The sequence below is a fragment of the Mercenaria mercenaria genome, chromosome 4, assembly GCF_021730395.1.
Source record: "Mercenaria mercenaria strain notata chromosome 4, MADL_Memer_1, whole genome shotgun sequence".
NCBI lineage: Eukaryota > Metazoa > Mollusca > Bivalvia > Venerida > Veneridae > Mercenaria > Mercenaria mercenaria.
In genome coordinates, this window is record NC_069364.1 from 14466233 (window position 1) to 14527180 (window position 60948).

At 31.4% G+C, this 60948-nt stretch overlaps 1 protein-coding gene across 1 annotated transcript; it reads right to left on the reverse strand.

Annotated features, from left to right (window-relative positions):
- Positions 1-52046: 52046 nt before the first annotated feature.
- Positions 52047-60199, reverse strand: LOC128556129 (uncharacterized). Its single transcript, XM_053540059.1, has 3 exons — positions 59967-60199; positions 58229-59730; positions 52047-52072 (listed from the first exon to the last, which is right to left on the reverse strand). The coding sequence occupies exons 1-3, from the start codon at positions 60197-60199 to the stop codon at positions 52047-52049; spliced, it is 1761 nt and encodes a 586-aa protein (XP_053396034.1).
- Positions 60200-60948: the final 749 nt, after the last annotated feature.

Here is a 60948-nt window from a genome sequence, read left to right on the forward strand (position 1 = left end):
ATACTAAGCACAGAGTATGTCTTGAACTGCCTTGCTGCAAATACTGACATCACTGTTTCATGTTTCATTCTCGTCGGTTGATTACTTCAGATAATTTTGTTACGGGGAATGTAGAACAAAGGAATAGCAATCATATATATAAGTATTTGCTCAAATCATCTTGTTGAGGTAGTGGATCGGAAATGCCCGTGTAATAACTATTCCAGTGAGGCAAGTGGGCAATCTTTGGACGGATATTTTACTCATGTGACTTGAGCGAAAACGAACAATGCCAAAATCGCAAAAAGAATACTTAATTTTCCGATTGTCATTACGGGTCCACTACGGTAACCTAATTTACAGACGCAACCTCATTTTTGCTTATGTCAATATCCTTTCTTTCTTCATTACCATAAGTAGAAACTGCAAATGTATTTGCCAATTTGTCTACAACAAGGAAATGATTACACAACCAAAAATAATGACAATAATTACCGGTGCAATTATTTTCCTTAAGTTATGATTTACTGAGCATTAAATTCTGCAAATTATATTTTTTGTTTAAATTTTAATCATTAGATTTAATTAGCAAAGGCTTCTGAAAAGAGGGGTTTGTTTCTTGAAATACCTTTCCCCTAAAATGTGCTTTATCTCACAACCTCTTTATGCGGTTGTCTGAAAATTCCAATTATAGGGAATATGGGGAACCGCCTGCTGAAAAAATGACCCATGTTCTTTTAGAAAAAAAAGATGTACCTAAGTCACTCACCGAGGTTTTTTTTATAATTTCTTACCCAAATCTTTATAAGTGGGGCCTTTATTTTTTTTAATAATTTTGAAATTTTCAAGGGCTACCAAAATGTAGTTATTTCCCGAGATTTTTTCCCTTAAGAACAATATTGTAAAAAATATTAGTCAAATATCACAGCTTTTTTGATATTTTCTTTGAAAACAGGAGGTTTGGAAATAATTTTCCGTCGTGCTAAAAAGAATTTAACATTCAGCCAGGAAGATCCCCTTTAAAGGGATAAGAAACAACAAAAATGTAGCAAACTCGTTTGACGAGTCGCTTAAAAAAGTTAGCAATTATGAAATTTCCTGCACCCCAAAACCCGTTTTGCGGTTTAGATAAAACTCAATGTACTTTTTTCTTTTTTTATTTTTTTGGGGAAACTCCGAAGCACAGTCCGTTTTTTTCTTTAAAACATAAATATGTACAAAAATAAAGTAAAAAAAAAAACTGAGTAGTTTTAATATCATTAACAATCGTTATGTTTCATAATCATTTTTTTTTTAAAGATTTTCTAAAAACTTGCCCAAACTATTTAAAAAAAAAAAACATTGTCAAAACCTTGTCTTTTTCTTTAAATTGCGCACAATTTTGGGGGACAGCTAAAAATAAGAAGGGTTTTTTATCTGATTTTCATAAATTTTAAAAAATATAAAAACATCAAAAAAATACCATTTTTGAAGCGAAAAAAAAAGTTTTTGAGAGGGGATTTTATATTTTTGGGGATTAAAACAATATTTTTAAAAAAGAAAAATTTTGGATAACAGAAAACATGACATTTTTTTGAAAAAAAGTACTTTAGTTTAAAACCTTTTAATAATTTATGAAACATCGAAAAATTTGGCTTATTATTTCCTTTGAATATTATCAATTTTGGACTTAAAAGGGGGGACATGGGGGGTTTGCCGCTCATTACCTCCAGAAATACTAAAAATTCCGAGACTGCCAATTTCCCAAACCTGAGTCCATATTTAAGAATAAAAATTTATTGGTTAAAATATTCATCGTGAGTTATCACCCGTTTTTCCCCCTGCAAAAATTTTGTACGTTCCTGATAAAAAAAAAATAATTTTGAAGCGTGAAAGGGGCTAAATAAACTCACAAGTAATTCTAAAACACTATCATGGTATTTACTTGATACACGAGAGGGGGGAATAAATTAGGGGCGACATATATCGCAATTCTGGGTTTTTTTATTTAGAAATTTTCGTTTTGTGACCGTTACAGAAAATATATTTGAATGACAAAGTTTCTTTTATTTTTATTTGCAACCCTTTTTTTTTGCCCTTTGAATCACTTAAAGTCATTTGGTTCTTTATAGTGCGGCCACGCAAAAATTTCTTTTCAGCAAAACAAATCATGTTAAAAGCATCATTTCTCACGAGCATATCATTTTTTTGAGCGCAAAATCATTATTGCCAAAAATGCCACTAGAGAGTAGAATGAAAAAAATTTTTTTTGTACCTTTCCCGGTGCGTTTTTCCTATAAACTTCCGGAATTTGCTTTTTGCTTTGTTTATTTTTTTGTGCGTTTGACGGTTGTCCCTTGCTGATCCCTAATTGAAAAAAAAAAATATATTTCCCAAACGGGACTTAAATACCATTGCAAAATATGTTTATGTCATAAACTGTTTTTGAATCCATTTTTTGGCTTCAAAACGTAGGTGGGGGGGTTTTTTAAGTTTTTTGACGTTTTCTTATTCCAAAAAACGATATTTCTATGAAAACATAACTAATTTATGCGAATATGGGAAATCAGATTAAAGAAAATACTTAAAAAGCTTAATTTGGGCAGGGGAGACGTTTCGGAGACCACCGACCTCTAAAAAACCTTGGTGGCTTTTACATAAAAGAATTTTAAACACCAAACCCGGGGTTCACTCGACGGGGGGCAAGGATTCAAATAAGTTACCTTAACCACCGAATTGGGGGCCCCCTTTCATCGAAATTAAGACATTGTTTGTTTTACAACAAACAAATTTGAGGCACGGGAAATCGGTTACCGCGGGCATTTTTTTAAATTTCTTGAACACTGACCATTAATGCTGTTTGTTAATAAAGAAGACTGTTTAAAACCCTTAATTGCATCCTAGGAATAAATTCGGATTTACATCCCCCTGTTAGTTTTGAAGCCTACTTTGTTTAATTTTTTAATAAGCTTCCGTTATTTAGTGAATAAACGAGATATTAACTTTTAAGGTTTAGTCCAAATAAGACCTCCTTTTTTGAAGATTTTCATTCCTCCCATAACCCTTTGACGCGATTTCAGGGGAGGTGGGGGGGGGGGGGGGGTAGGTTAAAGCCCCACTGGGACCATTTGTTTTTTTTATTTTCCTTTTTTCTAGTAATTTTGTTTTTTCAAGATTGTTATGATTTATGTACAAAAGGGGGAAAAAAAAATTTCATTTGAAAGATTTTTTGCGTTAAAAGTAAATTCCCTTTTTAAAAAGGGGTGATTTAAATTTTAAAAATACTGATTTAATGGGGAAAATTCTTATTTTCCCTTTCTTTTTTTAGATACATATTGGGGAAGAAATGTAGATGGGTTCTTCCCCCCCCAGGTTTTTTTTGAATGAAGTAAGCCAAATTTCAAAACAGCCCCGCCGGATTCGACTTTTTTAAATTTTTAAATGTTAATTAAATTCTTTCTTTAAACCTTAACTGGGGCCCCCTAGAAAAATAATATTGACAGTTTTATTTTAAGTTTTTTTTAAGTTTAAAAGTTGATGATTCTTTCTAAAAAAAATTTTTAAATGAATTCTCTAAAAGTTTCGGTAAAAAACCCCCATTTTAAAAATTTGGGCTCTATTGACTTGGGAAATACAAAAATTACGAAAAATTTTATAAAAAAACGGCAGGGTAAAAGTTTTAAAAATTTGCAACAAAGGCGAAAAAAGGGTAAACTGTAAAAATAACCAAAAAATGCCATTTCCTAAACATTACATTGGGGCCTTATCCTTAATCCTTTTTTGTCCCTTTTTTACAACTTCGTTTTTCTGTCTTTTTGGGGGTACCACGTTGAAAAGGGAAAATTGCAATTTTTGTGTTATTTGTATTAATGGAAGATACCACCTCCCCGCCTCCCCAACACCACTTTTACCCCCCCTAAAAAAGTAAAAACGGGAAAAATTTGGGGCTAGAGAAAATCCCTTTTCCCCTTTAAAATAATATGATTCATTATATTATTTTTAAAAGCTATGAAGAAAACCCTCCCTAAAAATCGATTTTTTTCGTTCGACTGCCCCATGAACATGATACAGAAAAAATCGGGAATTCGACGAAAACGTTTATGCACTACTATGTATCTGCGACCTCATCGTATACTGCCCCCGTAATATCTTGATAAATATTTCTGACTGTCTTTAAAAAATGTAATAAATGGACACTGAGTATGAAGGAATGTGGGTAAGGTGCCCCAAAGTATTTTTTAGATTGACAGGCGTTCCCCTCCAAATTGCAAAGCAACTTTTTTAAAAATTTGCATAAAATTTGTTTTTGATTTTACTTTGTTCGAAAAAGGAGTTTTTAAATCTGGCTATTTCAAAATTTAAAATAGTTTTTTCAACATGAAAACTTTTTCCCGCGTTTTTTTTTTGGGTTTTTTAAGGTAAAAAAAGATAGCAAAAGTATCTTTATAAAAAAATAGAAAGGGGAAAACCCCCGCCGCCCAACACACAAAAATAAAAAAATCGAAAATTTAGAAACATCCCAGATGGTCATACGGCGTTGTACATTGAACTTGCAATGTAGATAAAAAACAATGAGCAAACAAAAAAACGGTATTAAAAATGGAATAAAGGTTATTGATCCAGCATTCACGAAACTGCAAAAGAAAAATTTTAAAAGCAATCCACAAAAAGGAAAAATTAAAAAAATACCAAAAAAAAACAGAAAGGGGGGTATTTGAAACCCAGCCCTTTAAAAGCTGAAAAAAGGAAAAACATATAAAATAACAAAAGCGGGCGATCGAAACAAACAGCTATTAATTGTTTGGGGAGTTTTTAGGGTCGCCCCCGGGCACATACAACGCTGCTGAAAAATAATAAAACAGGGGGAAAAACCCCATTAGTACACCTGTCATTTCGAAATGTATGAAAAATTCCCGCTACTATTGGAATCAGTTGAAATTTTCTTTACGACTTAATTTTATTAAAATTGAATATACTCTATTTTTTCAGTTAAACTCAAATTTTTCTTTTAATATAAATTGGTTATAAAAATAAATAATAATAAAAATAATAAATTTATTTTTAAGTTTTGATTTATTTTATACAAAAGGTTTTATATTGCCGCCGAAAAAATATTTTAATGTTTTTAAAATTTAAAAATTTTTTAAAAAAAAAAAGATATTAACTTTATTAGATTCTACCCCGGAAGGACGTTATAATGTTTGGAAGGAAAATTTTGTCAATTTTGTAGAGATAGTAAAAAAGTTTAAAATTAGGGTTTAAATACTTAATCTTGTTATTCAATGAAAAAATTTTAAATACTGCATTTTGTATGACAAACAGAAAATGTTTCAAGCTAATAAAATAAATTCAGATCCACTTTTAAGCTAAAATTCAGATATAATTTTTTGTATAATTCAAATCTAAAAAAACAAGAAAAAGTCTTCATTTTACCAAAAATTGGGCCCATGAAATGAAATGATTTCATTTTGTTTTAACCATCTTTGGGTTCCTTGTCCCTTTTAAATATGTCAAAAAGGGTGTATAAGTAAATGCAGGTGGGATTATATTTTGTCATTTATTGATCTCTAGTACTTGTTAAATATTGTATCAACTTAGGTGGGTTTTAAACTGCTACAAAATACAGGGTTAAAAGGGGTTTCAACTGTAAATGCATGTTAAGCAAAAACGGGTAAAAGATAATAGATACTTCTTTAAATTAAGAGCCAAGGGGATTTTACTAAATTATATACAACCTAAAGAAAAGAATGAAAATTTTGTCTAAACATAAAAATTGGGTTAGACGTGTTTCTTTTTTATTTTATCTTATTCAGCGAAAAGAGGGAAAAACGTAAAAAAAAAACGAAGTAAAATTCAGCCAGGACACTTAGGGCCTTTTCATTTATGATATTTTTATTTTATTTTTAACCCCGCGATATGGGTCACATACTGTGACACGGTGTTGGTTAATAAGTGTTGTATATGTTTTTGCTTCGTCTTTTCCCACTTTAATGCTGCTGAAATTATAAAGGCATAACATCACCGAGATAAAGATTTGGAAAATTTTACACGAAAAAAATTTGGAACTTTTTGTCAGTATACAGTCGAAAAGGAATTAGTGAATGGGAATTTTTCTATTTCCCATTTTTTTGCAAAATCCAACTTTAGGTTTAGTGGAGACGCTGTTTCGAAAGAACCCCCCAAAAGTTAAACCGCTGAGACTTACGAATTTGTTTTTTAAAACCAACTGAAAAGTTTTTTGGAAATAATAACCCATTGTAAAAGCAATTTTTTCTAAAACCCCCGGAAGCCCCTTTTTCCGACGTTTGCTTTTCAATTTGTTGAATAAATGTTGCCTTTTTACCGTATTAACCGCTGTGCACCTAATTATCTCAGACAGTTTAAGATGTAAGCGGTTGTTATTTTTTCATTTGCAATATTCTATTTTGTTCTAAAAAAATTTGACAAATTTTTAAGTTCAACCCTTCAAATTGCAAAGTGTGGGGTTGGTTTGAAATGAAGATCTCAAACAAATTTACTACTAGACAAAATTGTATAAAAATGCAGCGCAGCTATTAGTAGTATTAGTTTTTCCGCAGCGAGCTAAACCCGGGCCCCCCGCCCCCTTGACCCTTTCTATAAGTGGTTTTAAAATCCCCCAAAATTTAAAATACAACTTCGAAGCGGGAACCCTTTTGGTTGCATTGGTCCCCTTGTTACCTAAAATTTTTAAATTTTTATTAAACCCGAAAAAAAACCTTTGTTTAACCAAAAACATTTAGTTTTTGGCCACGACCCCCCTACCTTTTTGACCACTTCTAAAAAAACTGCCAATCCCGGGCAATTTAAAAATAGAAAAACGGTTTTCAGGTGCTTTAATTTGACAAAACCTTCCCATTAACAAAAATAAAAACAAAATCAAAAAATATTAAAATAATTAACTAAAATGTACCTCCTGTAATATTACTTCGAATTTCTTATTTATATATAACTATTATACCGCAGTTAACAGCGATTATTGTCGCTTCCTTTTATCAGCTGTTATTTGAATAATCAAAAAAGCGGCACCGGGCTTAAAAACCAATATTTGTTTAAAGTTTTGATTTTGATAACTTGAAAGGGACCCCGGGTTTGATAATTAGTTTTTTTTTTAAACTTTTTTATTGAGAATTCGCTGAAACCCGTTGCACTTAATGACCTTTTAGTATAACGTTTCGCAGAGACATATGTGTAATTTTTTTTGTTAAAACAGTTTAGGAATTACCGCAATTCATAAAATTTTAAAAACCCATTAACGAAGTTATAGCTTTTTTTTGGTGACCCGGTGTTTTTTCAATAAATTTTAATTTAAAACAGCTTTTATTGCTTTCCTTTAAGAAAAAATTTAACGGGAGTTTTTTAAACTATTTGATCTTATTTTAAATTGTAAGTATTTATTGGGGTACACATAGTAATTAAAACCTTTAATCCAAAAGGCTGTTCTATATAGGATACGGGTTTTTTGAATGTAAAATTTTTATGTAATGCCCATCAAAAGAAAAAATTTAATTCGTAAAGCAAATCGTATACGGGGAAAAAACTTTGTTCCTTTTTTTAGATAAATTTTAAATTTTTTTTCTTATACTAGATATTTTATCGTATCAAGTCCAGCGCCCAGCTTTTTATTTACTTTATAAAATTCCCCAAAAAAGTAAAACATCATAGAGGCCTATTATTTCCCCCACCAAAATAAAAAATTATATTGGGCTTTTAGTGGTTTAAGGGTTTTCAGGGGGGAGCTTGCACCCTTTAAAAAAATTTTAATATCTTTTATAAATTTCCCGGTTTTTTTTGGCATAACACCCCATTTAAAAGCATTTAGTACATCATTTTTATTCTTTGGTTTGTGTTTAAAAAGTTTTTTATAATCTCAAAAATTCCAGGTCTTATTTCAAATTTAATTTAAATAGTTCAGAGGGCCATTTTTTAATTTTGAATGTTCCAGGCCCACGAGGTAAAAAATATTTTTTTTTTTGTTTTAATCAAAAGTATGATTATAATAGTTTTAAAAGAAAAACACTTCATGTTTTACTTCCTTTACCCTTTTTTTTTTTTCCCTTCTTTCTTTTTAATTTAAGAATTATTCAGCTAAATCATCACCGTTTTGTTGTGCAATTTCAGAAGAATAAATTGCAAAAACCCTTTTGTTCTAGCAATTTGGTTTCTTTTTTAAGAAAAATTTTTTACTTTTAATTTTTTGGTATTAGGGGAAATTTTTTCGACATTACGGTTTCTTTAGTAAGCGTAATTACTGATATTCAGTGATTGTTCCCTTGTTTAGCTGTATTTCAACACAGAGTCCAAATCATTTGTTTTTTTTTTTTAATTTTGATCTTTAAATTATCTTAATTGCTTCTTCTGTTTAACGATTTTCAACACAAATCCAGATATTTTTATTTTTTTTTTTTAAATTTTTTAAATTCTTAATATCTTCTTGTAATTTTTTTTAATTTATTTTTTTTCTGAAAATTTTTAAATGGTACGGTTTCAAAAAATTACAACCCCAATTTTCGAATTTGTTTTTTAAAGTCATCTTTTTTAGAATTAATTTTTTTTTAAAAGGTTTATCTAAGCGGCAGTCATCACCCTTTGTGAAGCTCCCTTTTTCCAATTGCTTTATATTTGCAAATATTTGAAAATGTATCGGGAAATCTTGTTTCCCTTTTGTCTTTCGTATTTAGTTTATTTTTTTCTGTTCTGTTTTTTAAAACTGATACATTTTTTGTAATTTTTTCTCAGTTTAAATAATCTTTTTTTTATTTTCTTCTTGTTTAATCATACTATCTTTTAATTCTTGAACTTAGTGAATAAAATTTTAAATTAATCGAAATTTTTTTTTTATGTTGTCTCTGTAAAATCAGTTTTTCTCTTCAAGTTCTTTAAATAGAATCATCTAGTTTTCATTTCTTCTTCAATTTTCCTTGAAAATTTAAATTTAATAATGAATTCTTTTAAACGGGGAATTCTTCAATATTTTTTTCTTCTTTTCAGTGTTTGTTTTTACTTTTGATGTCTCAAGTTTTGTCATTATTACTTTTTAAATTTTTTTTTATACAAAAACCCGTCTTGGAACTGCTCGTTGGGGTTTATCTGGATTTCCTGGGTTGATTTTTCTTTCCCTCCCATATAAACTCTATTCATTGGTTCAAGTTCCTTATTTCGTGAAGATCGACCGCCTTTTAAGTTTTTTAAATTTGTTTTTTAGTGATAATCACTTAAATCAATTCAAATTTAACTTTATTTTAAACGTGGTTGTTTTAATTTGTTTACTATTAAAACTCCCATTTTTTAAATTATTTTTTACCATAAAGTTTTTCTTAAAAATTTCCCTTGGGGCAATATATAAGAACCAATTTTTGATCTGGTTTAAAAAAGATCACGATCTATTTTTTGTTCATCGAAATCCTATTTTTTTCCATTTTCCTTGACTTTCAAACAAAATTAGTGTGAACAAAATTCGATATTTTTTGGTTTTTTAAGAAGACTGACTTAATAATAACCAACGGGTTTTTGTGACCCCTTTAAAAAATTTTTTTTTTATTTCATTTTGAACTTTTTACTTCAATACAAATCATAAATTTTTTTTCTACTTTTTGCGTTGGTTTCCCAAAAGGTTCAGGTTGGGCCTGTTTCAAGTATTTCATTGGATTTTTAATTTTTTCTTGCAATTTGACTTAAGTTTTAATTAAATCTTGTTTTAGATTGTTCTGGGTTTTTAGCAATAAGTAAATTATCATATATATAAAGGTTTTCGAAGTTTATCCCTTAATGTTTTGGGTTTTCCCCAATCCCAGACGACCCAATATTAACATCTAAAACATGAATCCATAAAGGTAAAATTGTTTAAAGTTAGGGTTTTTATCATTTTTGTATCATAATTTGGAATTTCCTTTATATAATATTACTTTTTTTACAATTCTTCATTATCTACTATTTTCATTTTTTTACTTACTTACATTTTATAAAAGCAAAAAACTTAATAAGTAAAAAAAAAAAATTGTGGGCAAAAATAGAATTTTAGAGAAGAAATAATGAAGAAAAAAAAAGAAAAGCTACAAACGGATATGTAACTGAAATTTATAAGCCAATTACTGAAAAAATAGAAATCAAAAAACCCAATTTAAGTCATTTAAAAAGAAATTTGGAATAAAACAACAATTAGCGTTACTTCCAAAAATTTTTTGCTGTAATACATGAAAAAAAAATCAAAAAAATGGTGCGGTTAGGGAAAAACAACCCCCCCCGGGGACCAAAACCATTAAAAACCATTACCGTGGAAAAACTATGGTTTGAAGAACTATTCCGAGAAACCAAAGATTATTACCACCAAAAGTCATAGGTTTGGATGAGAGATGGATTTGAAAACCAGAAAATTTTTCCTGAAGAATTAGCAGAAGAAATAGGTAAAACAACTGATAATCAGAAGAAGAATTTGTGTAATTTAGAATAAATATCGAAAAAGAGTTATCAGAATGGGATTACTGTATTATCAAGTTAGTAATAAACAAGATAAAGATGTTGGATAAAAACAAGAAAAGGGGTTACCGAAAAATTTTAAAGAGAGCACTGTAAATAAATGAACAAAAGGGAAAAAAACCGATAAAAAATGAATTTACAATGCAAAACCCTATGACTGCGGTGAGATGTTTCGGGTTAAAATCAGACAAAAAAAATCAAAATTATGGTGGAAGCTTATCAAAAATGATGTGCCAGGGGAAATTAAAAAAGGAAAAAAGGATAAGATATCTAACCCATATAAATTTTTACCAAATGGACAATATGGTATTTAATTATTAACTTAAATAAAACTTTAGGTTTAAAAAACAAAAAATTCAAAGGGATAAATAAGGGAAAGGGAAAAGTAATAAACCTAAAGTAGTGATGTTTTAATTGATTTGTTAATAAAGATTAAAAAATAAAAAAAAATTCAAATCTTCAAAAAAAAATATTCAAAGAATTAACAGAAAAGTCCGGTTACCTATCAAAAAAGATCTATGAAATTTAAAAAAGTAATTAGGGGGCAAGGTTAGACGTTTGTCCTGTAATCCAAAAATTTGGGTTAATGATTTGGAGTTAATTTTTGGTTAAATTTAAAATGCTGGAAATAATAGGAACTAAAAAAAAAGGATTAGAAAATTGATAAATATTAAAAAGAATTCCTTTTACCAAAAACAACATAAAATGTTATATAGAAATTTTTTTTCTTGAATTTAGTTTTTTTTTATATAAAAAGGGAAAAAAAAAATAGTTTTAAAGTTCTGAAACAGTTAAAGATAATAAAAATACCCCGAGTGATTTTACAACAATTTAGTCGTTTTTTAAATTTTTAGAAAAAATAAACTTTTTTTTGTTGTTGGTTTGGATATTTAAAAACTAGACCTACTCTTTTGGATAATTTAGTGTAATTGACAATAAAAAATTTTATAATTAAAAAATGAAATATCAATTTCAAAGGGGGTTTTAGAAAAATTTAAAAAAATTAGGGAAACTTAAAATAAAAATTAATAATTTTGGAAAAAAAAATTTCAATAATTTAAAATTTATTTAATGGTTGTTTGTTTAATTTTTCAGAAAATTTTTTGGGTTTAATATAAAATTTTTCAAAGCTTAATTTAAAAAAAAAGAAAAAAGAGGGGAACAAAAAAAATTTATTATAAATTTTAATTAGTGATTTATTAAAATTTTTTTAGGGAAATTTGTAAATTTTATTACTTTTATGAGTTAAAAAAGGGCTTACCATTTTAAAAGAAAAAATTAATTAAAAAAATTTTAAAATTAATTAAAATTTAAGTTATTTGGGTAAAAAAATTTATAAAAAAAAGTTTTAAAACCTTTTTAAAAAAATTTTAATAAAACTAAGTTTTAAAATTTTTAAAAATTTTTTTTAAAAATTTAAAAAGGGTTTAAAAAAAAAGGAAAAACCCCCCCCCCCCCCCCCCCCCCCCCCCCCCCCCCCCAACCCCCCCCCCCCCCCGGGGAAAAAAAAGTTGGAAACAGGGGAAAGCAGCACTGAAGGGGAAAAAAAAAGGTTGGAAAGAATTTTGGAAATTTAGCTGCAAAAAAAGCTTGTTGAAAAATTTAAAAAAAATGCCCCGGCGTTTAATTTTAAATTTGCTAAGGAATTACAAAAAAAAAATAATGTAAAAAAGAAGGAGGAGGGGTATTCATAAAAAAAAAAAATATTGTCGGGTCGGGGACAGTAAATTTAAACGTTTAAATTTTAAAAAAAAAAAAATAAAATAAAAAATAAAATAATATATAATATATACATGTTTGAACAAAAGAATATGCGAAAGATACAACAACTCCTTTTCAATTAGATACAGCTTAATTCTGTTTGGGAAATAATGTTAAACAACAAAAAAAAGGGTTCACTTTTCAATTAATAAAGAAATTCATATTTTGATTGGTTAAAGGGGATTTTGAAGAAAAATTTTAAATAAATAATTGCTGATGGGGAGTATGTGGGCCAAAACGCTCTAATTATAATGCGCTTCATTAATTGACAGTTTGTGGTTAAAAAAAAATGGAAAAATTGTTTAGATTGTAAAAATTTATACAAAGAATAAATGTAAAAAATTTAGTGTACTGAGGGTTATGCAAAAACAATGGAACAAATGAGTTTTTTAATTTTTGAATCTGCTACTGCTGTGCTGATGATAATTCGGGGGTTTTCTAAGAAAGGATTTAATCAAGAAAAAATAATGAGGTAAAATACTAAAAATTTCCCTTAAAAATTTATTTATTTTTTCAGGGTTTTGAAAATAATATTTTACCTCCAAGTCAAATTCAAAATAACACTGCGCTGAAGATGTGATAATTTTAAATTTTTTGAGCTAATGCTGTGATGCTGGTAATAATTGAACAAATTAATTTTATGGGGTTCCCCGTTTTTTTTTATGTTGGAACTTAAAATTTTGAAGATTTACAAAAGCAGATGGTATACCCTTTGGGAATGATGATGCAATAAATGATACAAACAAATTTTACAACTTTTTGAAAAGGTGGGTAACAAAACCAACATGTATTTGTTTTTTACAACGACCTGAAAAAGTAAAATCAAAAAATTAATCCCATTTTTTGATACATTTAAAGTTAATCAGGGGATGCTTGCTTTGAGTTTTTGTCGTCTTGAAGTTGGTAAAGGGTTTTTTACCAGAAAAAGAAACACAAGTATATCAAGAAATATGCGTGTAATTTTATTATTATAAAAAAATAATAAACTATGGAAATCTTTTCGATAAATTTTTAAGTTGTTTGGGTTTGTTTATTTTAATTGGAAATAAAAAGGGAAACAAAAAAGAAAATCCAAGCGATTACATTAACAATTTTTAACTCACTTCCCGCTGCAAATATGTATTACGCAATTGTATTGATGAAGAAACAGTTGAAATAAAAACATTTGGAAAAGAACTGTTATTGTTTAAAAAAATAAATTAAATTAAAAAATATAAAGTATATAATTCATCAATTTTATTGAATATAAAATTAAACCTTCGATGGGCAAAAAAAAAATTTTTGACAACTTATAAAAATAAAATTCCACATACTTTTAGATTAAAACTGAAAAATTGGGAAAAATTCCCTTTACTATTAACAAAAAAACAAATAATCAAATTAAAAAAACTGTGCAAAAAGAAGGGGGTTAGAAATTTTCAATTTCAAAAAAACAAAAAGTCCAGTAAGGGCAAAAGGTGGTTTTTTGGGCTTTGGCGGTTTGTTAGGAAAAACAATTTTTTCCAATGGCAGCAAAAAAAAAGCTCCCAAAAAATTTTTAAACCCCTCTAGGCAAAAGGCGCTTTGTTGGGCTGGCCAGTATGGTGTTAGAAAATACTTGGTAAAAATGATTTTAGTAGCTAATGATAAGGAAATTGAATCACCAATCTTACACCTAAACAAAGAAACAACTGTGGAGGAGGATTTAAAAAAACCCCCCAAAAAAAAAAAAAAAACGGGGGGTTTTTTAGGTATGTTGGGGCTGTTGGAATACCTTTTTATTTCTCTTTTTTTAAGTGGGAAAAGGGCACAATTTATTTTCAAAGGAGGGCCTTACAGACGAATTCCTAAGTAAAAAAAAATAAAATTTATAAACAAAACCTTTTTTAACTTTGAAATTGAACAATGGGTAAAACAAATTTAAAAAAAAAAACTTTTGGGGGTGTATTTAGTAGAAAAAAATTTCCAAAGTGAAAAATTTGGAGACCCAGGTCACCAAAAATTTAAAATTAAAAGTAAAGGACGGTGTGGAATTATAAAATTTGGCGACTCTGTTGGGCCCGGAACACATTGGGTTTGTTATGTAATAATATGTATTTGATAAACCAAAGGGTTTTTTGAGAAATGTTTTTATTTCGATCCCTTTGGACTTCCTCCCCCAAAAAAAGTAATTAATTATCCAATGAAAAAACAACAAAGTTTTAATATAAGACAAAACAAGTATCTTTGTGTATTTTTGTTTTTTTTTCATTAAAAGTTACAAAATAAAACCGTTGTATGATTTATTTTATAAAATACTAAAAAATTCTAATCAAAGAGTAAAGAACAAATTTATAAAATTTTTTTAAAAAAAAGGACATTTTTTTTAAGGAATAATTAATATAATGGGAATATTCCAAAAATATAAAAAAAAGTAAATAAAATAGAAAAAAAAAATGAAAGGATTAATAAGAAAACCCTTTTTTTTAACAAGTTTATCCCAAAATACCGAGGTGGGAATTTTTAATGGGAAAAATGTAAATGCTAGTCCCGGTTTATTCAAAAAGGTAAAGTAACAATTAATTTTAATTGATCTTAAATTTTTCTTGTTGGGGTGCTTAAATTAGTAAAGGGGAAATAAATTTCATTAAAAAAAAAAAAAAATGTAATTTTTTCAAAGTAAAAGATGTAAAAAAAACAAAAAAAGAACTATTTCTATTAAATTTTGCTAATAAAAATTTTAAAAAAAAGATGTTATTTTTTATAATTCTTTAACTTTAAAAAAATTCAGTTAAAAATTTTATGGTTCTATAAATTTAAAAAACTTAATAAAAACTTTAATAAAAACTTTAAATTTTTCAAGAATAAAACTAATTATCAAAACCCTTTTCAAGAATATATCTTTTTCGTTAAAAAATGTAAAAAATTTTATTTTTAAATAACTGGAGATTTGTTTATAGAACAATAATTAAAAGGGGTGTTACTTTGGGTTGAATTAAAAAAAAGTATCTTTATAATTTTTATGAAATATTTTTTTTAAAACAAGTTTTTTTTAAATTTCCCTTTTCATTTTTTTAGTTAAAAATTCATTTTTAAAAAATATGAAACATTTTATTCTTAATCACAAAATTTAACATTATACACCCCGGGATTATCTTTAATTTTCCCAATTACTTTTTTTTATTATCAAAATAAAATTTTGAATTATTCGAATCACTATATCAAATAAAAATTTTTTTCCTTATAAAATCCCATATGCTTTTGGTTTTTTTTTCATAACATAAGAACGTGCAGAAACAAAATTTACAATTACCCTTGTCTTTTTTAAAATTTAAAAGAAAATCAACATTAAATATTTTGATAAATCAGAATGCCATTCCAACATAAAATTGTTTAATAAAACTTTCTTTTATTCATAATACAAAAAGGTTTGAGTTTAAAATCGTTGAACTAAAAAATGAAAGGTTTTGGGTATGTATTTTAATAAAAATTTTTCATCATGTGTTATTTAATATTAACCCTCTTAGTAAATTCTCCTTCTTACCGAATTTTGAAATTTCTCATTTAAATTAAAAAGCCTTTTCAAAAAATTTTTTGCTTTAGACTTTTTTGAGTATTAAAATCAATATACTTTTTTACCAAGGGCTTTCTCAAAAGTAATTTTTATGTATTTTTGTACTTTAACCCCAATTTTGTATATTTAAGATTTTTAAAAGAACTACTAAATTTTGTTTTTTATTATTAAAGTTTGGAACCAACTTCTTTTCATTTTTTTTTCCTATTTTAAATCTTTTTAATATTTTTACTTAATCAGAAAGCCATTGACTGGTATTTTAATTTTTTTGGAGCTAAAGGAAATCATTTGGGTTTTATGTAATTTTTTGGATATTTAAGAACACTTCAACTTAAAGTTACTTTTTCCTTTGCAAAAAATTTCAAATTGTTTTTCGGTATAAAATTTTAAAATTTCCAGGGGAAAGGTTGACAATGCCCAACCCTAAAGGTTTTTGGGACGAGGTACATAAAGTATTTGCTTTCTTCTTTTTGAAAAACCTTTATTATTTTTTTTGCTTTACTGACTGTTTGAAATTAACTTATTCCCCCCTCTCAGTCCCTTTTCAATAAAAAAATACATATCAATACATTATTAAAACTAATTAATTCCATCATTTTTAACAGGGGTCCCCAAACTAAAAGGACTACAAAAATGAAAAGGTCTATTTGTGTACTCTAAACATGTTTTTTAAAAATTTTTAAATATCAGCTAAAAATAATAGTCATTTTTTAAATATAGATCATAATTCTCCCTCGTTTTTTTTTTAAAATTTTTTCCCAAAAATTTTTAGCATGTTCGTATTTATTATCAGAAAATTTAGTTCCTTTAAAAAAGATAAAATTTTTTAGAAGGGAATTCTGTTTTTTGAATTTTTTTAAAGAATCCCTGAATATATGGGTAAAACACCTTTTGTCTTTTAAAAAATTAATGTTTTCACAAAACAAATTTTTGAGATAATTTTTAAAAATTTTGGAAATTTTTTTTTAGGTTATCCAATGATTGAGACATAAATTGAAAGATCAATAAAGCCAAGCGAAATCTAAAATGCCCTTATTTTTCCATATTTTTAGGATAAAATTAAATTTTTTTTTTAATTTCCCCTTTTTTTGCATAATAAAATGACCGTCTAACCTCTTAAATTATAAAAATAAAGGAAAAATTTTGTGATTTAAAAATTTAAAATTTTCATTTGATGAGCACTTCCCCTGAATTTTTGTTGTAGAAATGGCCCGGACAGGATTTTCATTTTCCTTATATTCTTTTTTCCCAAAAATGACAATACTTTTGTTTTTTAAATTCATTTACTTTTTAGACTTCTTGTTTTTTTAAATTTTTTTAAAAAATTTTTTTACAATATTCCACTTCCTCAACATTTTTTCAAAACATAAACGCATTAGGCCTCTTAAAACTTGGGGTTTGGTTTTTTATTTATCTCATAACCAAAAAACTTTAGCCGTAACCCAATCTAATTTTATTTTGTATGGGTTTAGAAATGAAGATTCAGTTGAGGTAAAGCGTTAAAAAAATTTTTAGTTATTGATTCAAAATCGCATAAATTAAAAAGGGCGCTAAACCTTTTTGATAATTTTTTAAATTTTACTTTACTTCCCCCTTTGGGCATTTTTCCGGATACATTAATACAAACAATTTGGTATGTGTTTATTTAATATTCTTTCTTGAGTAAAATTTAAACAGATTTACAAAAATGTTTTTTTTTGATCTTTGGTTTATTAAAAAATTAAACTATAAAGTTTTTTCCAAACATAATTTGGATTACAGTTCTTTAGGGGTTTTCAGTCATCAAGTATTTTATCTTTATTTACATTTATTTTATCATTAGTAATTGCAACAGTCCAGTGTTTTTTCGTATTGATATTTTGATTGTAAATGGGAAAAATTTTTTTCTTTATCCAAATATATTAAATGATATTTCATTAAAATTTTATTTTAGGTTTTTATTTAAGTAAAGAAATTAATTCCCAAAAACAAAATCGTTTTATGTTTTTTTTTAATTTTAAAACTCTTTTGAATTTTTTTTTTACAGGAAATTGTAAGCAAATGACACCTCTAAAAATTGTTTTCCAAATTTTTTATTTTATTTAATTTCCCTTTTATTGAATTTGTAAAGGTTTTGGAATTCAAAAACTTGAAGCAGCCAAAAGGGTTATACTTTTTTCTATTTTTTAAAAGCATCAACTGACTTTTCTCCAGCCGCTTCCTTCAGAAATCCAATTTCCAATTTTATTTATTATTTCATCAAAAGCTTTTATGTAAAGTTTTTTTTATTTTGTTTTTGTTATAATTTCTAAAGCCTTTGGATTGAAAAAAACTGATTTTATATTGGATCATTTTTTCCATTTTTGCAAAAAATTATTTTTAAAAAAAACGTTTAATTTTATACCTTTTAAAAATTTTAAGTTCAGATTTAAGTATTTCATAAGAGTCTTTATATTAAAATAATTATTTTTTGGTTTGTCTATGTTATTTAATTCAAAATTTTTTTAATATTGTTTTGTAGACTCTCGATTTTCCATTATATATTTATTTAAAAAAAAAATAAAAAGGAAAAAAGGGTTAAAAAATAAAAAAAAAAAAATAAAAAAAATAAAAAATAAATAAATTTAAATTTTCTTTAAGAGAATTAAAATTTTAAAATTTATATTATTTTCCCCGGTTTTTTTAATCCACTTTAAATTTGGTTTTTTCCCTTTTCGCATGTTATTAACCTGAATTTAAAATTTTTGTCTTTGGATGCTGCATAAGTCTTTTGTTTTTCTTCATTAGGACAAACGGTTTTCAATAACTTTTTTGGGTTGGTTTTGAAAAATTTGGGGGGACAATCAATAATTTTCGCATTTTTTTCTTAGTTAAAAGAAACCGCATTTCCATTAAATAAAATTTTTTTTAAAAGAAGGTCTATTTTTGTAATTTTTCAATGACGATTTTTATTCTCGCTAACATTTGTTAAATTTTATTTAAAACATTTCTTTTTTTTAAGACTTTTTATGAATTTTTTATCTGGATTATTATTTCTCCTAAAGTGCAGATTATTTTGGGAAAACATTCTATCTACCTTTTATTAACCCTCTATATATAATATCTTATAGAAAAAAATCTTAAAAAACCACGTAAAATTTATACAGCTCTTCTTTTTTTTTACTTTTTACCCTTAATTTAAATTTCCTTTTTTTTGCTTTCAAGGGGGGTTGAAAAATTTTTTTCTTTTTGCTTTCTAATGTATTGTAAAAATATCCCCGAATAACTTTTTTTTTTCTTCTTCTTTATTTTCTTTTCCAAACCGTGCTTTGTTATAAGGGTTTATTTTGGGGGATCTATTTTAAAAAAAATTTTTGGCAAGTTTTTAGTCTGTTGTAAAAAGGTAATTACGATGGAAAAACGCCCCCAACGCTACAAATTAGGAATAGTGGAACAAGTTTCTATGCAGCTGAGCAAAACCCAAAATTTTCCCGCGTAAATTAAAACCAGTATTTACTCTCCCACAAAATTTTTAACTTTTTTTGTAAGAAGTAGTTTAGTTAAGTGAATAATTAATTTTCTATTGTTTCTTTCCCCTTTTATTAGAAATTGATTTTTATTGCTCATTTATATAATTAAAAATTTTTATTTCAAATTAAATTGTTAAGACGCTAAATGGTACCCAACTATTAAATTTTTCATTTTAACCTTTTCCCTTTTACTAAAGTTTTTTTTTTTATAGTCTCGTCTAATAACTTTTTCTATTCTAAAAAAATTTTGTGTAGTAGGTAAATTCTTGTTTATAAATGAACCCTTTAATTATTTTATCATTTAAATCTTTTAAAATGATGTTCTGGATTTGTTTATTTAATTTTTTAAATTATAAATTTTCCCCTTTCCGTTTGGTTTTTTTCCTTTTTCAAATGTTTTTAAGTTTGCTTAAGCGAACTCGATCACCCAATTTTTTAATTTTTCTTTTCTCTTTGGTATCTTTAAATCACCAAAAAATTAAAAAAACATTTCCTTTTTTAATTTTTACTAGCTTCGGTTGGGGTCATTTTTATACTAGAATGTTTTTTTTTTGTTTTATTTATATATCCCGCAAATTATTTAAAAAAGTTTAATATTTTTTGCTGTAAAAATATTTCCACATTTTCTTTTTTAAAATTCATTTAATTTTTTATTACTAGCCTTTCCTTATTAAAATTTTTAATTTTTAAATTTTTTTTTTTTTCAAAAAAGATTCAAAATTTTTATTAAAAATTCTTTTTCCCTTTTTACCCATAAAATTTTCGGGAACCCTCCTTCAGAAATTATTTTTTCACTGTTAGAACAAATTCTCCCCGGGTTTTTTTCTTTTTTGGGAAAACCCCCAAACAATTTCTAAAAATCAATAACGTTAAAGTCTTTTCCCTTTTTATATTTTGAAAAAAACTTGCATGTCAACTAAATAGCTGCCAATTTATCAAATTTTTTAATATCACCCCGTTTCCCAAATTTCCTTTTAATTGGTTTTTTGTAATTCTTTGTAAATTTATCGCTCAATTTATTTTGGGGGTATAAAAGGCTCACCCCCTTTTCCGTTTTTTGACTTTTTGTCCCAGACCCAAATTTTTTTTTTTTTTTTAATTATAGGTTTCAAACTAAATGTTTTGCAATCTTTTCTCCAAAAATTTTTGATTTTTTTTATTTAAAATTTGGGAAAACATTTTTTTGTCACATTCACTTTTACTTTTCTTGAGTATAGCAAAAAAACGGTCCTACATACTGCACCAGTTCATTTACAGGGGGGTCCATTATCTAGGGTTTTCCCGGCCACAATAATATGTCCTGGAAGTGTTTAAAACCCTTTTTTGGGTTAAAATAACATTGCTTTGTGAATACTAAATTACCCCCGTACTTTTAAAAAACTTTATTTCATCTTTTCCCCAAGATGAACAGGTAGCTTTTTTCATTTTTCTCCCATTTTTTTTTTATAACAATGGGGGTTTTACCCTAAATTCTTTCTTTTAAAAATATATTTTTTTTGTAAACCTCTATCAATGTATTTTTAAAAAAACTTTTAAAAATTTAGTCGTTTAAAACCGTGGATTTTAAATTGTCCGGATTTGGATTTTTAGAATAGGGGAAGGGTCAGGGGGGGCAGTCCACCAAAGATAAATCTTTTTTTGGTTAAAACCCAAAGGTTTTCCTCGGTTTAACAAAGATTAAAAGATTTTCGGGTTCAAAGGGGGCCAAGGCAACCAAAATTCCACTTCGCGTTAGTATTTTAAATTTAGGGAAATAAAGTCACTTATAGAATAGGGTCAAGGGGTCGGGGGCCGGATGGCTCGCTGCGGGAATTTAATACTACGTTGCAACAAAAATGTTTTAAAATTGCTTATTCTAAATTTTTAAAGCACTTGGAAACCCAAAAAAAAATGTATATGGCCCCCGTCATCAAAAGGCCAATAGTCACTTGTTAAACACTTGGCCTCCCGTCATGGCTAGTTTTAAAATTCGAAGAAAAAATAGCAAAAGTTGTTGTTAGCTGGGTTTTGGGCTAACCGGGAAAAGCATAAGGGGGCAAAGTTAAGGTAGTAGGAGTGAAGCAATATTTTCAAAAAATTTTTTTTGGTTATTCTTAAGGACCGGTTTTGGCCCCTTTTTCAATTTTTTTAAAACATTTCCGTGCCGTTTTTTTAAAAATTTTTTTCTTTTGGGTTTTCCTCTAGCTCAATAGAGACAAACTTCAAATGATACCCTTTACAAAACGTTTGCAGAAAACACATTTTACCATTAATTTTAATACAAGAATCATAAACTATTGGGAAACAAATATAAAACACAAAATAAAAAAAATTAATACTTTTATTTGGGGTTTCCCTTTAATAAACGGGACTTTTGATAAAGAATTTAACTTCAACATTGAAAAATAGGTTGAATCCTGTTTTCTGTTTTGAATTTTGTTACTTTATTCAAAAATGACCTGGGGGCAGACGTAAAACCTACCAATTTCTTCCCCAAAAAAAAGTAATCTAAAGGGAAAGAAAATAAGAACTTTACCAAGTTCAAAATTTTAAAAAAATTTTAATCTACCCCTTCTTTTAAGTATAAATTCCTTTGAATGCAAAAAAAACGCTTATAAATTTTTTTTTCCCCTTTTTGACAATAAATCATCAAGGTCTTGAAAGAATAAAAATTTTCGAGAAAAAAAAAGGAAAATTTAAAAAAAAAAAAATTTTGGGCCAGGGGTTTGAAACCCAGTCCCCGAGAATTGTAGTAAAAAAGGGTTTTTGTTTGGAATTGAAAACTCTTCAAAAAGGGGGACTCATTACCCTCTACTACCTTAAAGGGACTTTTTCCCTTTTTTTTACAGCATGCGGGTAATTACAAGACTAAAGCAATTAAAATCAGTTAAAATCGACAAAATGAACACTTTCTATATATTTCATACTGTATGCTGGACTGAAAAGGGTTTCCCATATCTTATTCGTAAAAAAAAGCGTTTAAAAACAATGTATATCAATAACGTAAAACCCCGGTCGTATTGTTGAAATATAATTTGCAATTCGTATCACATCGCTTGAAGTTATTAATGTTTTCTTTTGTTAAAATTGACTTATAATGGCCCATTTTAAACAGCTATTTTTTCCCAAAATCATTGACGAATTAAATAAACCAAATAGGATTTAGTGAAAAGCATCATTTAAGTAAATAAAACCATCAGCAGTTACAAACTTTTTATTAATTTTTTTGAGTCCCTAAAACAAACACTTTATGTTTTTTTTCTCTCCGTCTTCTTTAAAACAAATTCGTGTTTAAATTTTTGTTTTTAGGAAAGGGGTGGTTTTGAATCGGGGACTTACAATGGTGTGTGCGGTTAGAGATAGACTTTTGGGCCTTGGCTTTGCAAAACTTTTTTTTTATGATGAACCAAAACCCGGGTAAAAAATTGCTAAAACTGTCAAATAATTAATAGTTAAACGGGTGTTTTGTGAAAAAAATGTATTTTAAAAAATACCACCGGCCCGTAAGACAGTTATTGCTTAATGCCAATTTAAAACCTATTTCAGTTGGTTGTGGCACTTTTTACTGTATTTTGAATTTTTAGAAACATTTCTGTAATTTTGAATTTTTCCCAATTTTTTAATTAAGTCATTTCGTATTTTTCAAAATTGTATTAAAAGGGCAGGAGGTTTAAGTCACTGCTTTTAATTGCTTTTCTCAAATTTTAAAATAGACATACCTTTTAGATTAATACAACTCTTTTTCACCTTTACTATTTTAAAAAGGGTTTATTTCCAGAAGAAATTTCAGGGGCGTCCAGGTAACGTATTGGGGTTGCGTTTTTTCAAACGGTTTTTCCCCCCCTTTTCACACATTCATCTGTAGCAATCAAGGGTTTTTATATTGATTAATAAAAACAATCTGGTTTAAAATTTTGTTTTTAACATTTTTTTAGGAACAAAAAAAGTAGAATATCTTTAGCGTACGAGTGGGAAAATAGAAAAAATTTTAAAAACATTATGTCATTGTAATTAAGTGCATCCCCCAAAATGACCAAAAGTCTTTTTATATCAGTGAAATTAATTGCTCGCCAAAAAGACCAAAAATGATTTCTTATATCAGTGAAATTAAAAAATCCCCCAAATGACCAAAATCTTTCTATATTAAGTATTGCAACGAATAGTAATGATTTTAAATTACTAAACAAACAAGAGGATAATTTTTAAACCAAAAAAACATTTTTAAAAATTTCAATTCAAAAGCTGTTGAACATTGGTTTCAAATAAATTTCGCAAAATGTTAAAAAAATTCTTTGATATGACAAAAATATTTTTGGCTGAAAAAAAATTGAATGTGTTTGTTTCAAATAGCAATGAGAATAAAAAATCTTACAGAACAGTCTCACACACTGAGAAAAAAATGTTACAAGTGCTTTTTTCGGCATATACTATTAACGGTTTCCATTGAAATTTTATTTCATTATGCAGTTGATTCTAAAGGACTTAAAAAAAATTATCAGCAATTCTTTCAGTTCTGTTTCAAAAATGTTGGAGCTGCCGTCAGGATTAAAATTTGGCCTATACATATACAGTTTTAGCGTTAAACTAAGGAAAAAGACAGGAATGTAGTGAAAATATATAGAAAAATAGTGACTCAGTGAAACAGAATGGAAGATAAAATGCAAAGTAACTGGGTATCTTAAACTTTTAGAACTGCGAACGTAGAGTCCAATCACTTGATCACACAATCATTTGGAACTGCGAAATTTAAAGGTGGATAATCAGATTTTGGCCATGTAACGGATTTGTTCGAAACTTTAGCATCTGATCATTTACACTCATTTATGTTCACTTAACACTTAATACAAATTAGATTTTCACTGGAGGTATTTTTAAAATTTCATTTTCCTATCCTGATTGCCCAACCAAGATAGAGTTATTTTATCATAAGTATAAATTTGATAAACATACTTTGCCTAAGGAAATGTATAAATATTAGACATACTGTAATATATTTGTAAAATATTTGCATTAAAAATCATGTATTTAGATGGAATTCATTAGAAACGCAAGTTTGAAAAATTATTATTACCTCCCTTTGCCTATCTTGGTTGCGCAACCAAGATAGATTGGAAATAAATGAATTCAGAAGCTACACACAGCTTTTAAACTTGCATTTTGGTTCAGATTGTTCAATAGTTGATATGTCTATCAAATGCAAATGTAAAACTAGACATTGTATCGAAATAAAAAAAAATACCCAGCTTTTTATATACTTTCATATTAAAGGGGAGTAATTACAAAATTTTATAAAAATAATAAAATACACATTTCAAATAGGAATCTAACTCTATGTAATCGGTCTTTTTGTTCCTTAAATAATTCTCTACCAGAATATACAAAAAGTAAAAAATGTCATTAAATGTTGTTTAAATGTGATTGACCACCTTTAAACTTTAAAACGGCTAAACACCAAACATGTAGCGTGTCCACAAAAGCTAAAAGTGTGTTCTAAATAACAATAAAAGCTACAAAATGCCACAACAAGATTTAGATGACTAGATAAATACATGTATTTCTGGGATTGACAATAACATGTTCAAATTTGACAAATGTATATTAGACCGATGTCACATCCATAAGGACATTTCCGTTATATGCTTACCATGAGCAAAGAAAGCAATGCCTTGAATAATTATGTTTCAATGACTGTTATTTAGCAGACGGCAATGATGCAAAATAGCATAAAATCTTTCATCTCCTTTAGTGTTTGCCTGTCTTGAAAATAAGGAAGTCTAAATATGTTGGGCACCTTTCTGAAAGCCTAGATAAGGTTCAGAAGTACGTCAAGTATAGGTGCTATATGTGCTCAATACATAGGTCTGATGAATAAAGGGACTGAATGTCACTCCTGTAAAATTAATGAACGACGACGTCGTGCCACGCAGTAGACGTCTCGAAGGACCAATTCACAGTTTATTTATCCGCTAACTGGATAATGAATGTCGTCTAACATCTCTACAGAGTTGGAATGACTTTTATTTATTGGAAAGCAGAAATGCTTTGTCATGGAGTCCTCGTAACAAAAGGGTTTTTTATGAATTTTTTGGTTAAAAACACAAAAAACAGTGTAACAAATATGGGCAGTCGACAGGTAAATTAGGCTTTGAATAATGCCTATGTCAATTTCACACATATGCAGTACAAATTGCATTATGTCTGCAAATGTTGCTGGCTGTGTTTTGAAATAGCTTCCCACGAAACATTATAGCGTGATCCTTTCAACTTTTAAATTCATTTAATCTTACTTTATATGGACCTAAATACGAATTTTATCACACTATTTATCATACCATTACTATAACAACTGCCTGACAAAGCCCGTCTGGGAAAAGTAGCCTTCTCAGGTCATTGACCTGAGAACACTTTACACTGTGTAAACTTATGATAAAGGCCAAGGACATCAGATTGTGTCTGCCTTGCATTTAAAAATTAATACGCCCTCATACTGCACTGAAATAGGTCTTTAAAATCCCAAATAGTATAGAATAAAGGCGGAAAAACAAAAGCTAACCTTGTGTTTTGTACCCGACATCTCTATCTGCTGAACATAAATGAATAATTTTAATTTGCTGCCAAGTGAAATTTTATCCGAAGTTCAGTTGCAAGTCGGACACCCATTCTCACCAAGCAAACGTTAGACGTGACTTAAATACACACGCCATAACGCCGTTTGGCAGAAAAATAGGCATTACCGTTTCCTCGAGGATTTTATTCAATAACATTCCATTCCAGATGCAATATTCCTTGATGCAAGTGCAGAGAGCTAAAATAATGAACAAACGCTTTACATGAGTCATTTTCTGTTTCTACGAGCGTTACCGTTATAAAAACTTTTGTATGTATGTGGTAATTGCAAATATGGTAGGCATACGCTATACATTAGTGACAGGGTCTCACGTACCTAATAAGAGTGCTTTTATAAAAATAATTGCGTAAATATGTCTTTTAGCCGTTATTCTCAAAAACAAGATGGCGTCGTTTTGAAAAAAAATCAAAGAAGAAGTCCGGCGAAACAGCAAAATTTATTCTACCCCTACGTTTTGCCTTTTATTTCGCATGAAGGAATGAATAAAGTTGTTAATAAAGTTGTTAATAGTGGCATGATAAATAGAATAACAGGGAACTGTCTTTTAAGAAAAGGATTTCTCAAAAGACAGTAACTTATTATTCTCTATTTCTTGACCTAATGCAATATACGATGCTTTCTCACGTTTCTTCTGAGAACTCCATTATACAAACTTAAAATTTGAAAAAAAACGCCTTTTAAAGTTGTATTTTAGCAAAATTTATATAACTGTTCAACAAAATATCTAACTTGTTTCTTTTATTTCAGACAGTGACATACACATTTCAGATAAATGTTAGACGTAATAGCATTCATTGTCTCTTTTTTCACATGTTTACACGTAGTGAATTTTCACTGACGTCGCTCACTTTTTATTAAAGCACTACATATATTCTGTTCTTATATGTTAAATTTTGAACAATGGTTAACAATAGAAATGGTCACAAACATCGGCGATATTCAGTGGATGGTTTCCTCATATCAAGAATTCAACGCCACGAGTGATGCTCAAACCCATATCGGTGAGAGGCAAATGATTCGAAGTCAGCTATCTTAACCACTCGGCCATGGAAGTCCCCTTTATATCCGTCTAAGTACATAAACAATGCAAAATGTAGACAACATGTTTAGCACACAAAAATAAATGAAAGCCCCATACTTGAGCTATGAACAATGAATGTATTTACTTATACAATAAAACTATTTCTAGTTCATTATTTAACGTTTATTTCTGTAAATTTAATACTCACTTAGGATATTATTTTAATCATCGCAATAATATCTGTAAAAAGATCTTTTGGAAGCAAAGAATGCAACCAAGAAGAAAAATAGCAGACCCGGTTTGACTGAGTCTGTTCATGAGGTAATGAAATGTGCAACACCTCTCACACAAGTTTAAAATTAAATTCGAATCTACAGACGTCTTTTAATAGAGCATGTAATAGAGGTCTGTATTTGTTTATAACATTTTCATTAAAGCTGTGCAGACGTGAAGACAATTTTTATTCGATTTTCATCTTCATGCGATACTTTCTGTCATTTAAATTATTACGAATATATGGAATACACTCTGAAACAAATTCATGAAAGGCTGCGACGATATCTCACAAAGACTGATTAATATAGACTTCTATTTCAGCTGGTTTATATATGTCACCGACTCTTACTGATTGTCCCAATGCTCAATCGATTCATTACCATGTCTGACCTCACTTCATTTCAAAGAACTATTTCACTTATTTAAGAAACAGTTAATGTAATTATGAAGCCTAGATCATTTTTCATTTGGAATCCAGACATGGAAACAAACTGTTCTTGGAAAACTATAACGACATTTGTGTAATTAATTGCAATAAGAGGGTTTGGTCAAATATTCTATCATATTTTGTAGAAATATGTATATGAAATTTCTGCTATTTCGTTCTGGTTGAAGGACGCTAGCATGCAAATACACCAATACGACCAATACGTTATAGCACTTTCACAATGAACATTATGAATACATATGTTACAGTCAACTATCATAGGAAGACAAGGTTCCATTGCCCTGATATCCTTACTCAATTCTCCTGTACTAATTCGTAAATGAATATAAGCAGAAATATGAGAACAGTGTCCCTTCATAGTTAAGAATTAGTGACTTAATATAATAGACAAGTAAACAAACAAGTTAGCATGCTAAGTAACATATTTACCCTGTTTTGTAGTGTTTGTTACATAATCCATTCACCCTAGAAGCTAATGTAATAATATACTTGTAAACATTCAATACATATTAAGCACACAGTATGTCTTAAACTGCTTAGCTGCAAATACAGAGATCAGTGTTCTATGTTTCATTCTCGTCGAATGATTACTTCAGATTTTCTTATGGATGATGTAGAACAAACGAATAGTAAACGTCTTAATTAGTATTTGCTCAACTCACCTTGTAAAGGTAGTGGACTGGTAATGACACTCAGAAATTACCGTGTAATAACTATTCTCGTGAGGCAAGTCGGCATTGTTTGGACATATTTAGCTCAACGCATACATGACTTTGAGTGAAAACGAACAATGCAGTATGTAATTTGCCGATTGTCGTTATGGGTCCATTACCTTAATTTACAGACGCAACCTCATTTTTGCTTATGTCAATAGCCTTTCAGTCTTATTACCATAAACAAACACATAATATGTGATGAATGTTTAATGTTATACTTATGAAACTGTGTAGAGGTGTCTGTAGCTGTTGAAAAAATAACCATGCAGGAATTCATTAATCCTAATCCTGATGTACTTATTTAACAACTGAATATATTAAGATCTACGTTTCCGACTTTGAACGTTGATGAGTACTAGCCCAGAATTAATATAAATATAAGAAAGAATTTCTAGATTGCGAAGCATGTGTATAATAAGGCTTTTAGGCTGGCATCCAATTGCTGTTTACCGTATAGGAGGGCAACATCATCTACGTTTGCTCTCTTTTTTCAGTGTGTTTCAACAATGTGACTTCCTTTTGGCAGACTTTGGACATCCTACGTTGGTATTATAGTATTATGCCGTTTCATACCCCTTTATATAAGTGTACAGTCCAATAATGTTCTTAGCAATGTACAATAGGGATTGTAAAACTGATATGATAATACATTGTAGTATGTACTCGCTGTAAAACCTACAGTAAAATCTTCTTTTATATACGTTTTGTCGGCGCAAATTTGTCCGAGTATCATTTGCTTGCTTGAAGCAAACCTTCGCATTTTACCTAATAAATATCCTTCTACCGTAATCACAATGAACAAACATTGCAAATGTGATTGTCAGTATGTCTGACACATAGAAATGAATTAAAAACCGCAGATCAGAGTTTGCAATCACGGAAGCAATTATTTTCCCTCCGTTGCGATTTACTGTACAATAAATTAACCGTTTGTTTCTGCAGAGTTAATCACTCTGGCAAACGATTCAAGTTATCGGAAGTTTCTGTGACGTGACTACGTTTTTGCTTCGTGTCTATAAATGTTTTGTTTAAAATTTGCTTTTAACTTGTTTTTGTATATTTTTTCCTAACGCAAGTTTTAACAGGTGCGTGCGTAATTGGCCACCTGCCTGCCTGCCTGTGTGCCTTCCTGTCTGTCTGCCTATCTTTCTGTCTGTATTTATCTACTAATACTCCAATGTATCTAGTCAGTTATTTCAGGCAATTCCTTACAATTCAATGGGCAGAACTTTTACACTGCGACATCCTCAATAACTATGATCATGAAATGTTGTTGAAAACATGGAATGAAATTCACTTCCAAAACATTAAAAAGATATTTGAATATTTAAAGGCACAAAGTTCATCTATCTGTGACCATGCAATCTCTCAGACAATTGTTGAGTTCACGTAGTGAATAATGTACGACAAATGTACTTGTTAGCTCGTATTCATACATTTTTCAATTATCGTATGGGTGTCGTAGCGAAAGGAAAAATGTATATTTTATACAAAAGCCCAGCCTTTTCGAATATAAATGCAATGTTTTGATAGCTTCAACAAGTAATTATAGTAGTTTTTAATTTCAGCGTGACCAAAGGGAAGGACATACCATCTTATGTTCTTAAAAACTAGTGGCTGAACCCTTTTGCATTTTTATATAACTTCTATTCGCATGCATTTAATATAAATTTGCATTGCCATGTAAAGAATGCACTATATTATTATCTAATTAAAAATCCTTTCAATTCCTAAAAGAAAGATTCTTCGAGAGCATAAAGCTATTATATTTATTAAATCTTTGCAATTCCAGAGGATAGTTTTTTATTTTGTTTTGTTATTGTTGGGTTTAACGTCGCACCGACACAATTATAGGTCATCCGGCGACTTTCTACTAGTAGCTTTAAGGATGAGGAAGACACCTGGTGCCCATCAAAGCCTCATTTCAGGCATTGGAAAGCACTTGGGTGGAACCACCGACCTTCTGCAAGCCAGATGGATGGTTTCTTCGCATGAAAGAATTCTACACACTAAACGAGATTCCACGTCGACGAAGGACAAGTGACCCTTAACCACTCGGCAGGGAGGCCCTTTATCGGCTTTTTAAATCATTGTTTTACAAAAATCAGATGATTTGATGTCATCTGAAAATGCGATTATCTTATATTATATTATATCGTTAAGGGCATTTTACTGTAATATTTCAGTCCATAATATGCTGCTTGTAAATGAAGATGGATATGACAAAAGACTGTTTACAAACTTGAATTACATTACCTATCGTTATATAAATGTATTCATACATTCCTTGCGTTTCGAATGCATTAGAATGCTATACTACGTTAATTAATAGCTAACGATATTTAATTGAATAAACGAGATATTAGCTTTTTACTCATATTGTGTCCCTTATTTACAGCATTCAATCATTCCGTCTTTTGGTACAACGTAGCTTAAGTTGAAATCGCGATGTATGGTAGTTATTTGCATTAATGGATAGAGGATAGATACCACCTTCCTCCCGCCTTTCCCCCCCCCCCCCCCCCCGACTCCACACCCAACTTCTCCAATTAGAGTAACAACCGGACAAGTGGGCTAGGGTGATAATCCATATTCTTCTTACAATAATATGAGTATCATTTTATTATCTATTGAATCTATGTATAGACAATGTCCAGCTTAAACAAATTAATTCTAGTTCGAGTTTTGCAAACGTATTCTCGTACGACTGCAGCACTGAACAAGATATAGACTAAAATACGGGGACTTCTGACAGATACAGCGTGATATGACATTCACAAATGCTATCTGCTGATCTCATCGACTGTAAAGTAAAACCTCTGTCCGTAACTCTCTTGATAAATCATTTCGGACTGTCATTGAAAATGTAATAAATGGGAATATTTACCGTTATTGCTGATTGTGTATGAAGGAATGTAGCAGTAATTGTGTCCCAAAGGTGACGACAGACGTCTCCTCCAAGATGCCGACGAAACTTGATTAAAAAAATTGCTATACATTTTATTTTATTTACCTATGAAGGCGAATTAAACACTGATTCGTTGTGCTGTAATGGCAATGCAGCTCTTTCGAAAATAAAACGTCGTTAAATTTAAGAACCAAATGGAACCGTTAACAACAATAGAAAAAAAACAATTAAAGGCGTTTCTACGTTTTTATTATATATTAACCTTATACTTGGAAGTTTAATAATCATTAATACAACGCAAAATGTGAAACATGGAAGAACGATTGTTGAATTCCAGCATGTCTACTTCAGGCCTTTTCATTAAACGACGTTTTCTTTTTTGTATTTTCTATTAGACCCTAGGTCAAACACATTTGCGGTATGAAGTTTGTTTGTAAGATATTTTGTATGCAAACAAATTGAACCTTATTCAGTATTCATTCTGCAAACGACGTAAACTGATAAAGAGATCATGCTATATTATTATTTCGTTGTCCAAACAGTAGACGCTATTTTGAGACATAAATGACCACCAAATGCTTTTAAAAAAGCCGTCTCACTTTATGAAGTGTCTTTAAAGCAGTATGTTACTTTCTTTGGAAAATTAGTTATTGTATGTAGAGGCAATTTCATTGATACTCTTTCTTCCGTTATTTTTGGCATCGGAATTGTCAAATGATGTCTCACTTGTTGTCGTGTTAGATGTCGCTATGGCCCCATTATTACCTCGGACGTTTAGGAACTGATAGAGCGGCTGTTTATTTATGTCATTTGCATTGTGTTTTTCTTTGTGTCTAAACACATTGACAAATTGAAATTGCAAATCGTGGTCTGGTCTGATACTAACAGACAATATTGCTTGTTTAAGAACGCAGCGCAACTATTGCTATTCGTAGCGTAAACAATTTTCTGTATTTTAACTTTTTAAAATATAAACAATCGTCATGAACCTCACACAAACAACTCATGTTTCAACATAATTGTCTTAAAGCAAACACTTCATGTTTCTATGTTTTCTCCGTCTGACATTAAAACAATGAACTGCTTTAGAGGAGATAGTTAAGGCATTTTTCATAAAGGCCTCTTGGTGTGTATGCAGATTGAGGATAGACTTTTTGTCCTTTCTCTTCGCAAAACGTTTCGTTTATTAATCATAAACCGGTAACATGTTGCTAAAACTGTCAAGATAACTTGTAAATATGAATAAAAGAAATGTATTTCTTAAAATATCGGCGTAATTTTCTGAGCTTTTTCCGTCATTGTTTAAACATTGCCTGAAAGCGAGCACGCTTTTGTACGCATATTTTTCTTTTTACCACTAAATAAATACATCACAAATATAGGTACGGCTGGCTGGCCATTGCGACCTGTATATTGCTAAATGCTTTATAAAACAAAGATGATTTCGGATAGTTGGTCACTTATTACTTGTATTTTACAATTTATAAAACATACTATCTGTAAATTTGATTTTTCCATCTTTTTACATTAGGCATATTCCGTATTTATTCAAAATTGTCTTTTGAGGCCACTTGAGTTGTTAACATCACTGCTAATTCAATGCTTCTAAAGAGTCGTCTTATTCCTTTCAGTATTTAATGCAGTATCATCAAACAATTTAGTTTTTTCACCTTCTCATCATTACGAGAAGGAATTTTCAGAGCGTCCAGTTTTTGTCTGTGGAGAATGCGTTTCTTCAGACTGAGGGCAGTTTTACACCCTTTTACAAGCATTCATCTCTCACCAGTTTCGATTGCAACAAGCAATCATTGGGTTTTGTTTATTGAATAATAAAATGTCTGGTTAAAATTTAGTTGTAAACATTTTATAGGAACAAAGAAATGTAGTTAGTAGTATGGGCAGTCAAAATAGAAAAAAATACTTGAAAATCTATCAAGAGGTCAAAACATATTTCATTGTAATTAATGTGCATTCACCATACAAAATGATCAAAGTGTTTTCTATATTAAGTACCACGAATTTCAACGAATATTTAACTGATTTCTAAACTACTAAATAAAATAAGACGATATATCTTAACTAACAGAATATCATTTTAAAATCGAGCAAAAATATTTTGGCTGAAAAATGACTGAAAGATGTATGTTTCAAGTAGCTATGATAAAACAGATTTTTTCTTTTTTCAGAATATTCCCACTCACTCAGAAAAAATGTTACAAATGCATTTTTTCTGTAAACCCTATTAACGGTTTCCATTGTAATTTTATTATTATGCAGATGATTTTAAAGGACTTCAAAAAAACACAGAATTATAAGGCTTATCAGCATTTCTTTCAAATTTCAGTTCGATTTCAATAATGATGGTGATGCTATAAGAAATAACAAGAGCTGTCCCCATAGGATGACACATGCCCCCGATGGCACTTTGAATGAATAGTTATGGCCGATGTTAGAGTTTAGGACCTTTGACCTACGGAGCTGGGTCTTGCGCACGACACGTCGTCTTACTGTGTCACACATTCATGCGTAGTTATTTTAAAATCCATGCATGAATGACAATGATATGGACCGGACACGCCCATCAATGCACTATCATGAAAAATGACCTTTAATGTCTAAGTGTGACCTTGACCTTTGAGCTACGTACCTGGGTCTTGCGCGCGACACGTCGTCTTACTGTGGTACACATTCATGCCAAGTTATTTGAAAATCCATCCATCGATGACAAAGATATGGACCGGACACGTCCATCAATGCACTATCCTTTAACGTGTGTGACCTTGACCTTTGAGCTACGGACCTGGGTCTTGCGCGCGACACGTCGTCTTACTGTGGTACACATTCATGCCAAGTTATTTGAAAATCCATCCATCGATGACAAAGATATGGACCGGACACGTCCATCAATGCACTATCCTTTAATGTCTAAGTGTGACCTTGACCTTTGAGCTACGGACCTGGGTCTTGCGCGCGACACGTCGTCTTACTGTGGTACACATTCATGCCAAGTTATTTGAAAATTCATCCATCGATGACAAAGATATGGACCGGACACGAAAATTGCGGACAGACTGACAGACCGACAGACGGTTCAAAAACTATATGCCTCCCTTCGGGGGCATAAAAATTGACTTATACACTTTTTGCATTATACTTAGAAATTTTGTATAGTACATAATATTATATAAAAAGATAGCTAAAATAATTATATATGTATTCAATGCATGTGCAGGAAACAGACAACATGAAAACATAGTGACTCAATGAAGCAGATAGGAATATTAAATGCAAAGTACCTGGTATGTTGGACTTTTAGAACTGCCGAAATAGAGTCCTCCAACTGTCTCTTTACATACAATCATTCGGAACTGCGAAATGTCAAACTTTAAAATGGCTAAACATTAAACATGTAGCGTGTCTACAATAGTTAAAAGGGTCTCCTAAACAGCGATAAAAGCTACAAAATGCCAAGACAATATTTAGACGACTAGATAATAACATGTCCAACTGGGATTGACAATAACATGTTCAAATTTGACAAACGTGTATTAGGCCGGTGTCACATCCCTAAGGACAATTTCGCTATATGCTTGACATGAAGCAAACGAAGTAATGTCTTGCATAATTATGTATTTACCTACTTTCCGTGACTTTTAATTAGCAGAGCAAAAAATGTTTAACTAGGAATGCAACATAGCATATTATCTTTGTTCTCATTTGTTGTTTGCTTGTCTTGAATAAAAAGTAACATTAAATATGTTGGTCATCGTCAAGGTCAAAAGATTATAACTTATTAGGCTGTCTGTGCCAACCGCAAGTGCCAGTTACAAGACGACAAGTCTTGAACATAAAAGAGCTTTTCTGAAAGCCTAGATCTTGTTTAGAAGTACAATGTACATTAAATGTAAGTGCTTTACGTACCAAATACATAAATATGATGAATCAAGGGGCTGAGTGTCACTCGTTCAAACATTATGAACGACGACGTCGTGCTAAGCAGTAGACTGATGATATATCTCAAAGGATATATTCATTGTTTATTTATACAATAACTGGATAATGAATGTCTTCTTATATCTCTATGGAGTTGGATTGACTTTAATGTAGTGGAAAGCAGAAATGATTCGTCATGGAGTTCTCGTAACAAAAGGGCTTTTCATGAAATTCTTGGTTAAATTAATTTAACAAATCTGGGCAGTCAACAGACAAATTAGGCATTGAATAATGCATATGTCAATCTCACACTTACACATGCAATACAAATTGCATGTCTGCAAATATCGCTGACTGTTTTTCTGTTTTATTATTCAATTGCTGAAGAAAGCTTCCATTTGAAAATCAGAACTTGATCATTTTCGCTTTGGAATCCAAATTATGTTACTTTATAGGGAACGTCATTTCATAAACAAAAAATGTGTTTATGGCACCACGAAATTATTCATGTGATTATCGACAGAGTAACAAGACTTGCTGACGAAACTTTACTGAAAATATACTATAAATTGTGTGTTCTGTCTAGAATGATTTTGTTACAATCAAGCTGACTAAGATAATTAAACGTTATTTAATTTCAATCAGAAAATATGTGTTCTGTTTGAAAAATTCTGGCATTTAAGATATTGTTTTGCTGTTTCGTACTGCTTGAAGATAAACAAAGGTAATGTTTTGTTTTCAAATATTCTTAATATTCAACATAACTGTTTTGTTGCAAAAACTGTTGTCTATGTGTTATGTTTCATTACGGCAGGATCCAAGTGGATTTCTTACACTTACGGGTAATTGGGACTCTTACCGGTAATGGGATGTGGAAGAAATAGTTCAAACTTAAATGATCATTCAGGTAACTCAGTTTTGGCTTAAGTAACACCTGATTGTTGCACCAAGTAGAGTCACAACTCCACCTTTTGCCAAGCACAATATCTTTCTAGCTTCGACACTTTTTACAAGGTTCAACGTAGCACCGACGAAGTTATAGGACATATTGCGAGTACTGGAAGAAGATCCCCGGTGTCTCTCCGTGCATTCTTTCATCACGGGCAGGCACCTGGGAGGAACCACTGACCTTCCGTCAGCCAGCTGGATGGCTTTCTCACATGAAGAATTCAACGTCCCGCGTGAGACTCGAACCCACATCTGCGAGGGGCAAGCAATTTGAAGTCAGCAATTTAAACTCCTCGGCCACGGAGACCCCTTTAATCTTCGTCACAGTATATAAAGATTGCAAATTTTGGCGAAATGTCTAGCACAAGAACATAAATTGAAAACCCTATACTAGAGCTATGTATAATGAATGTAATTACTAAAATATGCAACAAAACTATTTTCCCCAAGTTCATTATATTTAACGTTTATTTCTGCAAATTTCGTTATTTCTTGGGAAAAACATTTTATCTTCGAATCCGCAAACGTCTTTGAATAGTGCAAAGAGTCAGTGTTTGTGTATAACATTTTCATTATTTAAAGCTGTGCAGACTTGCAGACAATTCTTTTTCGATTTTTCTCTTCATGTGATACTTTAAATTGTGACTTTTCCGCATTCAAAATATTTACAATTATATGAAATACGCTTTGAATCAAAATAATGACCAGCTGCAACGATATGACAAAGACTGATTAAAATAGACGCTTGTTTCAACTATTTTACATGTCTCCGACTCTCTACTCTGATTGTCCCAATTCTCAATCGATTCTTTTCCAAGTCTGACCTCACTTCATTTGGAATAATTATTTCATTTATCTAAGAAACAGTTAATTATGAAGCCTAGATCATTTCTCATTTGGAATCCAGACACGGAAACTGTAACGACATTCGTATAAATAATCGCAATGAGTGGTCACATATTCTATCGTTCTATCATAGTTTTAGATATATATAGAATCTCTGCCATTTCGTTATTGTAGAAGAGCACCAGCACGCCAATATGACAAATATCTTATGGTATTTGAAAATGAACATTATGTCTACATATGTTACAGTCAACTAACACAGGAAAACAAGTTTCTACTGTCCTTGTATCCTGTCTCTATTGTCCTGTAGTTATTCGTAAATGCATTTAAGCAGAAAAAAAAATAACAGTTTCAAGTTATGAAGTGTCCACCTTGTGACTTAATATAACACACTTACAAGTAAATAAGTTAGCATGGCATTAAAGTGATATATTTTCCATGTTTTCTTTTGTTTGTTACATAGTTCATTCAACTTAGAAGCTATATATACATATATAAATAATGTATTAGATCGTTTTCATTTTATTTTCTTCTCTTAATAGTTTTATGATAGTTTATTTTTTTCAATATTCCATTAGGCCAAATGGCCCATGAGGATATACAATACATGATATATGGCAAGACAGTGTACATCAAAAAATCTATATGCAACTGAAGTTAATGTGCGGAGAAGGTTTACAATGCATTGCATAATAATATCCTTAATGCGTGATAATATCAGTGCCTAATAAATAAATAATATTGAAAATTACAAAACCATGCGTTTTACAAACCACACAATCTTATGATACATTTTCAGACGAGTTTTGTTTGAAGTCTAGTTTTGCAAACTCTTTGTTTTATAGACATATTTGACAAACTATAACACGGTAGTTTGTGTAATAAAATGATTACCATATATTATTGTCTTTATTAGCAACGTAATCATACGCTGACCTTGTCGAAACGAAATACAAGATCAACGTATTACTCAAAACTAAAAAACTTGTGATTTGTAAAACACATTTTACTTTACATTTGTTATAATGTAAAGTATACACAGTCTCAAAAAAGTTCACATGCTAGGAGATCAACATTATTATGGCCAAAACAATCTGAATGTCACATAACTGCGATAGAGTTAGTACAAAGGATCAAATTATTATAACACAGGTCAAAACATAAATAGTAACTGATACATACAAGTATAATGAGCACAATATACCGTCAGCATTATAAATAAGACCGAAATTATATGTATTTTCTCATCAAAATAAAGGCACGACTTACTATGCATATTCCAAATGATAAAACTATACATGAGTAAAACATACATATCAAACTCTTCTTCAATCATCAATTCCTATAAGTATTATTATCGGCATATAACTTTTCTTTTCTAAGTTCAAAGGCATTGTTTACGAATTTTCCAAACTTCCGTGCTAAGCATATGTTATCTGTATTCAGTAATTCAATGAATTTTGGCATATTTGGTCTCTTCCAATAGTAGCTTGGTATAAAACGTTTTCTTAAATCAGTGTATAGTTTACATTCCAATACAAAATGAAATTCGTCTTCTAAGACATCGCAAACGAAACATTTTCTATCATTCAAAGGTGTACTACTTGGTTTAGTCCATCTACCAGTCTCAATATGCAATCTATGAGATGATACTCTCAGTTTAGTAACACTATTACAAAATCGATTTACATTAATAGAGTTGAGATATGGTTGGAACCTAAAGTCTTATAAGTTAATATAATTGTCACGACACACATGACTGTAGAGATCAAAAGGACGGCGAACCAGCTTATTATTGTCGTGTAGTGTTAACCGTAGGTTCTGGGTTCGGTTTTGTATTCGGCTATGCGCAAAAAGTTATTTGTTTTGTTTGCCATAACTTGTGTTGTGCATGTATGTAAAGATGGTATGCAATTGCTGTAAGTTTATATGTTAGCAAAGTAAAATTATGTAGAACGTTTGTATATTTTCTTTTAGGTACTGTGTTACAGCGATGTAGTTTCCTTTCAGCAGACTTTGGAAATCCTGCATTGGTACTAAGGCGTTTCATCTCCCACCTCGCCCCAAACTCCTCCGTTATCAGTGTACTTCCTGAAAGATCGGATTCGTTCCCCCAATAGGAAATATGGTATATGTTTATACGCTATAAACAACAAATAGTTTTTGAAGTTTAATACCAAAACTGACAAACTATCAGCAATCACATGTAAATACGTTTATGGCGTTAGATTCTTCGCTCATTTTGCATTAAAAATACTTCTTACGTTTCACACATAGAGTTATGTTACATTTAACAATCACAGAAAATGAAAATGTTCACAAAAATCGGCTGTGACAGGGCTTTAACAGCCAACTTGATAAGAAAATCACACATGATTTCTTCCGAGTATAGCAAATAGTTGCATATATAGTCATATTCATGTATATATTTTAAACAGATCACTCGAAATAAACCATTTCTCTCTGCCAATGAACATAGATGGAAACAAACCACATTGCATATGGCGCAATATTGTGTTCATGCTGTCCCATTAGTTATTGCCACTAGTATCACATGTCTTCTCTGACTGATAGACGAAACGTTATTGAAACTTTCAATGCATTGTATTTTGTTCTAATGAAGGTGATAAGAAAATTTAAATAACAAGTTTACTTCAATCAGAAAAATAGATTATCAGATTAGAAATGTCTACATTATAAGATGTTTTTCTACCATATCTTTTATGTTGATTTTAGATACACGTAAATAATATTTATGCTGTGAAACATTCAGTAAAATTTAAACTCAAAGTATGTCTTGAACTGTTTTGCTGCAAATACAGACATCAGTATTTCATGACTTACTTCAAATGATTTTGTTACGGGTAATGTAGAATAAACGGCATTCTTTGGACGTATATGTTGCCCAAAGCGTACATGGCTTTGCTAAAAAAAAAACGAACAATGCCAAACAAAATCGCAAACAGAATTGCGGAATTTGCCGAATGTCGTTACGGGTCCACTACCTTAATTTACACCATTTTTGCTTATGTCAATAACCTTAAGTTTCTATTTATATTACCATAAATAAAACACAGTATGTCTACCACAAGGAAATGATTATACAACCCTAGATAATGACTATAATTAGTGATGCAATTATTTTCCAAAAGTTAAGATTTACTGTGCACAAAATTTACCGCTTGTTTCTGCAAACTTGATTATTACTAGGTTAAAAATTTTAATCATCTAATACTTTAATTAGCTTCAGCAAATGTTTTCTCTAGAAAGTGGTTGTATTGTGGTGCATTGCCCTTCCCATAAACTGTGCGTATATGTATAAGCATAAAATGCAAGCAAGCAAAATGATAGCAGACGTTGTTTGACAGGGTATTTTCATGAAAGTAAGTTATATATTCAAGGCCCGTCACATCCCTAACACCAGTTTACGCGGAATTTACTCCATAATTTAAACTTTTCTAGTATTAATATGAATACATCGAAATAATTTGTCTATTTCAGATATTTCATTTGTCATAATCTTTATAAATGGCATGGGCATACTTATGAAATTTTGTAGAGCTGTCTTGTAGCTGTTGAATAAATAATCATGAAAACAATTCGGAAGTCTTAATCCTATTGTACTAATTTAACAACTGAATATTTTAAGGTCTACGTTTCCGACAATGAACGTTGATTTACGGGTCAAGAACATACTATGAATATAGGAAAGGGTATCTGAATTGCTAAACATGTGTATAATAAGGCTTTTAGACTGGCATTCAATTGCTGTTTAGTGTATATTTGGGCAACATCATCTAAGTCGGCCCCATACTGTAACTGGCAATATACAATATGGATTGTAAAATTGACATAATAATATTATGTAATCGCTGAATGACTCCAGTAAAAACTTTTGTTTTATCTACGTTTTGGGCAGCTCAACTTTTTCTGATCAAAATTCGCTTTCCGAAGTCAAAACCTCGCATTGTTCCTACAGATATTGCAAAATAACTTTGATTGTCAGTATGTCTAGTATACAGAAATAAATTAAAGACCGCAGATCTGAGTTTACCTAATGACTGCCATTAAGGAAGTTATTATTTTCCCTCCGTTAAGATTTACTGTTCATAAAATTAAGTGTTTGTTTCTGCAGAGTTAATTATTACTTGGCAAACAATTTTGATTATCGGAGGTTTCTGCGACGTGTCTACATATCTTTTGTTTAGATGTGCTCAAACATGTTTTTGTGTATATTGTCCTAACACAAGTTTTAACAGGTGCGTGCATGATTGGCCACCTGCCTGCTTTCCTGTCTGCCTGTCTCCTCTCTGTCTGTTATTTATCTTAAACTCCAATTTATCTATGTCCGTTATTTCAGAAAGTTTAACGCTCTATTTGTAGTAGTTCCTTGACAATTCATTGGCCAGACCTGTTACACTGCGACATGCTCAATTACTGTGATCATAAAATGTTTTTGAAAACATGAAGTGAAATTCGCTTCCGAAGCCGTAAGAAGATATTTGAATATTTAAAAGTATGGTCTACTTTGAGCAAGTTTGACCTTATCTCTGTTTGTTAATGAAAAGTTCATCTATCTGTGGCAATGCAGGCTCTCAGATATTTGTTGATTTCCAGTACGAAAATATGACCTGTTTTACAGCTGTAAAACGTCTGTAAAAGACCTGTATTTTGAAATTACAGCTGTAAAAGATATGTAAGTGGAGAATTACCAGAGATTAATTGAAATTTACAGGTGTAAAATAATTGGAGGTCTCAAAAATGCAGCTGTAAAATTTTAGTTGAAGTTACAGCTGTAAAATGGTCATGTCTCAAAATTACAGCTGTAACTCTTTTTGGAGGGAAACATGAGTACTGTCAGCCATCTTTAATGCATTTTGGCGGGATATAACTAAAATTGACAGAGACACCACATCATCTAAAATATTGGAATTTTAGCCATTATGGAGTAAGTGCAAATGTTTAATTATCTAATACAGTTGTAAAAGGACATGTGTAAGCACATGTATTAACAATTTACTCTTCTTGAAACTGATAAGTTTAAAGGATAAATTACAAAATTGTCATATGTTTTCATGACATAGAACGTTTTATAAACAGGATATGATGCATAGTTTCTACTCTGTATCCTATTCTTTAACTTTGCAATTGCTATACTAGAAACATGTTTCATATTGTTCTTTACTTACTAGATCATTTATTTTGTCATTTAAGTAGTAATTGCTACCCTATCTAGAGAATTACAATTCATCCTAAATCTGTTTGTACTTCTGATTTCGTCCATTAAAATAATGTACTCTTTTTCAACGCCTGTTATATTTCTACAGCTGTAACTTTTAGGCATATTTACAGCTGTAACTTTTTCATTTTTACAGCTGTAACTTTTTTTACAGCTGTATCTCATTTGCATAATTAATTCGATCAGTTTTACAGCTGTAAATTGAAATCTACAGCTGTAAAATCAATGTTGTTATATAAAATCTACAGGTTAAAATTGAGGTAATCATGACTGTAATTTTGAACAAAAATGCAGGTCTTTTACAGCTGTAAAATTTCATACAGGTTTACATAGTGCCAGTCGACGACGAACGTTCTTGTTTGCTAGCATTCATACTTTTTTACTTTTCGAATGGGTTGAGTAGCGAAAGGAAAAATGTAAATTTCATACAAAAGTCTAGCTGTTTGGAATATAAATGCAATGTTTTTTATACCTTCAATAAGAAATGCTTGTTTTTTTGTGTTCCTATCGCATGAGAGTTTGTGTTTTACGGTTTTTATACTTTGCTTCTTTGAACGATTTTTTTTAATTTTCTTCTTCAACCACTGCACTTAAATTCATTGATGATATCAGTGTTTCAGGTGCAGATATATAAAATAATTTTCCCATTAGAAAGTCTGATTGTCAAGAGTCAATCCTTTTTATACTTTATTATTCTAATTATTTAATTTTTTCAGCTTCATTTTTTGCTATATTTCTTATCATTTATATGGATGTTACGAAAATATAAAGAAAATAAAGCTCTTTTTTTAATTTCAGTATGACAAATGGGAAGGACTAACCCTATGTTATCAAAACTTGTGGCTGAACATTTATTTTCATGCATTTTTGAAAATTTGTATTGCTATGTGAAGAAAGCATTACGTTCTGATTTAATTTAAAAAAAAATTCAATTCTCAAAGAAATCTGCTATTCCAGGGAATAGTTTTGTTTTGCTTTGTTACTGTCGGGTTTTACGTCGCACCGACAGAATTATAGGTCATCTGGCGACTTTCTACTAGTAGCTTTATGGATGAGCAAGACTCCAGGTGCCATTCAAAGCCTCCTTTCAGGCATGGGAAGGCACTTGGGTGGAACCACAGACCTTCTGCAAGCCAGATGGATTGTTTCTTCACATGAAAGAATTCAACACACTAAACGAGATTCCATGTCGACGCGAGGCAAGTGATACTTAACCACTCGGTAGGGAGGCCCTTTATCGACTATTTAAATCATTAATTGTTTTACAAAAAAATCGGATGATTTGATGTCATCTGAAAGTGCGAGTATCTGAAGGGCATTTTACTATAATACTCCAGTCCATAATATGCTGCTTGTTAATAAAGATAGATATGACAAAGGACTGTTTACAAACTTGACTTACATTGTAGGGATAATACACGTTTTTTGTGTATTAACATCTGCAGAAGCCTGCGGGATTGTTTGTGACCGAGACTGAAGGTCGAGGTCACAAACATATCCCAAGGGCTTCTGCAGACGTTAATACACAAAAAAAACGTGTATTGTCGCTATTCTTGCATAAAAACATTACACGACGACTAAATTCATTGTTTTCATATGTGATGACTTTTCGATTCCGGTACATTTTTAATAACCATTCTGTTGTTCTTGGAGACGGTAAACATGTTTTACATATCCATAACCAGGGCCCAGAAATCAACACACTTCCAAAAGCATGTAATGAAGGTTTTCAACCAATTTTTTATCTGTCATTATTATACAAACATAAAATTACCCATATTTTTACATATCACTTAAGAGTTTAGTAAACAGGAACACAATTTCAAAAGAAATAAGTTAACATTCGAATTACTTTGAGAACGAATACATTTAGAGTACGGATGAGTACGAACGTAGTGACAAGCTTTAAAATGTTTTATCCGAATTCTTCGCGAAATTAGATAAAAACATACCGACTGATACTTACTAAAATCATTAAAATGATTCCTAAAAACAAACAATCGCGCAAGTTACACACAGTTATATATTCACGGTTATCAACAAAAAATGAATCGACTTCGACTTCTAAAAGGGGTGTAAACAAGGGGTGGAGCGAGTAAGTACATTTTTTGAGGTAGTGCGTTTGGTTTTGGTAACTGATACAACAAAACATACTATGGATTAGATTGCATCTTTTATGCTACAAGAAGAGAATATTATGGAAGAATCAAGACGCAGATACCAGATGCCAATCTGCGCAGAAATAACATGACAAAGCATTTCAAAAATAAAATCATTTATTAACAGCACGTGAATTGCCTTGTTTACACACGATTTTTCTCCCGTTAATACATGGGCGGATCCAGTAAAAAAAAGTAGTTTTTATGCAAGAATACGTATCGTTACATAAATGTCGATTATTCCTATATTCCTTGCGTTAGTTTTGAATGCATTAGTATGCTATACTACGTTAATTAATAGCTAACGATATTACATTGAATAAATGAGATCATTAACTTTTCATCCATATTGTGTCCCTTATTTACAGCATGCAATTATTCTGTCTTTTGATACAATGTAGCTTTAGTTGAAATCGCGATATGCGGTAGTGATTTAAAAATTGCATTATAGTTCAAACATTTTTTTTATTGAATGACAAGCCAGGGATTTTCAAAAATGTCACCAACTTATTTTCATATTATTTCATAACTGAAAAAAATGTTCCACTTAATCATGAAGTGGTACAAAATTAATGAGTATTCATTGTTCCGCCTACTATGGATTTCCCACATTCAGGAAGGCGGAGCAACTGCCAAAACAGGGACTGCATTCAAAAAATAATATGTCTATATCAATATAAATATAAAATTGTGTTGTTTTTTCTTCTTTTATCTTTATAATGCAAGCTGTACTTTCGTAGCTCAAGTTTTACCTTTCTGCGCCTTTCACTCTTTGTATTAACTCCACGATTTAAATACAGCATTGATCTGGCAGTGCACTAATTGTTACTATTTATATATATCCAAATTTTCCTATTGTTCATTAAATTCAAATGTAAATTGGAGGTCAATTAACCTCTACTGGTCTAAAATAAACCAGAGTGTATAAAGTTAAACCTACATATTATATTTTCATTGAATAAGAATATAATATTGTGTTCTACAAACTACTCGATAAGTAAGTCGTCTACTGTATTTATAATTAGATCTACGTCATCCGCATGTTTTTGTGTATAGACAATGTTGGCCACACCTCCCAGGGAAATTCAAATTCAAATCTTTAACTTTTTTTCACGAAGTCACCTTTGCAAAATAAAACAGAAACCGATTTTTAATAAGATATTGTAAAAAGTCACTATGTACAGATGTGTAAATTTAAAAGCATATCTTTCTACTGATTTAAGGTAATTTCAAAGAAGGGTTCCCTATGTGAGACGGAGATGTCGCTGATTGACGAAAAGGTGCGTTTTAACTATAATTCGGCTATAGATCCACTTATTGACATTCTAATGCATTAAGTTTTGCCTTCGCTACGCTGCGCTCCGTTTCGGCAAACTTAATTGCATTAGAAAGTCAATAAATGATCTATAACCTATACTTAATGGATAGATACCACCACACAATTAACAGGCTGTTGCCAAATTCCAAAGAAAATTGAAAAACACTTAGAGTCACAACCGGACAAGTGGGCTAGAGTGATAATCCATATTCATATCATTTTATTACTTATTGAAGCTATGTGCTTAAACAAATTAATTCTAGATCGATTTTTGCAAACGTGTCATTGTACAACTGCAGCACTGAACAAGACAAAGACTAAAATACGTGGAATTCTGACAGATACAACCTGATATGACATTTGGTTTAAACATATTTATTCATCTATATTGTATCTCATAGTAATTAGAATTATACAGTTTTGCTCATAGTATAGACAAGTGGATTGAATTGAAAGCTTAAGCTTATAGAAATTCTCTCCACATTTATATGACAATTACACATGCTATCTGCTGATCTCATCGACTGTAAAGTAAAACCTCTGTGCCGTAATTCTCTTGATAAATCATTTCTGACTGTCACTGAAAATGTAATAAATGTGAATATTTACTGTTATTGCTGATTGTGTATGAAGGAATGTAGCAGTAAGGTGTCCTAGAGGTGACGACAGACGTCTCATCTAAGCTGCCGACGAAACTTGAGTAAAAAAAAAAAAGCTATACATTTTGTTTTATGTATACTAACACTGATCCGATGAATGCGAATTAGATACTGATTTGTAGTGCTATACTGGCAATGCAGCTCTTTCGAAAATAAAACAAGCACTTTTTAACAGGAAACCTTTTTGCAATTTTGTTTATATTTATGTTTAGATAACAAAGATAACATATTAAGTACTTATTTACCGGCAGAATCTATACAAAAACAGAAAAAGTAGAAAAAACCCAGGTCGCCAAACGAGACAAAAATGAAATATTTATGGCTTGGTTAGAGTAAGCCTGTTCATGGACGAAAGTGTAATGCCTGCTACTGTCCACGCCCTTTAGCCTCTAGTTGAGCAGAACTCAGCATTTGCATATGTTACAAGTACTTGATTAGAATTAAATAACAACAGCAGATGTGGTCATACTGCGGTGTACATGGAACTTTCAATGATAAACTTAAGTGCAATTACATGAAAAGTGGTGTATGGTCACCAGTTAATATAAGAAATGGACGAGCTCTAAACGAGAGAACAATAGGCAATATAAATAAACCAGAGTTTAGACGGGATCCGAGATTATGGAGCATGCAACTCACGGAAACTGTCAAAAGGCAAATTTCAAATTTCAAAAGCAGATATAATATCCAAAGGGTGTACAAACAATACAAAAAGCCATAAAAGCGAGAGTATTGGAACGCTCAAGCCGAAATGTTCAAGCTGAAAAACAATACAATACCACTAGCACAAAAAAAAAGATATTGCCCTAATCGAAGTATAGCAGCCTGATTTATTGTATTTGGAGAAATATTACGACGCTGCTGTGATAATAAAATAGAAAAAAGGGAGTAACAGTATGCTCATTTCAGCACATATATGACACGTTTCGCTACCTATTGACGTCATATTGCATTATTTTGCTCTGACTGAATGCAAATGTTGATTATATTCTTTATGTTACAGTTTAGCTCAATATATTTATTGAGTCGGCTAAACGCTGTAAGCGTTTGACGAGTCCTTGCTATCGCTCGATTTCTCATTCTTAAATGGCCTCACAACACAGCGAAATGATGTAGTTCCATTAGATTGTCTCTAATTTCAAAGAGTTCATTGATCGAATGAAGTTCATTTATGTCAATCCTATTTGCTATGACCAATATACGATGTAATCTGTCATATTTATGACTTGTAATTGTGCAATACTCGAATAAAGCCATGTATTTTCTTCCGCGGTAACTCATTAAGCATAAACAGGCATAACGATTCTGCGGGATTTGGTAATACATTTGCGCATATTATTATGGTGACGAATTTTATGCCTTTTTGTCACAAAATAGCAAATATGATGTTCGTAAATTCAAATAAAAACTGCATATTAACTTATTAGCCAAATTATCCATTTGTTACCCTGTCCGTTTCAAAAAATAATCTTTAAAATCATTGCGCAAATAACAAATTTATTGCGCTGTGCATTTTATAAATTGCGCAGGCTTACAAAGCTTGCGTAACATCCAGCGAAAGACAAAATATAGTTCCAGAACATACTGCTAGTATTTTATTGAGTGGGTACCTCTGAAAGCATTGGAATGTCTCTTATCAAAGAGTTTACCACATCGGTGAAATTAAATTATGACAGCTTCATTTTAAATGACCCGAATAAGATATGTGCAGTACGTTAATTCTTCCGCGAGACTTCGTGGATGAATCCTAACTACATTCTGGACACTTGTCGGCGAACACGCGTGACCTGTTTACAACAACGCTTCTATGATCTTGCGTGGGTTGAATTTTGCAGTCAGTAAACGGATAAATTATCGGAAGAAGAAGCTCTTACTGGTTTGTTTAGTTACTACTGATATTAAAAATGATTTTATTTCTTATTTTTCGAGAAATAAACAAATCGGCGAAACATTAAATTGTATTTTCTTGTAGTTTTTGAAATCGAAAGTAGATCGTCTATGTTTGGCTGCTTTGACGAAACGAAACAACTTTTTTTTATTAAAAGATTTAAATAAGAAGTAATTTAACCGTAAACTTCAATGTCAGATACTGCCAATTGCTGCTAAATTTCTTCGTATCATCACAATTTGTAAAATATATTGTTGAATCTGGAGAAAAGTGTACTCGTATCCGGATATAATATTTTGGGTAAATATCGAGCTGTGTTATGAAATTTTAACATTCAAGTAACATACATGATAGATATTATTGTAACAGAAATGATTCTAGAATTTATTTTTATTATACCTACATATAATCTATATCAGACTCATATTCTAGTCTTGAGGCATGATCTGAAAGTAAAAAGATGAAGTGACAGTCATACTTTGTATATTGTAATACTAGAAAGAATCTAGGTAATATTTAGAAATTGAAACAGAAGATTTTCAGTTAAAATCGCACCAAAAGCTGTATCAAGGGTCTACATATTCAAAAATTTCTTGTGGTAATACCCCAAACCCTACTTGCAGGAGGGGGTATCCTCCCACACCCTTCCCCCATATTGCCACTTTACAATTTGATACATTTGTCCTTTTACCACCTGCTGCAATGCCCATTTCAAAATCTGACTGCAATTTAAAGCGGAAAGAAACACACCTCCTCACACCCACCCTGCTACCGACCACGTAAAAATTGCTCAAACATTTTTCTGCCCAGTCTGGGCCTGTCTGTCTACATGAATCAAAATGGATAATTGAAAGTGGATGGACTTCGGGATAACAGACATGATTTTTAAGGGGTTAACAAGTCTGAAATAGAATAAATGATAGTTTTAACTAAAAAAGAACTGCATTTATTAATATCGGTTACACTATATATTGACACTCAGCAACATTTACATACATGTATCTCTAAACGCAAAAGTAAGTATACTTAAAATTGACATCACTTATAATATGATTGAACAATGCCTAACATATGACAAGGCTTTCGCCAGGCCCATTATAATATCTGTAAAATATCAGTTCTTTCGTCCATCCGTTACAAATTGTATGTGGCAATCCGCGCTGTGAAATTTTAAATTATAAATTGTCATATTCAAATTTTATCATGTGCGAATATATACCAGCCGATAATTGCCTCTTTTGGCAATGCCGGAGGCAAATGTTTACTGGAAAAATATATAAAGTCATGGGCAGTATCTTAGTGTCAGCTGTCAAATTGTAGTTTGTACTTTTAACATTTTTATTTCTGCGAACCACTCTTCAATTTTAGAGAAATATATTGGGTTTAAATACTTGTATAATGTCAATCAAAGTTTTACTAGGCATCGACCGAATGTTCATTTCATTTATTGTAACAAAATCTCTTTTTAGTTGGGGAAAAAAACTAAAAACAAACTGAAACTGGTAGACTATACTGTCAGTACATCAATCATTAACCGACTCAGGCCCTTCAGGCCTTTGATTGTTTAACCCTTACCCTGCTAAATTTCTATAATGAACTTGTCCATATTTCAACTTGGACAGTACCATTAACTGTTAAAAGGGTGCTTACCTATTATACTGACTGAATAGCGAACAGTGCAGACCATGATCAGACTGCACGGATGTGCAGACTGATCTTGGTCTGCACTGGTTGCAAAGGCAGAAACACTTGCTGCCAGCAGGCTAAGAGTTAATGTTGTCTGAAATGATACTGATATGTCTTTATACCAAATGCCCCTATAAATTGTAGACGAACAGAGATATAGATTAATTTTAAATCTATAAAAACATTACCGAACCATTTCATAGCAGAAAAAATGATCTTACACATTTGGACAACATTTATCAAGATTATCAGCATGAAAGATGTCATAACGTTAATGAATGTGTTGTATTGTAAATAATTGTATAAACAACTTAGAGTTGGATTAATTGAGATTGCTGATAGGCGTTTAACAATATAATTCATTTAAGAACCAAATGGGACCGTTATCAATAATAGAAAATAATAGTTTTGACATAAAGGCGTTTCTACATTTTTATTATATCTTAACCCTATACTTAGAAGTTTAATAGTCATTAATACAACGCATAATGTGAAACATGGAAGAACGATTGTCGAATTCTAGCGTGTCTACTACATCAGGCCTTTTCATTTGGTTTAAACAATATTTTATTCAACATAATTGCATTTGTTACAATGTTAAATAATCAATTTATAGGAATGAGTAGGAAGCTTACAGCTCTTTAGAAACTCTCTCCCAAAGGCCTTTTCATTTAACGACGTTTTATTGTCTTTTATATTATACCCTAGGTCAAACACATTCAATTTTGCGGTGGGCCGGTAGTCTAGTGGCAACACGCTTGACTGTCAATCCAAAGGTCCGGGGTTCGAATCCCGGTGCAGGCACTGGGAATTTCTGAGATGCTCTTGAGTGCCTCCCACCTAACAAAGAGGTCTGTATTGGTTCTTCACAGGAAAGACAGCTTCGCGTGTATCAGTGCTATACACCGGGCACGTTAAAGAACCAGACTGTCTATTCGCAAAGAGCTAGGCTAAGTTAGCTGAACAGGCCTGCAAGTTCTGCAAACGACGTAAACTGATACAGGAATCATTCTATATTATTCTTTCGTTATCCATATGGTAGAGTTTAATTGGAGATGCTATTCTGAGACATAAATGACCACTAAATGCTTTTAGCTTTCATCAGACTTTACGAAGTGTCTATAAAGCCGTGTGTTAATTTCTTTGAATAATAAGTTATTCTTTGTAAAGGCAGCTTTACTTCTCAACTCCCTAGATGCTCTTTCTTTCGTATTTTTTGGCATTGGAATTTGTCAAATGATGTCTCTATTTTGGCTGTGTTAGATGTCGCTATGACCCCGTTATTACCTCGGACATTTAGGAACTGACAGATCGGCTGCTTATTTATGTCATTTGTATTATTATAATTGTTGTTTTTCTTTGTGTCTAGACACATTGACAAATATTTAGGTTCTTACCCTTCAAATTGGAAATTGTGGTCTGGTCTGTAATAAAAGATACTAACAGACAAAATTGCTTACAATGCAGCGCAACTATTGCTTTCATAGTGTAAAAATATCTATATTTCGAATTGTTGATACACTCGCAATCTTCATGGTACTCACAAAGAATGTAGAGTGAAACTCAAAGGGATCGTGCGTTTTACTTCGAGATAACCGAATTCTTGCGATGCATGGCTTTCTGTCTGTGTTTGGGGTGTTCTGCGCTTTCGAGAAATCTACCCTTATTTTTATTTTTAAATGACATTTTGTGCACGTCTTTTCGGGACGGGACTTGAAAAATTTCTTCGAGATAGCCGGAATTGTGAGATAGTGAGAAAAGAAAGTTCGATATATCGAGCTTCAACTGTATATGAACACAAGGTGACCAAAAGATTTAAGAAGATAACGCGACTGCTTTAGTAACCTAGAGTTGTCATGAATTAGAAATACTGAATTGGGCTCCAGTCAGTGACATGTATTAAATTATGAGCTGGTTTGGACTAACAGAAACAGCATAAGAATGTGAGGTTTAATAAGCGGGGATGTCTCTTTCTTTTCTTGTATGGCAGATGGATAATTACAAAATAAAGGTCACCAAAAAAATGCAGTTAAAATCGACATAATGAACAGGTATTATAGGATTTCACACTGCGATGCATGGACAGTAAAAGGTTTTCTCCATTTGCGATATATTTGAACAGTAGCGTCCAATACAATGAATATCCATCAACCGGTAATATTCAATACACTCGTGCATCAGCATTGCCTGAAAATAATACATATAGGACATTATCATACAATTTGCATTAGCAACAAATTAACTTGTAGATATTAGCCGTCTTTTTCTGTTATGACTTGGCATGTCATTACGGAGTACGGACGTCTTCCTTACAAACACTCATGTTTCAAGATCACTAACGAATTAAAGTATACACAAATATGGTACTTAATTGAAAAGAATCTCTTGAAGTCAAGTAAAAAAAAACAACAGCAGCCATAATCTGTTTATCGGTTTTATTGAGTGCCTTAAAAGAAACACTTTATGTTGTTGTGCTCCTCCCATCTGTCTTTAAAACAAATGTAGTGTTACATGAAATGCTTTAGAGGAGATAGGTTAAGGCATTGTTTAAATTGGTCACTTCAAATGGTATGTGTGTGCAGGTGGGGGATATACTTGTTGTCCTTGTCTTCGCAAAACGTTTAGATTATGAACCATAAACCTTTTAGTTTATGAACCATAAATCGGTTAATAGTAGTCAATGATTACTAGTATTTAAAAAATTGTAATTTATAAAATATACTATCTGTAATTTTGAATTTTGCAATCTTTTACATTTGGCAAATTGCAAAATTGTATTTAGAAGCCCGAGTGACCCAGTGGTCAGTGTCGCTTCCTCACCATTATGGGTGTGAGTCCTGTTCGGGTCGTACCGTAAGGAATCCATATGCCGGCTTGCGCAAGGATGGTGGTTCTTACAAAGTGTCTGCCAAGGCCTACAATAACGTCAATTTAGATTCCTGGCTAGCGGTATATTCACCATCGTTATGCTATTAAGTCGCCGATGTGACCTAACATACGACTTCATATTTTAATTTAGCAAATTGGCAGGGTACATATGCCTACCATATCGAGCTTCTTCTTGTTCTTAAAGACTACATTGAAAACCTTAAAGAAACATATTACTAAATTTTCAAGAGACCAAACTTAGACCAGACGGGATTACTTATAACACAAAACCAAAAACTGCTTAGTGAGATGGTTTTTTTATTATGACGTAACCCTGGTAATATATAAAAATAGTATTATTTTTATATATTACCAGGGTTATTTGATAATATAAAAAACATTTATTTCAGTATTGTCAATTCTATTCAGGCTATTGAACAAATTTACGATATTTTCATTATATTTATACGTGTAGATGCGTATGTAATAAAAAGGTTATTATCTTTGCACCGGGAAATATGCACTCGTTTTTCAGCGGAAGAATATTGCGCTCCTAAAGTCGCGCAATATTTCCGCAGAAGAACTCGTGCATTTCCCGATACAAAGCTAATAACCTATAATTATGTCATAAATGATACTTTACTTAGTGGCCGGTTCAGGCAGTTAATGTCCTGATATCTAGTACAGGACTGATTTGTCCTTCAGTATCGAGTTGCTCAACATCTTAACCAGTGGATATATCAATATAAATGCTCAATAGTACATTGAATATGTCATTTAAATAGATTTAATACCATTTTATCCCGATTCAGCGTTGCTTATTGTCTAGCGAATATATCAAATCTTAGGCAACGGTCAGCTTAACGAGTGGATAGATGTTTGAGCAGCTGTCCTGGTTCTCAGGAATGATCCACTGTCGATCAACCATAATTCAAATTCAATTACAAGTAACATTCTGCGACCAAAAGCGTTGATATGAGCAGCTCAAATCAAGCTGTTTTTTCTTTCTGTTATGTTTCGGGTCTATTTTGCGGTGCATGGCTCCGGTGATGTTTGCTGTGCTCCTTGCTGCCAGAAAGTCTACCCTTACATGTTATCTATTTATTTATTCATTTATTTATCTATTTATTTATTTATTCACTGGGGTGACCAAGAGAAAACTAAAATTCATCAAATAAAATGTAAACGCTTTTGAAACTTTTCCAAAAGAGCTATCATTTTTTATTCAATTGCAAGACAAGTTTTGTTCTCTGCATTCGGTTTTATTGAGTTGAGGTTTCTCAATCTGTGGTTTCAACACCGAATGTTTAGTCGTTTGTGTTTTGACTGCAGTGATCAACACTTCATGGTAAAAAGGTACTACTCAACTTTTTTGGGTTCAGCCTTTTTTAGCTCACCTGAGCACAAAGTGCTCGGGGTGAGCTATTGTGATCGCTCACCGTCCGGCGTCCGTCCGTCCGTCCGTCCACACTTTCCTTTAAACAACATCTCCTCCTAAACCACCAGGCCAATTTTGATGAAACTTCACAGGGATATTCAATGGATGGTCCTCTTTAAAAAAGTTTTAAAGAATTAAATTCCATACTGAACTCTGGTTGCCATGGCAACCGAAAGGGACAACTTAAAAAAATCTTCTTGTCCAAAACCGCAAGGCGTAGAGCCTCGATATTTGGCATGTGACATCATCTAATGGTCCTCTATGAAGATTGTTCAAATTGTGCCCCTGGGGTGAAAAGAGGCCCCGCCCCGGGGGGTCCCAAGTTTTACATAGACTTATATAGGAAAAAACTTTAAAAAATTTCTTGTCTGAAACCACAAAACCTAGGCCTTTGATATTTGGTATGTAGCATTGCCTTGTGGTCCTCTACCAAGATTATTCAAATTATTACCCTGGGGTGAAAAGAGACCCCGCCCCGGGGTCCCAAGTTTTACATAGACTTAAAAATCTTCTTGCCTGAAACTGCAAGGCCTAGGCTTTTGATATTTGGTAGGTTGCATTGCCTAGTGGTCCTCTACCAAAATTGTTCAAATTATGCCCCTGGGATAGAAAAGAGGCCCTGTCCTGGGTGTCCCAAATTTTATATAGACTTATATAGGAAAAAACTTTAAAAATTCTTCTTGTCTGAAAGTTCAGGCCTAGGCCTTTGATATGTGGTATGTAGCATAGCCTAGTGGCTCTCTAACAAGATTGTTCAAATTATGCCCCTTGGATGAAAAGAGGCCCCGCCCTGGGGGTCACTTGTGTATGAGTTATATAGCAAAAAATACTTCAAAAATTATCTGATCATATTGCCTAGACTGTTTAATTATAATTACCTGATGGCCCCAAGTAATTAAGGGTTACTTGACTGTGACCTTGACCTACTGACGGTTTACTTGATTGTACATAGGGAAATCTTCATAAATTTGCTAAAAATAAACCAGAAGGCCTAGATCTTAGATATTTGATATGTAACATTGCCTAGTAGACTTCTACAAACTTTGTTCAAAACATGACCCCCGGGCTAAAATTGGTCCCGCCCCAGGGGAAACTTGATTATACATCGGAATATCTTCCAAAAAAATTCTTAAAATCATCAGTTTGACATTTGAAACATGTAGCTCATATTACTCAGGTGAGCGATCCAGGGTCACCACGACCCTCTTGTTTAATTCATAACATAACTTTTCCATAAATGTTTGCAAATTAAACTGTGCAGATAAAATAATTTATTGTGGAGCTATTATGAAGAGGTGGGAAAGATTGTCATTCGTTTGAATGCTACGAGCAAAATAGATTAGTACATACATAACTTATTAGATAAATAATTCCACTCTCAACCATTATGTCTAGAACTCCTGTCTCTTTTTCCTTGAAATAATTATTTCATGCATTTAAGAAAAAAATGATTACATCAGATTTATGAAGCCAAGGCCGATTTCCTTCGGAGGCAATATCATATCTTTCTTCTGAGTTAATTGAACACAGAAATGAATATAGTCTGACAGTCTGGGAAACTTTCTTTAGAGTTTGTATGACTTTGTGCATCAAAATCTGTTGAACATTATTTGTGAGTTTATATACTAGTAATTATGTCTCCGCCACAGGTGGGGGAGACATATTGTTTTTGCCTTCGACGTCTGTCCGTCCGTCCGCATTAAGCTTGTCAGGCTTTCACAGGTCAAACTGCTAGCCGGCTTTCGACGGAACTTCACAGGAGTGATCAGTACCAAGCCTAAGTGTGCAAATCGCCGGCACGTTTCACTTCGAATCACAAAATAGCTGAAAGAGATAAAAATAGAACAATCTTGCCCGGCTTTCACAGGTCAAACTGCTGGCGGATTTCGACGAAACTTCATAGAAGTGATCAGTATCAAGTCTAGTTGTGCATGTCGTTGGCACGTTCCGCTCCGCTGCACAAAATGGCCACCAGAGCTAAAAATAGAAAACTCTTGTCCGACTTTCACAGGTCAAGCTGCTGGACAGATTCCGACGAAACTTTACAGTTCTAAGTGATCAGTACCAAGCCTAGCTGTGCATATCGCCGACACGTTTCGCTTCGCTGCACAAAATGGCCGCCAGAGTTAAAGATATACATAGGGAGGAGACATATGATTTTGTGACAAAAACACATTCTAGTTATTATTTCTTTTGAATAGGAGATGTTTAGACTTATTTAGTTGACGTCACTATATTTACCAATCATGAGTGTTCGAAATAGCGTTTGCTGATTATAGGACAGCAAATGGTTGGCATTTGAAACTAGTTGTCTAGCATCTAAGAGGTATATATGTTTTGTTCACTTCACTTCAAAGAATAGACAAAACAGAAAACAATATATATATATATATATATATATATATATATATATATATATATATATATATATATATATATATATATATATATAAAAGTTCAATTTGTAAGGAATAAACAGCAGCAGACTTCTGAGTTTTACAATTATTTTAATTCTTCACTGCAAGCGCTTTCAATACATATATCTTCAGGCAGTTTACATTTTGAAATAATGTACAATGACGTCACGTCATAACAAAAATTACGGGAAACGTCGTAAACAGACGTTGCGGCAAACTTCAAAAAAAATAAATTATACACACAAGAATACCCTGTGTATGTATGCACACAAAACTTGAAACAGATATATTATACCATTTAAAAGGGAGTTAATAACTGTGCTTAAAACATATTTATGCTCGATATATCAGTTTAACAAATAATATCAAGATGATTAATTAAAAAGTAATAATAGCTTAAAAATCAGTTATGAATACAGTAAAGAGAAATAATTGCTCAAATTACCCTCACGTTCTTTATGAGAAAAGTGGTATATAACCAATGATAGATATAGCATCAAAATTAAAGGGAGGTAATAAAATTTAAAGCTAAAACTGTATTTCAGGAAAGAAAAGAGATAAAAATTTAAAAACAGAGCAATATAGTACGTTAAATGTACACAATTGATGGTATTAATTTCTAAACAATTATGACCAATACTATTCCACGTGTAAAGATAGATGAGCAAGCATATATGAAGAGGAGATTCTAGTTACACTGAACATAAACAAATAAATATAAGGAGCTCGCCATACTCGCGGGCCCCAACAACTACTAACAAACGCTGTTAAGTTCTGGTTTCAAAACGTTTATAAAATATAGTTCTTTCACATCTCTGAAACTGTCACTATTAGTCAAATTTTTGTAAAGAGGGAATATTTCAAACTTCCCACCAGAGCATTTATGGATATGTTTATTTACTTTCAGGATACGTAGTTCATCATTATTTGTTTGTTGTCTATGTAGTGTCATTCGTCGGCACAGTTCATTCTTTGTTTGACCGATGTAAAATTGTTTGCAATTCGCGCAGATGATAGAATAAATAACATTTTTTGAAATACAATTCATATTCTGTTTAACAGTAAACGTTTTACCATTTGAAAATCTAATTGAGTCACCTTCTAGCAAATCTGGACATGTCTTACATCTGCTTCTGTTACACTTTGTTACAGTCGCGATATTTTCCACCATATCAAATTTCGATTTAGATAGAATGCGTTTTAAGCTTTTTGGTTGCCTTTTACTATTTATTATTCTTTTCTGTTGTAAAACATTTTTCATCCTGTCACTGTTCTGCAGCATTGCTTTGCATGTTTGTATTGCCGGCGACATGTTCTTATTACGTGGGTTAAAAGTTGTTACAAATGGAATGACATTATAATCCGATGTTTGATTTTCGCGATTATTCGTTGTTATAGGTCCTTTTGATTCCGCCTTTGATATTCCGTGCTTAATAATTTCTTCCGGATAGTTTTGTTTCAATAATTGTAACTTTAATTCTGAAAGTCGTGTTTCTTGTAACTGTTTATCTTTCACTATAGTGATTATTCTTGAAGCTAAGTTAAACGGTATATTAACCTTAGTATGTTTAGGGTGGCAGGAATTAAAGTTTAAGTAGTTATGTGTGTCAGTAGATTTACAGTACATGTCCGTCTTTATACTATTTCCAGATTTTTTAACAAGAATATCTAAGGACGGCATGATAACATCATTCTCGCTGCATGTGAACTGTATACTAGGATGTAACTTATTAAGTTCTTGCAAAAATTCTAATGCGTTAATTTTCTTGTTCAGAATTAAAAAACAATCATCCAGAAATCGCTTCCAGTTAAGGCGTAAGTAACTGGCAAATTCAGAACTGTATCTATGTTTTATATTGTTGTAAAGTGTTTCCTCTAAGTATCCAAGTACTAATGTTGCGTAAGTTGGAGCGACCCTCGTACCCATTGCTGTGCCCTTTTTCTGGACGTAGAATCTACCGTCAAAATAAAAAACGTTATTCTGTAGTATAATTTGAAGAGATTTAAGAATGAACGCTATTTTAAAACGTGTCTCTATTTTTCCTGGTATTTTTTCTATCCAAAAACGAACCGCTTCCAATCCAAGGTCATGAGGGATATTTGTGTATAAGCTTATTACATCAAAGGTTACGAGTGTTGAATTCTCTTCGACCTGTTCTGGTAAATAGTTAAGAAAATCTAAGTCGTCTCTGATGAAACTGGGGACCTCTTCACAAAATGGTTTTAGTATAATATCAAGAAAATGACTGAGTCTCTGCGTAACACTATTAGGTCCACCGACTATTGGTCTGAAAGGAACGTCATCTGGGATTGGGACTTTTATGTATTCGGAGTTTTGTTTCTTTAGTTCATCTGCTATTATCTTACTTTTATGGATCTTTGGTAAGCCGTAGAAATAACTAGTTGTGTATTCAAAATTTAATAAATAGTCTTTTTCTTCTTTCATTAGACCTTTGCCATACTTATTTATAGTATCGTGTATTAACCGTTGCGTTCTGGAATCTGCATGTTCATCTATGCTTTCGTAATAACTAGTATCACTCAACATTTCTAAAATTTTGTCTCTATAATATTTCTTATCCATACATACCACGGCTCCGCCTTTATCTGCTTCTTTGATAATTAATGATGTGTTATCCAGTAGTGTTTTTAATGCAGTTTTGCTGTTTTTAGATAAATTACCTTTAATTGAAGCATTGCTATCTGTGGGGTATTCTTTCAACGATTGAATTACTTCCTCTAATACCTTGTCTTTGCTCTTAGGAGGATTCCATCCAGTTTTATTTCTGACTAGAGGCATATCTTCTGTTGTCTGTGCTTCCTCGTCTTTGTGAAATATTTCACTTAATCTTAATTTTCGGCAAAATTCTTTGATATCAGTCTGATGTTCTGCTTTATTTCCATTGGGGGTTGGCGTAAACTTAAGACCCTTACTTAATAAATTAACTTCATTATTACTTAAATCTATCGTTGAAAGATTAATTACCTTAGGGTTAACTTGGTTGTCTGTTTGATTTATCCGAGCATTTTCCTGTATGTTTCGTCGCTGTTTGCTATCGTCTGATTTGGCTCTTTCCTGTACGTTTTGTCGTTGTTTTTTGCGTTTTCGTTCCCGCCACCATCTTTGTCGAATGGAAATTGTTCTAAAAAAGACTTTCTTACGTTTTTTCCAATGTATGTGATTCCTTGTCTTCTAACGGGTCTGCTTTGTATATATGGGTTATCAATAGGCGAATTCGTATCCCTTCTATGTTGTCTTCTTCTGTTATAATTGATATTGTGTTGGTTATTCATTCTTCTTTGGGGATTGTTATTTACACTTCTCCCTGGTACAGTTTCTCTGTTCGTATTTACTGACAGGCCTGTAATTTCAGATCTATAATGTTCGTTTTGTGGTGAGCTATTAGATATTCTTGCACTACCCTCCACTCTCTTTCTTGGTTTTTGAAGTCTGTTAGATGGGGTTGTTATATTGCTCTTGACGAATACTTCAGAGCCGAAATTGTTCTCGTATTCGTTAAGCCAGTTCAACTTCCCTTGCCATATAGTCTTAGACTTTTCTTCTTGTTTTTGGCCTTCATCAAACCACATCTTTTTTTTTAGTTCTCATATATTTCACCGGTAGCTTTTCTTTGGAAGATAGCAAGCATTTCTGTATCTATTTGTTTGAATTTATTTTCTTGTCGCTGTGATTTATTATACAATATCTTGATGTCGGCCTCAAACGCTCTGAGGGCAGTTTCTTTCCTGATTTCTTTATCCTCTTCATGTTCTCCTGGGATTATTTTTGGGCGATATTTTCTGGGAATTACGGGGCATTCCTTTTTCAACCAACCATCATATATCACTGCTGTGTTTTTAAATTTTATGGAGTTCCAATAAGCCTGTATCCTTTCATTCACAGACTTTTTCCATATTTTCAAATGGTAAAACGTTTACTGTTAAACAGAATATGAATTGTATTTCAAAAAATGTTATTTATTCTATCATCTGCGCGAATTGCAAACAATTTTACATCGGTCAAACAAAGAATGAACTGTGCCGACGAATGACACTACATAGACAACAAACAAATAATGATGAACTACGTATCCTGAAAGTAAATAAACATATCCATAAATGCTCTGGTGGGAAGTTTGAAATATTCCCTCTTTACAAAAATTTGACTAATAGTGACAGTTTCAGAGATGAGAAAGAACTATATTTTATAAACGTTCTGAAACCAGAACTTAACAGCGTTTGTTAGTAGTTTATGGGGCCCGCGAGTATGGCGAGCTCCTTAAATTTATTTGTTTATGTTCAGTGTAACTAGAATCTCCTCTTCATATATGCTTGCTCAT

Bases quoted from the DNA above. Each gene is read 5' to 3' on its own strand.
- LOC128556129 (XM_053540059.1), bottom strand. From the start codon at position 60,199: ATGTGGTTTGATGAAGGCCAAAAACAAGAAGAAAAGTCTAAGACTATA. The intron at 59,731-59,966 runs GTCAGTAAATAC...CATTCGACAAAG, and splicing joins AGATCTGAAATTACAGGCCT to ATGGTGGCGGGAACGAAAAC. The intron at 52,073-58,228 runs GTAAATCTACTG...TATTATTTTCAG, and splicing joins TATAAAGACGGACATGTACT to GCAATGCTGATGCACGAGTG.